Consider the following 60,948-nt stretch of genomic DNA (forward strand, 5'->3'; position numbering starts at 1 on the left):
TCATGTCCTAAACACCATATTTCAACAATAGAAACCAGCTTGATGAAATTCATTATTTATTTCCACTCCGAATCAAAAACACTTCAACTCTGTGAGATAAGCACTTTTTGAACGCATGGCTATACGTTTTGAACTATTGGCTGGATTACACTGAATTTGACATATGTTGTGCTGAATTATGTCCTTAACAACATATTTCAAAAACAGAAACCAGCTTGATGAAATTCATTAGTTATTTCCACTCCGAATCAAAAACCCTTCAACTTCGTGAGATAAGCAGTTTTTGAATACATGGCTATATCTTTTGATCTTGTGGCAGGATTACACTGAATTTCACATATATTGTGCAGAATCATGTCCTAAACAACATATTTCAACAGCAGATACCAGCTTGATGAAATTCATTAGTTTATCCACTCCGAATCAAAAACGCTTCAACTCGGTGAGATAAGCACTTTTTGAACGAATGGCTATAACTTCTAAACTTGCAGCTGGATTACACTGAATTTGAAATATATTGTGCAATATCATGTCCTAAACAACATATTTCAACAGCAGAAACCAGCTTTCTAAAATTCATTAGTTTATCCACTCCGAATGAAAAATGCTTCAACTTAGTCAGATAAGCTGTTTTTGAACGAATGGCTATATCTTTTGAACTTGTTGTTGGATTACATTGAATTTGACATAAATGTTGCAGAATTATGTCCTTAACAACATATTTCAACAGCAAAAACCTGCTTGATTAAATTCATTAGTTATTTCCACTCTGAATCAGAAACGCTTCAACTCGGTGAGATAAGCACTTTTTGAACAAATGGCTATATCTTTTGAACTTGTTGCTGGATTACACTGAATTTGACATATAATGTGCAGAATCATGTCCTAAACAACATATTTCAACAGCAGAAACCACCTTGATGAAAATCATTATTTATTTCCACTCCGAATCAAAAATGCTTCAACTTAGTCAGATAAGCAATTTTTAAATGCATGGCTATATCTTTTGAACATGTGGCTGGATTACACTGAATTTGACATATGTTGTGCAGAATCATGTCCTAAACAACATATTTCAATAGCAGAAACCACCTTGATGAAATTCATTAGTTATTTCCACTCCGAATCAAAAACGCTTCAACTTCGTGAGATAAGCAGTATTTGAATACATGGCTATGTCTTTTGAACTTGTGGCAGGATTTCACTGAATTTGACATAAATTTTGCAGAATCATGTCCTCTATCACATATTTCAACAGCAGACACCAGCTTGATGAAATTCATTAGTTATTTCCACTCCGAATCAAAAACGCTTCAACTCGGTGAGATAAGCACTTTTTGAACGAATGGCTATATCTTTTGAACTTCTGGCAGGATTACACTGAATTTGACACATATTGTGTAGAATTTTGTCCTAAACAACATATTTCAACAACAGAAACCTGCTTGATTAAATTCATTAGTTATTTCCACTCCGAATCAAAAATGCTTCAACTTAGTCAGATAAGCACTTTTTGAATGCATGGCTATATCTTTTGAACTTGTGGCTGGATTACACTGAATTTGACATATGTTGTGCAGAATCATGTCCTAAACAACATATTTCAACAGCAGAAACCACCTTGATGAAATTCATTAGTTATTTCCACTCCGAATCAAAAACGCTTCAACTTCGTGAGATAAGCAGGTTTTGAATGCATGGCTTTATGTTTTGAACTTGTGGCAGGGTTACACCGAATTTGACATATGTTGTGCAGAATCATGTCCTACACAACACATTTTAACAGCAGAAACCAGCATGATGAAATTCATTAGTTATTTCCACTCCAAATCAAAAATGCTTCAACTTATAGAAATAAGCACTTTTTGAACGCATGGCTATACGTTTTGAATTATTGGCTGGATTACACTGAATTTGACATATATTGTGCAGAATTATGTCCTTAACAACATATTTCAAAAGCAGAAACCAGCTTGATGAAATTCATCAGTTATTTCCACTCCAAATCAAAAACCCTTCAACTTCGTGAGATAAGCAGTTTTTGAATGCATGGCTATATCTTTTGAACTTTTGGCAGGATTACACTGAATTTCACATATATTGTGCAGAATCATGTCCTAAACAACATATTTCAACAGCAGAAACCAGCTTGATGAAATTCATTAGTTTATCCACTCCGAATCAAAAACGCTTCAACTCGGTGAGATAAGCACTTTTTGAACAAATGGCTATATCTTTTGAACTTGTTGCTGGATTACACTGAATTTGACATATATTGTGCAGAATCATGTCCTAAACAACATATTTCAACAGCAGAAACCACCTTGATGAAATTCATTATTTATTTCCACTCCGAATCAAAAATGCTTCAACTTAGTCAGAAAAGCAATTTTTAAATGCATGGCTATATCTTTTGAACATGTGGCTGGATTACACTGAATTTGACATATGTTGTGCAGAATCATGTCCTAAACAACATATTTCAACAGCAGAAACCACCTTGATGAAATTCATTAGTTATTTCCACTCCGAATCAAAAACGCTTCAACTTCGTGAGATAAGCAGTATTTGAATGCATGGCTATGTCTTTTGAACTTGTGGCAGGATTTCACTGAATTTCACATAAATTGTGCAGAATCATGTCCTCTATCACATATTTCAACAGCAGACACCAGCTTGATGAAATTCATTAGTTATTTCCACTCCGAATCAAAAACGCTTCAACTTCGTGAGATAAGCAGGTTTTGAATGCATGGCTATATGTTTTGAATTTCTGGCAGGGTTACACCGAATTTGACATATGTTGTGCAGAATCATGTCCTACACAACATATTTTAACAGCAGAAACCAGCATGATGAAATTCATTAGTTATTTCCACTCCAAATCAAAAATGCTTCAACTTAGTAAAATAAGCAGTTTTTGAATACATGGCAATATCTTTTGAACTTGTGGCTGTGTTACACTGATTTTGACATATATTGTGCAGAATCATGTCCTAAACACCATATTTCAACAATAGAAACCAGCTTGATGAAATTCATTATTTATTTCCACTCCGAATCAAAAACACTTCAACTCTGTGAGATAAGCACTTTTTGAACGCATGGCTATACGTTTTGAACTATTGGCTGGATTACACTGAATTTGACATATGTTGTGCTGAATTATGTCCTTAACAACATATTTCAAAAACAGAAACCAGCTTGATGAAATTCATTAGTTATTTCCACTCCGAATCAAAAACCCTTCAACTTCGTGAGATAAGCAGTTTTTGAATACATGGCTATATCTTTTGATCTTGTGGCAGGATTACACTGAATTTCACATATATTGTGCAGAATCATGTCCTAAACAACATATTTCAACAGCAGATACCAGCTTGATGAAATTCATTAGTTTATCCACTCCGAATCAAAAACGCTTCAACTCGGTGAGATAAGCACTTTTTGAACGAATGGCTATAACTTCTAAACTTGCAGCTGGATTACACTGAATTTGAAATATATTGTGCAATATCATGTCCTAAACAACATATTTCAACAGCAGAAACCAGCTTTCTAAAATTCATTAGTTTATCCACTCCGAATGAAAAATGCTTCAACTTAGTCAGATAAGCTGTTTTTGAACGAATGGCTATATCTTTTGAACTTGTTGTTGGATTACATTGAATTTGACATAAATGTTGCAGAATTATGTCCTTAACAACATATTTCAACAGCAAAAACCTGCTTGATTAAATTCATTAGTTATTTCCACTCTGAATCAGAAACGCTTCAACTCGGTGAGATAAGCACTTTTTGAACAAATGGCTATATCTTTTGAACTTGTTGCTGGATTACACTGAATTTGACATATAATGTGCAGAATCATGTCCTAAACAACATATTTCAACAGCAGAAACCACCTTGATGAAAATCATTATTTATTTCCACTCCGAATCAAAAATGCTTCAACTTAGTCAGATAAGCAATTTTTAAATGCATGGCTATATCTTTTGAACATGTGGCTGGATTACACTGAATTTGACATATGTTGTGCAGAATCATGTCCTAAACAACATATTTCAATAGCAGAAACCACCTTGATGAAATTCATTAGTTATTTCCACTCCGAATCAAAAACGCTTCAACTTCGTGAGATAAGCAGTATTTGAATACATGGCTATGTCTTTTGAACTTGTGGCAGGATTTCACTGAATTTGACATAAATTTTGCAGAATCATGTCCTCTATCACATATTTCAACAGCAGACACCAGCTTGATGAAATTCATTAGTTATTTCCACTCCGAATCAAAAACGCTTCAACTCGGTGAGATAAGCACTTTTTGAACGAATGGCTATATCTTTTGAACTTCTGGCAGGATTACACTGAATTTGACACATATTGTGTAGAATTTTGTCCTAAACAACATATTTCAACAACAGAAACCTGCTTGATTAAATTCATTAGTTATTTCCACTCCGAATCAAAAATGCTTCAACTTAGTCAGATAAGCACTTTTTGAATGCATGGCTATATCTTTTGAACTTGTGGCTGGATTACACTGAATTTGACATATGTTGTGCAGAATCATGTCCTAAACAACATATTTCAACAGCAGAAACCACCTTGATGAAATTCATTAGTTATTTCCACTCCGAATCAAAAACGCTTCAACTTCGTGAGATAAGCAGGTTTTGAATGCATGGCTTTATGTTTTGAACTTGTGGCAGGGTTACACCGAATTTGACATATGTTGTGCAGAATCATGTCCTACACAACACATTTTAACAGCAGAAACCAGCATGATGAAATTCATTAGTTATTTCCACTCCAAATCAAAAATGCTTCAACTTATAGAAATAAGCACTTTTTGAACGCATGGCTATACGTTTTGAATTATTGGCTGGATTACACTGAATTTGACATATATTGTGCAGAATTATGTCCTTAACAACATATTTCAAAAGCAGAAACCAGCTTGATGAAATTCATCAGTTATTTCCACTCCAAATCAAAAACCCTTCAACTTCGTGAGATAAGCAGTTTTTGAATGCATGGCTATATCTTTTGAACTTTTGGCAGGATTACACTGAATTTCACATATATTGTGCAGAATCATGTCCTAAACAACATATTTCAACAGCAGAAACCAGCTTGATGAAATTCATTAGTTTATCCACTCCGAATCAAAAACGCTTCAACTCGGTGAGATAAGCACTTTTTGAACGAATGGCTATAACTTCTAAACTTGCAGCTGGATTACACTGAATTTGAAATATATTGTGCAATATCATGTCCTAAACAACATATTTCAACAGCAGAAACCAGCTTTCTAAAATTCATTAGTTTATCCACTCCGAATGAAAAATGCTTCAACTTAGTCAGATAAGCTGTTTTTGAACGAATGGCTATATCTTTTGAACTTGTTGTTGGATTACATTGAATTTGACATATATGGTGCAGAATTATGTCCTTAACAACATATTTCAACAGCAGAAACCTGATTGATTAAATTCATTAGTTATTTCCACTCTGAATCAGAAACGCTTCAACTTAGTGAGATAAGCACTTTTTGAACGAATGGCTATATCTTTTGAACTTGTTCCTGGATTACACTGAATTTGACATATGTTGTGCAGAATTATGTCCTAAACAACATATTTCAACAGCAGAAACCACCTTGATGAAATTCATTAGTTATTTCCACTCCGAATCAAAAACGCTTCAACTTCGTGAAATAAGCAGTTTTTGAATGCATGGCTATATGTTTTGAATTTCTGGCAGGGTTACACTGAATTTGACATATGTTGTGCAGAGTCATGTCCTAAACAACATATTTTAACAGCAGAAACCAGCATGATGAAATTCATTAGTTATTTCCACTCCAAATCAAAAATGCTTCAACTTAGTGAAATAAGCAGTTTTTGAATACATGGCAATATCTTTTGAACTTGTGGCTGTGTTACACTGAATTTGACATATATTGTGCAGAATCATGTCCTAAACAACATATTTCAACAGCAGAAACCAGCTTGATGAAATTCATTAGTTATTTCCACTCCGAATCAAAAACGCTTCAACTCTGTGAGATAAGCACTTTTTGAACGCATGGCTATACGTTTTGAACTATTGGCTGGATTACACTGAATTTGACATATATTGTGCAGAACTTTGTCCTTAAAAAATATTTCAAAAGCAGAAACCACCTTGATGAAATTCATTAGTTATTTCCACTCCGAATCAAAAACGCTTCAACTTTGTGAGATAAGCACTTTTTGAATGCATGGCTATATGTTATGAAATTCTGGCAGGATTACACTGAATTTGACATATGTTGTGCAGAATCATGTCCTAAACAACATATTTCAACAGCAGAAACCAGCATGATGAAATTCATTAGTTATTTCCACTCCAAATAAAAAATACTTGAACTTGGTGAGATAAGCACTTTTTGAACAAATAGCTATAACTTCTAAACTTGCAGCTGGATTACACTGAATTTGACATATATTGTGCAGAATCATGTCCTAAACAACATATTTCAACAGCAGAAACCAGCTTGATGAAATTCATTAGTTTATCCACTCCGAATCAAATAAGCTTCAACTTAGTGAGATAAGAAGTTATTGAATGCATGGCCATATCTTTTGAACTTGTGGCAGGATTACACTGAATATGACATAAGTTGTGCAGAATCATGTCCTCATTAACATATTTCAACAGCAGAAACCAGCTTGATGAAATTTATTAGTTATTTCCACTCCGAATCACAAAACGCTTCAACTCGGTGAGATAAGAACTTTTTGAACGAATGGCTATATCTTTTGAACTTGTGGCTGGATTACATTGAATTTGACATATATTGTTCAGAATCATGTCCTAAACAACATATTTCAACAGCAGAAACCAGCTTGATGAAATTTATTAGTTATTTCCACTCCGAATCAAAAACGCTTCAACTTGGTGAGATAAGCACTTTTTGAACGAATGGCTATATCTTTTGAACTTGTGGTTGGATTACACTGAAATTGATATATTTGTGCAGAATTATGTCCTTAACAACATATTTCAATAGCAGAAACCTGCCTGATTGAATTCATTAGTTATTTCCACTGAATCAGAAACGCTTCAACTCGGTGAGATAAGCACTTTTTGAACGAATGGCTATATCTTTTGAACTTGTGGCTGGATTTCTTTGAATTTGACATATATTGTGCAGAATCATGTCCTAAACAACATATTTCAACAGCAGAAACCAGCTTGATGAAATTCATTAGTTATTTCCACTCCGAATCAAAAACGCTTGAACTCGGTGAGATTAGCACTTTTTGAACGAATGGCTATATCTTTTGAACTTGTTGTTGGATTACATTTAATTTGACATATATTGTGCAGAATTTTGTCCTTAACAACATATTTCAAAAGCAGAAACCAGCTTGATGAAATTCATTAGTTATTTCCACTCCGAATCAAAAACGCTTCCCTCTGTGAGATAAGCACTTTTTGACGCATGGCTATACGTTTTGAACTATTGGCTGGATTACACTGAATTTGACATATATTGTGCAGAATTTTGTCCTTAACAACATATTTCAAAAGCAGAAACCAGCTTGATGAAATTCATTAGTTATTTCCACTCCGAATTAAAAACGCTTCAACTCGGTGAGATAAGCACTTTTTGAACGAATGGCTATAACTTCTAAACTTGCAGCTGGATTACACTGAATTTGAAATATATTGTGCAATATCATGTCCTAAACAACATATTTCAACAGCAGAAACCAGCTTTCTAAAATTCATTAGTTTATCCACTCCGAATCAAAAATGCTTCAACTTAGTCAGATAAGCTGTTTTTGAATGCATGGCTATATCTTTTGAACTTGTGGCTGGATTACACTGAATTTGACATATGTTGTGCAGAATCATGTCCTAAACAACATATTTCAACAGCAGAAACCACCTTGATGAAATTCATTAGTTATTTCCACTCCGAATCAAAAACGCTTCATCTTCGTGAGATAAGCACTTTTTGAATGCATGGCTATATGTTATGAAAATCTGGCAGGATTACACTGAATTTGACATATGTTGTGCAGAATCATGTCCTTAACAACATATTTCAACAGCAGAAACCAGCTTGATGAAATTCATTAGTTATTTCCACTCCAAATAAAAAATACTTGAACTTGGTGAGATTAGCACTTTTTGAACGAATAGCTATAACTTCTAAACTTGCAGCTGGATTACACTAAATTTGACATATATTGTGCAGAATCATGTCCTAAACAACATATTTCATCAGCAGAAACCAGCTTGATGAAATTCATTAGTTATTTCCACTCCGAATCAAAAATGCTTCAACTTAGTGAGATGAGCAGTTTTTGAACGCATGATTATATCTTTTGAACTTTTGGCTGAATTACACTGAATTTGACATATATTGTGCAGAATAATGCCCTACACAACATATTTCAACATTGGAAACCTGCTTGATGAAAATATTTAGTTATTTCCACTCCAAATCAAAAACGCTTCAACTCGGTGAGATAAGTACTTTTTGAACGAATGGCTATATCTTATGAACTTGTGACTGGATTACACTGAATTTGACATATATTGTGCAGAATCATGTCCTAAACAACATATTTCAGCAACGGAAACCAGCTTAATGAAATTCATTAGTTTATCCACTCCGAATCAAAAACGCTTGAACTCGGTGAGATAAGCACTTTTTGAACGAATGGCTATAACTTCTAAACTTGCAGCTGGATTACATTGAATTTGACATATATTGTGCAGAATCATGTCCTAAACAACATATTTAGACAGCAGAAACCACCTTGATTAAATTCATTAGTTATTTCCACTCCGAATCAAAAATGCTTCAACTTAGTCAGATAAGCAGTTTTTAAATGCATGGCTATGTCTTTTGAACTTGTGGCTGGATTACACTGAATTTGACATATATTGTGCAGAATCATGTCCTAAACAACATATTTCAACAGCAGAAACCAGCTTGATGAAATTCATTAGTTATTTCCACTCCGAATCAAAAATGCTTCAACTTAGTCAGATAAGCAGTTTTTTAATGCATGGCTATATCTTTTGAACATGTGGCTGGATTACACTGAATTTGACATATGTTGTGCATAATCATGTCCTAAACAACATATTTCAACAGCAGAAACCAGCTTGATGAAATTCATTAGTTATTTCCACTCCGAAACAAAAACGCTTCAACTCCGTGAGATAAGCAGTATTTGAATGCATGGCTATATCTTTTGAACTTGTGGCAGGATTACACTGAATTTGACATAAATTGTACAGAATCATGTCCTCTATAACATATTTCAACAGCAGAAACCAGCTTGATGAAATTCATAAGTTATTTCCACTCCGAATCAAAAACGCTTCAACTCGGTGAGATAAGCACTTTTTGAACGAATCGCAATATCTTTTGAACTTCTGGCAGGATTACACTGAATTTGAAATATATTGTGCAGAATTTTGTCCTTAACAACATATTTCAACAGCAGAAACCAGCTTGATGAAATTCATTAGTTATTTCCACTCCGAATCAAAAACGCTTAGACTTCGTGAGATAAGCAGTTTTTGAATGCATGGCTATATCTTTTGAACTTCTGGCAGGATTACACTGAATTTGACATATGTTGTGCAGAATCATGTCCTAAACAACATATTTCAACAGCAGAAACCAGCATGATGAAATTCATTAGTTATTTCCACTCCGAATCAAAAACTCTTCAACTCGGTGAGATAAGCACTTTTTGAACGCATGGCTATACGTTTTTTAACTTGTGGCTGGATTACACTGAATTTGACATATATTGTGCAGAATTTTGTCCTTAACAACATATTTCAACAGCAGAAACCAGCTTGATGAAATTCATTAGATATTTCCACTCCGAATCAAAAACGATTCAACTCGGTGAGATTATCACTTTTTTAACGAATGGCTATATCTTTGAAACTTGTGAATGGGTTACACTGAATTTGACATATATTGTGCAGAATCATGTCCTAAACAACATATTTCAACAGCAGAAACCAGCTTGATGAAATTCATTAGTTATTTCCACTCCGAATCAAAAACTCTTCAACTCAGTGAGATAAGCACTTTTTGAACGCATGGCTATACGTTTTTTAACTTGTGGCTGGATTACACTGAATTTGACATGAATTGTGCAGAATTTTGTCCTTAACAACATATTTCAACAACAGAAACCAGCTTGATGAAATTCATTAGTTATTTCCACTCCGAATCAAAAACGATTCAACTCAGTGAGATTATGACTTTTTTAACGAATGGCTATATCTTTTGAACTTGTGGCTGGATTACATTGAATTTGACATATGTTGTGCAGAATCATGTCCTAAACAACATATTTCATCAGCAGAAACCAGCTTGATGAAATTCATTAGTTATTTCCACTCCGAATCAAAAATGCTTCAACTTAGTGAGATGAGCAGTTTTTGAACGCATGGCTATATCTTTTGAACTTGAGGCTGGATTACACTGAATTTGACATATATTGTGCAGAATAATGCCCTAAACAACATATATCAATAACAGAAACCTGCTTGATGAAATTATTTAGTTATTTCCACTCCAAATCAAAATCGCTTCAACTTGGTGAGATAAGTACTTTTTGAACGAATGGCTATATCTTTTGAACTTGTGGCTGGATTATACTGAATTTGACATATATTGTTTAGAATCATGTCCTAAACAACATATTTCAACATCGGAAACCAGCTTGATGAAATTCATTAGTTTATCCACTCCGAATCAAAAACGCTTTAACTCGGTGAGATTAGCACTTTTTGAACGAATGGCTATAACTTCTAAACTTGCAGCTGGATTACACTGAATTTGACATATATTGTGCAGATTCATGTCCTAAATATCATATTTCAACAGCAGAAACCAGCTTCATGAAATTCATTGGTTATTTCTACTCAGAATCAAAAACGCTTCAACTCGGTGAGATTAGCACTTTTTGAACGAATGGCTATATCTTTTGAACTTATTGTTGGATTATATTTAATTTGACATATATTGTGCAGAATTATGTCCTTAATAACACATTTCAACAGCAGAAACCTGCTTGATTAAATTCATTAGTTATTTCCACTCTGAATCAAAACCGCTTCAACTCGGTGAGATAACCACTTTTTTAATGAATGGCTATATCTTTTGAACTTGTTGCTGGATTACACTGAATTTGACATATATTGTGCAGAATCATGCCCTAAACAACATATATCAATAACAGAAACCTGCTTGATGAAATTATTTAGTTATTTCCACTCCAAATCAAAAACGCTTCAACTTGGTGAGATAAGTACTTTTTGAACGAATGGCTATATCTTTTGAACTTGTGGCTGGATTATACTGAATTTGACATATATTGTTTAGAATCATGTCCTAAACAACATATTTCAACATCGGAAACCAGCTTGATGAAATTCATTAGTTTATCCACTCCGAATCAAAAACGCTTGAACTCGGTGAGATTAGCACTTTTTGAACGAATGGCTATAACTTCTAAACTTGCAGCTAGATTACACTGAATTTGACATATATTGTGCAGAATCATGTCCTAAACATCATATTTCAACAGCAGAAACCAGCTTCATGAAATTCATTGGTTATTTCTACTCAGAATCAAAAACGCTTCAACTCGGTGAGATTAGCACTTTTTGAACGAATAGCTATATCTTTTGAACTTGTTGTTGGATTATATTTAATTTTGACATATATGGTGCAGAATTATGTCCTTAATAACACATTTCAACAGCAGAAACCTGCTTGATTAAATTCATTAGTTATTTCCACTCTGAATCAAAACCGCTTCAACTCGGTGAGATAACCACTTTTTTAATGAATGGCTATATCTTTTGAACTTGTTGCTGGATTACACTGAATTTGACATATATTGTGCAGAATCATGTCCTAAACAACATATTTCAACAGCAGAAACCACCTTGATGAAATTCATTAGTTTATCCACTCCGAATCAAAAATGCTGCAACTTAGTCAGATAAGCAGTTTTTAAATGCATGGCTATATCTTTTGAACTTCTGGCTGGATTACACTGAATTTGACATATGTTGTGCAGAATCATGTCCTACAACAACATATTTCAACAGCAGAAACCTGCTTGATGAAATTCATTAGTTATTTCCACTCCGAATCAAAAACGCTTCAACTCGGTGAGATAAGCACTTTTTGAACGAATGGCTATATCTTCTCAACTTGCAGCTGGATTACACTGAATTTGACATATGTTGTGCAGAATCATGTCCTAAACAACATATTTCAACAGCGAAACCAGCTTGATGAAATTCATTAGTTATTTCCACTCCGAATCAAAAACGCTTCAACTCGGTGAGATAAGCACTTTTTGAACGAATGGCTATATCTTTTGAACTTGTTGCTGGATTACACTGAATTTGACATATATTGTGCAGAATTATGTCCTAAACAACATATTTCAACAGCGGAAACCTGCTTGATTAAATTCATTAGTTATTTCCACTCTGAATCAGAAACGCTTCAACTCGGTCAAATAACCATTTTTTTAACGAATGGCTATATCTTTTGAACTTGTTGCTGGATTACACTGAATTTGACATATATTGTGCAGAATCATGTCCTAAAACAACATATTTCAACAGCAGAAACCACCTTGATGAAATTCATTAGTTATTTCCACTCCGAATCAAAAATGCTTCAACTTATTCAGATAAGCAGTTTTTTAATGCATGGCTATATCTTTTGAACTTGTGGCTGGATTACACTGAATTTGACATATGTTGTGCATAATCATGTCCTAAACAACATATTTCAACAGCAGAAACCAGCTTGATGAAATTCATTAGTTATTTCCACTCCGAAACAAAAACGCTTCAACTCCGTGAGATAAGCAGTATTTGAATGCATGGCTATATCTTTTGAACTTGTGGCAGGATTACACTGAATTTGACATAAATTGTACAGAATCATGTCCTCTATAACATATTTCAACAGCAGAAACCAGCTTGATGAAATTCATAAGTTATTTCCACTCCGAATCAAAAACGCTTCAACTCGGTGAGATAAGCACTTTTTGAACGAATGGCTATATCTTTTGAACTTCTGGCAGGATTACACTGAATTTGAAATATATTGTGCAGAATTTTGTCCTTAACAACATATTTCAACAGCAGAAACCAGCTTGATGAAATTCATTAGTTATTTCCTCTCCGAATCAAAAACGCTTCAACTTCGTGAGATAAGCAGTTTTTGAATGCATGGCTATATCTTTTGAACTTCTGGCAGGATTACACTGAATTTGACATATGTTGTGCAGAATCATGTCCTAAACAACATATTTCAACAGCAGAAACCAGCATGATGAAATTCATTAGTTATTTCCACTCCGAATCAAAAACGCTTCAACTCGGTGAGATAAGCACTTTTTGAACGCATGGCTATACGTTTTTTAACTTGTGGCTGGATTACACTGAATTTGACATATATTGTGCAGAATTTTGTCCTTAACAACATATTTCAACAGCAGAAACCAGCTTGATGAAATTCATTAGTTATTTCCACTCCGAATCAAAAACGATTCAACTCGGTGAGATTATCACTTTTTTAACGAATGGCTATATCTTTTGAACTTCTCGCTGGATTACATTGAATTTGACATATGTTGTGCAGAATCATGTCCTAAACAACATATTTCAACAGCAGAAACCAGCATGATGAAATTCATTAGTTATTTCCACTCCAAATCAAAAACGCTTCAACTTAGTAAGATAAGCAGTTTTTGAATGCATGGCTATATCTTTTGAACTTGTGAATGGGTTACACTGAATTTGACATATATTGTGCAGAATCATGTCCTAAACAACATATTTCAACAGCAGAAACCAGCTTGATGAAATTCATTAGTTATTTCCACTCCGAATCAAAAACTCTTCAACTCAGTGAGATAAGCACTTTTTGAACGCATGGCTATACGTTTTTTAACTTGTTGCTGGATTACACTGAATTTGACATGAATTGTGCAGAATTTTGTCCTTAACAACATATTTCAACAGCAGAAACCAGCTTGATGAAATTCATTAGTTATTTCCACTCCGAATCAAAAACGATTCAACTCAGTGAGATTATGACTTTTTTAACGAATGGCTATATCTTTTGAACTTCTCGCTGGATTACATTGAATTTGACATATGTTGTGCAGAATCATGTCCTAAACAACATATTTCATCAGCAGAAACCAGCTTGATGAAATTCATTAGTTATTTCCACTCCGAATCAAAAATGCTTCAACTTAGTGAGATGAGCAGTTTTTGAACGCATGGCTATATCTTTTGAACTTGAGGCTGGATTACACTGAATTTGACATATATTGTGCAGAATCATGCCCTAAACAACATATATCAATAACAGAAACCTGCTTGATGAAATTATTTAGTTATTTCCACTCCAAATCAAAAACGCTTCAACTTGGTGAGATAAGTACTTTTTGAACGAATGGCTATATCTTTTGAACTTGTGGCTGGATTATACTGAATTTGACATATATTGTTCAGAATCATGTCCTAAACAACATATTTCAACATCGGAAACCAGCTTGATGAAATTCATTAGTTTATCCACTCCGAATCAAAAACGCTTGAACTCGGTGAGATTAGCACTTTTTGAACGAATGGCTATAACTTCTAAACTTGCAGCTGGATTACACTGAATTTGACATATATTGTGCAGAATCATGTCCTAAACATCATATTTCAACAGCAGAAACCAGCTTCATGAAATTCATTGGTTATTTCTACTCAGAATCAAAAACGCTTCAACTTGGTGATATTAGCACTTTTTGAACGAATGGCTATATCTTTTGAACTTGCGGCTGGATTACACTGAATTTCACATATGTTGTGCAGAATCATGTCCTAAACAACATATTTCAACAGCGAAACCAGCTTGAGTAAATTCATTAGTTATTTCCACTCTGAATCAGAAACGCTTCAGATCGGTCAAATAACCACTTTTTTAACGAATGGCTATATCTTTTGAACTTGTTACTGGATTACACTGAATTTGACATATATTGTGCAGAATCATGTCCTAAACAACATATTTCAACAGCAGAAACCAGCTTGATGAAATTCATTAGTTATTTCCACTCCGAATCAAAAACGATTCAACTCGGTGAGATTATCAATTTTTTTAACGAATGGCTATATCTTTTGAACTTCTCGCTGGATCACATTGAATCTGACATATGTTGTGCAGAATCATGTCCTAAACAACATATTTCATCAGCAGAAACCAGCTTGATGAAATTCATTCGTTATTTCCACTCCGAATATAAAAAGGTTCAACTTACTGAGATGAGCAGTTTTTGAACGCATGGCTATATCTTTTGAACTTGTGGCTGGATTACATTGAATCTGGCATATATTGTGCAGAATCATGCCCTAAACAACATGTATCAACAGTAGAAACCTGCTTGATGAAATTATTTAGTTATTTCCACTCCAAATCAAAAACGCTTCAACTTGGTGAGATAAGTACTTTTTGAACGAATGGCTATATCTTTTGAACTTGTGGCTGGATTACACTGTATTTGACATATATTGTGCAGAATCATGTCCTAAACAACATATTTCAACAACGGAAACCAGCTTAATGAAATTCATTAGTTATTTCCACTCCGAATCAAAAATACTTCAACTTCGTGAGATAAGCAGTTTTTGATTTCATGGCTATATGTTTTGAACTTCTTGCAGGATTACACTGAATTTGACATATATTGTGCAGAATCATGTCCTCTATCACATATTTCAACAGCAGAAACCAGCTTGATGAAATTCATTAGTTATTTCCACTCCGAATCAAAAACGCTTCAACTTGGTGAGATAAGCACTTTTTCAACGAATGGCTATATCTTTTGAACTTCTCACTGGATTACATTGAATTCTACAAATATTGTGCAGAATCATGTTTTAAACAACATATTTCATCAGCCGAAACCAGCTTGATGAAATTCATTAGTTATTTCCACTCCGAATCAAAAATGCTTCAACTTAGTGAGATAAGCAGTGTTTGAACGAATGGCTATATGTTTTGAACTTGTGGCAGGATTACACTGAATTTGATCTGTTTTGTAGGACCAGGTGTTGGTATCCCTTGATGAAATCATGCCTAAGGCACCGAAGAAGAAACTCTGTGGGGTTTCAAGTGAGTGATGGCCTCCTTCAGGTTGTCAAGTGAGCGCCCCCCTTCATTGATGTTTCGCTGATTGGCCCACGACATCTCCAGAGGGTTCAGCAGTGAATCCCAGCGTCCCAGGTTCACTCCCTAGATGCCATCAGCTCACCTTAAAGCCCACGTTGGATCTCTTCTCTTCAGCCACAGCCACTGGCTCCCATTTTCAGCAGCTCCGGAGAGGTCCTTGACTGCCCGTCTGTGGGCACGTCCTTTAACTCCAATCTCCCTGAGTAGCCTCGATGTTGATGTGGCTATGAAGCCTCTGCAGCCTACTTCCACTGGACGAACCTTCGCTTTCCAGCCTTGTCGCATAGCATCTGTGACCAGTTCAGCATATCTCAGCTTCTTTCGTTCATAGGCCTCCTCCACTGCACCCTCCCAGGGCACCGTGAGCTCTATGATGTAGACGAGCCTGAGAGAGGATGACCACAGAACGAGGTCTGGTCGCAGGTTGGTGGATGCGATCTCAGCTGGGAAGCAAAGTCTCTTGTCCAGGTCCGCTAGCAGCTTCCAGTCCCGTGCACTGGCCAGTGGCCCAAGGTCAGTTCTCGTGGGGGGGAGGTTGGCTTGCCCCTCCCGCACGAATGGAGTTGTGTGCCAACGGGATGACGGAGGAGGAAGGGCGTTTACGCTCGTCCGGCGAGTTTCCAGCACCGCTGCAAGACATCTTAATACCTGGTTGTGTCGCCAGGTATAACGGCCTTGGGAGAGGCTGGTCTTGCATCCCACTAAGATGTGCTTCAGTGTCGCTGGGCTAGAGCATAGAGGGCATGTAGGGTCTTCGCCATACCACTGGTTTAGATTAGCAGGAGAAGGCAGGACATCATAGGCTGCCCTGATGGTAAAGCTCGCCCTGAAGGCCTCCATCTCCCACAGATCTTTCCAGGAGATCTTCCGCTTCTCGACTCCCTCCCATGTCATCCACTGCCCCTGCTTCGCCTGTGACACAGCTTGTGCACGCCTTCCTGCTTCCTCCTCCCGGCGAACTTCCTGGACCACCAGCTTGCGTCTCTGGGCTGGATTGGCCTTGCTCCAGGCTAGTGTACTGGCCCCAAGCCCAAGTCCACTCCTCCCCTCCTGAACCCGGCCCACAATGTCGCTGTGTCTGAGGACTGCCTTTGCCTGTTCAGTTGCAGCCAGCGGGGTCCACTTCCTCCCAGTTGCCAGGATGGGGGGTGCTTGGGCTATGAATGGGTCGCTTAAACCCAATAGCATCATCTCCAATCTGACTTTGGCACACTTGTACGCCTCTGCCAGACTGGAGATGGGCAGGTGTAGCATCCCTTTGCTGTAGAGCCCAATCCTGCTGAAGCACCTGGGAAGGCCAAGCCAAATCTATATGTTTTGAACTTCTGGCAGGATTACACTGAATTTGACATATATTGTGCAGAATCATGTCCTAAACAACATATTTCAACAGCAGAAACCTGCTTGATGAAATTATTTAGTAATTTCCACTCCAAATCAAAAACGCTTCAACTTGGTGAGATAAGCACTTTTTGAACGGATGGCTATATGTTTTGAACTTGTGGCTGGATTACACTGAATTTGACATATATTGTGCAGAATTATGTCCTTAACAACATATTTCAACAGCAGAAACTAGCTTGATGAAATTCATTAGTTATTTCCACTCCGAATCAAAAATGCTTCAACTTAGTCAGATAAGCAGTTTTAAATGCATGGCTATATCTTTTGAACTTGTGGAAGAATTACATTGAATTTGACATATATTGTGCAGAATCATGTCCTAAACAACATATTTCAACAGCAGAAACCTGCTTGATGATATTCATTAGTTATTTCCACTCCAAATCAAAAATGCTTCAACTTAGTGAGATAAGCAGTTTTTGAATGCATGGCTATATGTTTTGAACTTGTGGCTTGATTACACTGAATTTGACATATATTGTGCAGAATAATGTCCTAAACAACATATTTCAACAGCAGAAACCAGCTTGATGAAATTCATTAGTTATTTCCACTCCGAATCAAAAACGCTTCAACTTCGTGAGATAAGCAGTTTTTTAATGCATGGCTATATCTTTTGAACTTGTTGCTGGATTACACTGAATTTGACATATATTGTGCAGAATTATGTCCTTAACAACATATTTCAACAGCAGAAACCAGCTTGATGAAATTCATTAGTTATTTCCACTGCGAATCAAAAACGCTTGAACTCGGTGAGTTAAGCACTTTTTAAACGAATGGCTATATCTTTTGAACTTATGGAAGAATTACATTGAATTTGACATATATTGTGCAGAATCATGTCCTAAACAACATATTTCAACAGCGGAAACCAGCTTGATGAAATTCATTAGTTATTTCCACTCCGAATCAAAAACGCTTCAACTCGGTTAGATAAGCACTTTTTGAACGAATGGCTATATCTTTTGAACTTGTAGCTGTATTACAGTGATTTTGACATATATTGTGAGGAATCATGTCCCATTCAACATATTTCAGCCTCAACAATCAGCTTGATGCATTTTATCAGTGTTTTACAATTTGTAACTTGAATGCTTCAACTCATTGAGATAAGCACTTTTTGACCACGAGGCAATATCTTTCAAACATGTGGGTGCATTTCAGTGATTTTGACATATATTGTGCAGAATCATATCCCATTCAACACTTTTCATCAGCAACAAGCACCTTGAAGGATTTTATAAGTTTTACTATTTGGAACTTAAATGCTTCAACTCCGTTAGATAAGCACTTTTGAACCAAATGGCTATATCTTTCATAGCAGTCGGAGGATTTCAGTGATTTTGACACATATTGAGTAGAATCATGTCCCATTCAACATATTTCAGCAGCAACAAGCAGCTTGAAGGATATTATAAATGTTTTACAATTAGTAACTTAAATACATAAATGCTTCAACTCGGTAAAATAAGCAATTTTTGACTACATGGCTATATATTTTAAACCAGCAGCTGTATTTCAGTGATTTTGACATGGACATATATTGTGCAGAATCATATCCCATTCAACATATGTCAGCAGCAACAGGCAGCTTGAATGCAGGAATAAATTTTTTACACCTGTAACATAAATGCTTCAACTCATTGAGATAAGGATTTTTTGACGACTTGGCTTTATCTTTTAAACCAGTGGGTGGATTTCAGTGATTTTGACATACATTGTGAAAAATCATGTCCCATTCAACATATTTCAGCAGCAACAAGCAGCTTGAAGGCAGGTATAAGTTTTTTTTTAATTTATGACATAAATTTTTCAACTCGGTGAGATAAGCACTTTTCGACCACATGGCTATATCTTTTGGACCACTCGCTGTATTTCAGTAATATTGACATATACTGTGCAGAATCATGTCCCATTCAACATATTTCAGCAGCAACAAGCAGCTTGAAGAATTTTATAAGTGTTTTACTATTTGTAACTTAAATACATAAATGCTTCAACTCGGTGAGATAAGCACTTTTTGTCAACATGACTATATCTTTTAAACCAGCAGCTGTATTTCAGTGATATTGACATATATTGTGCAGAATCATGTCCCATTCAATATATTTCAGCCTCAACAAGCAGCTTGAAGAATTTTATAATTGTTTTACAATTTTTAACTTGAATGCTTCAACTCATTGAGATTATCACTTTTTGACCACATGGCAATATCTTTCAAACCTGTGGGTGGATTTCAGTGATTTTGACATATATTGTGCAGAATCTTGTCCAATTCAACATATTTCAACAGCAACAAGCAGATTAAAAGCAGGAATAAGTTTTTTACAACTGTAACATAAATGCTTCAACTCATTGAGATAAGGATTTTTTGACAACTTGGCTTTATCTTTTTAACTGGTGGCTGGATTTCTGTGATTTTGATATATGTTATGCAGAATCATGTCCCATTCAACATATTTCATCCTCAACAAGCACCTTGCACTGAATCACATCTTTTAGACTAGTAGCTGTATTACAGTGAAATTGACATATATTGTGCAGAATCATGTCCCTTTCAACATATTTCAGCAGCAACAAGCAGCTTGAAGAATTTTATAAGTGTTTTTCAATTTGTAACTTAAATACATAAATGCTTCAACTCGGTGAAATAAGCAATTTTTGACTACATGGCTATATCTTTTAAACCAGCAGGTGTATTTCAGTGATTTTGACACATATTTTGCAGAATCATGTCCCATTCAACATATTTCAGCCTCACCAAGTCGCTTGAAGAATTTTATCAGTGTTTTACAATTTGTAACTTGAATGCTTCAACTGATTGAGGTAAGCACTTTTTGACCACATGGCAATATCTTTCAAACTTGTGGGTGAATTTCAGTGACATGGACATATATTGTGCAGAATCATATCCCATTCAACATATGTCAGCAGCAACAGGCAGCTTGAATGCAGGAATAAGTGTTTTACACCTGTAACATAAATGCTTCAACTCATTGAGATCAGGATTTTTTGACGACTTGGCTTTATCTTTTAAACCTGTGGGTGGATTTCAGTGATTTTGACATATATTGTGCGATATCATGTCCCATTCAACATATTTCAGCAGCACCAAGCAGCTTGAAGGCAGGAATAAGTATTTTTTAATTTATAACATACATTTTTCAACTCGGTGAGATAAGCACTTTTCGACCACATGGCTATATCTTTTAGACCAGTAGCTGTATTACAGTGATATTGACATATACTTTGCAGAATCATGTCCCTTTCAACATATTTCAGCAGCAACAAGCAGCTTGAAGAATTTTATAAGTGTTTTACAATTTGTAACTTAAATACATAAATACTTCAACTCGGTGATATATGCACTTCTTGACCACATGGCAATATCTTTCAAACATGTGGGTGGATTTCAGTAATTTTGACATATATTGTGCAGAATCATATCCCATTCAACACTTTTCATCAGCAATAACACCTTGAAGGATTTTATAAGTCTTTTACGATTTGGAACTTAATTGCTTCAACTCCGTTAGATATGCACTTTTTAACCACATGGCTATATCTTTAGTAGCAGTCGGAGGATTTCAGTGATTTTGACATATACTGTGCAGAATCATGTCCCATTCAACATATTTAAGCCTCAACAAGCAGCTTGAAGGATATTATAAATGTTTTACAATTTATAACTTAAATGCTTCAACTCATTGAGATAAGCACTTTTTGACCACATGGCTATATCTTTAAAACCAGAGGGTGGAATTCAGTGATATTGACATATACTGTGCAGAATCATGTCCCTTTCAACATATTTCAGCAGCAACAAGTTGCTTGAAAGATTTTATAAGTGTCTTACAATTTGTAACTTAAATACATAAATGCTTCAAATCGGTAAGATAAGCACTTTTTGACTACGTGGCTATATCTTTTAAACCAGCTGCTGTATTTCAGTGATTTTGACATATATTGTGCAGAATCCCTTCTCATTCAACATATTTCAACAGCAACTAGCAGCTTGAAGAATTTTATAAGTGTTTTACAGTTTGTAACTTAAATACATAAATGCATCAACTCGATGATATATGCTCATTTTGACTACATGGCTATATCTTTTAAACAAGCAGCTGTATTTCAGTGATATTGACATATCTTCTTCTTCTTTCGGCTTTTCCGTCAGGGGTCGCCACAGCGAGTCAACTTTCTCCATCTAACCCTATTCTCAGTAACTTCCTCTCTCACACCAACTACCTTCATATCCTCTCTCACTACGTCCATAAATCTTCTCTTTGGTCTTCCTCGAGACCTCTTGCCTGGCAGCTCCAATTCCAGCATCCGTCTACCAATATATTCACTATCTCTTCTCTGTACATGACCGAACCATCTTAGTCTGGCTTCTCTGACCTTCTCTCCAAAACATCGAACATGTGCCGTCCCTCTGATAGACTCATTCCTGATCCTATCCATCCTGGTCACTCCCAAAGAGAACCTCAACATCTTCATCGCTGCAACCTCTAGTTCTGCCTGCTGTCTTTTGGTCATTGTAACAGTTTCTAGTCCATACATCATCGCTGTTCTCACCACTGTCTTGTACACCTTTCCTTTTATTCTGGCTGAAAGTCTTCTATCACATAGTACCCCTGACACTTTTCTCCACCCATTCCAACCTGCTTGAACCCGTCCCTTCACCTCTTTTCCCCACTCTCCGTTGCTCTGGACCGTTGACCCCAAGTACCTGAAATCCTCCAGCTTCTTGATCTCCACTCCCTGTAGCCTCACCGCTCTACCCGAGTTCCTCTCATTCACACACATATATTCTGTCTTGCTGCGACTAACTTTCATTCCTCTCCTTTCCAGAGCATACCTCCACTTCTCTAAATTTTCCTCTACCTGTTTTCTGCTCTCACTACAGATCACAATGTCATCTGCAAACATCATGGTCCATGGGGATTCCTATCTAACCTCATCTGTCAGCCTGTCCATCACCATTGGGAACAAGAAGGGGCTCAGAGCTGATCCCTGATGGAGTCCCACCTCCACCCTGAACTTCTCGGTTACCCCTACAGCACACCGTACCAGTGTCGCACAGCTAGCATACATGTCCTGCACCAGTCTAACATACTTCTCTGCCACTCCAGACTTCCTCATACAATACCAGAGCTCCTCTCTTGGCACCCTGTCATATGCTTTTTCTAGGTCTACAAAAACGCAATGCAACTCCCTCTGGCCTTCTCTGTACTTTTCTATTTGCATTCTCAATGCAAATACTGCATCTGTAGTACTCTTTCTAGGCATGAAGCCATACTGCTGTTCACAAATGCTGACTTCTGCTCTCAGTCTAGTTTCCACTACTCCTTCCCATAACTTCATTGTATGGCTCATCAACTTAATCCCTCTATAGTTTCCACAATTCTGCACATCCCCTTTATTCTTAAAAATAGGCACCATTACACTTTGTCTCCATTCTTCAGGCATCTTCTCACTCTCTAAGATCCTGTTGAATAATCTAGTCAGGAAATCTACCGCTGCCTCTCCTAGACACTTCCACACCTCCACAGGTATATCATCAGGACCAACTGCTTTTCCACTCTTCATCCTCTTCAATGCCTTCCTCACTTCACTTTTACTAATTTTTGCTACTTTGTGGTCTACAATAGTCACCTCTTATACCCTTGCCTCTCTTTCATTTTCCACATTCATCAGCTCTTCAAAGTACTTTCTCCATCTTCCCATCACTCTTCTAGCATCTGTCAATACATTCCCCTCTCTGTCCTCAATCACCCGGACCTGTTGTACATCCTTTCCATCTTTATCTCTCTGTTTTGCCAACCTGTATAAATCATTCTCGCCCTCCTTACTATCCAACCGAGCATACAAGTAATCATAAGCCCTTTGTTTTGCCTTTGATACCTCTATCTTTACCTTTCGCCGCATCTCCCTGAACTCCTGTCTGTTCTCTTCAGTCCTCTCAGTATCCCACTTCTTCTTCGCTAACCGCTTTCTCTGTATATACTCCTGCACTTCCTCATTCCACCACCAAGTCTCCTTATCTACTTTCCTTCCAGATGACACACCAAGTACTCTTCTACCTGTCTCCCTAATAACACTAGCTGTTGTTGTCCAATCATCTGGAAGCTCACCCTGACCACCCAGACCATTTCTCAACTCCTCCCTGAAAGCCATGCAACACTCCTCCCTTTTCAGCTTCCACCACTTTGTCCTCTGCTCTGCCTTTGTCCTCTTCATCTTCCTTGTCACCAGAGTCATCCTACAAATCACCATCCTATGCTGTCTGGCTACACTCTCACCTACAACTACTTTGCAGTCACTGATCTCTTTCAGGTTACCTCGTCAATACAAGATGTAGTCTACCTGCGTGCTCCTACCTCCGCTCTTATAAGTTATTCTTCAGATTCACATCCCACCTGCGGGGCATAGCCACTAAGAACATTGAACATCACACTTTCAATTTCCAATTTCAGACTCATAAGTCTATCTGACATTCTTTTCACCTCTAGGACATTCCTTACGAACTCCTCCTTCAAGATAACTCCAGACACTGCTCCGTGCCCCCCCAAGGCAGGCATGGAGAAACACGGACCAGTGCCGCCCTGAGGCTGCATGCTGACATAAAATGTGCAAATCATGTCCCATTCAACATATTTCAGCAGCAACCACCAGCTTGAAGGGAATTCATGAGTTTTTTTACATACCTATACATAAATGCTTCAACTCAGTGAGATAAGCACTTTTTGACCACATGGCTATATCTTTTAAACCAGTGGCTGAATATCAGTGATTTTGACATATATTGTGAAGAATCATGTCCCATTCAACATATTTCAGCAGCAACAAGCAGTTTGAAGGAATGCATAAGATTTTTCATTTTGCAACATAAATACTTCAACTCGGTGAGATCAGCACTGTCAGGATCTCCTCTCGACAGCCGAGAGGAGACACGGCTGGGATTAATTCGCAATCGGCGCCAGCTGCAGCAGCTGCCGCTAATCAAGAGCCCTATAAAGGGTAGCGGCACGCTCTGCCTGGTGCCGGGGGACTGTGGATGTCACAGACCACTGCGGGCCCCTGTCATGACCAGACCCCAACCCTGTCCAAGGCCCCGCCCCGCCCCGCCCCGCCCCGCCCCGCCCTGCCCTGCCCTGCCCTGCCCTGCCCTGCCCTGCCCTGCCCTGCCCTGCCCTGCCCTCAACCCGCCTGGGGCCCGTCCTGGTGAGACCCAGCCCTGTGCAACTCTGTCTTGGGGCCAGGGGCTTACCAGTGACACCCTACCTGCCATTCTACTCAATAAAGCGCTTCAATCCAGATTCCTGCTCCGGCGTGTGGTTCCCTTCCCGAGTCTGTCCCCGCGCCTCGTGACAGGCACTTTTTGACAGCATGGCGATATCTTTCAAATCAGTGGCTGGATTTCAGTGATATTGACATATATTGTGCAGAATCATGTCCCATTTAACATATTTAAGCAGCAACAAGCAGCTTGAAGGATTTTGTAATTGTTTTACAATTTGTAACATAAGTGCTTCAACTTGGTGAGAAAAGCATTTTTTGTCCCTGTTGCTACATCTTTTAAACCTGTGGCTGCATTTGAGTGATCTTGACATATATTGTGCAGAATCGTGTCCTATTCAACATATTTCAGCAGCAGACACAGGCTTAAAATAATTCATAAGTTTTTTACAATTTGTAACATAAATGCTTCAACTTGTTGAGATAAGCATTTTTTCACAACATGGCTATATCTTTTAAACCAGTGGCTGGATTTAAGTGATTTTGACATATGTTGTGCAGAATCATGTCCTATTCAACATATTTCAGCAGCAGACACAGGCTTAAAATAATTCATAAGTTATTTACAATTTGTACCATAAATGCCTCAACTTTCTGATATCGGCACTTTTTGACCACATGGAAAATTTCTTCAAAGATGCGGCTGGATTTAAGTGATTTTGACATATATTGTGCAGAATCATGTCCCATTCAACATATTTCAGCAACAGACACAGGCTTGAAATAAATCATAAGTTATTTACAATTTGTTCCATAAATGCTTCAATTCAGTGAGATAGCACTTTTTGACCAAATGGCTATATCTTTTAAACCCGTGGCTGGATTTGAGTGATTTTGACATATATTGTGCAGAATCATGTCCCATTCAACATTGTTTATTTCACTTAGTTGAAGCTTTATGGCACAAGTTGTCATTAACTTTTGAATTCTTTAAAGCTTCTGTCTGGAGCTGAAATATTTTGAATAGGATGTGATTATACACACCATATGTCAAAATCACTCAAATACAGCCACAGCTTTAAAAGTTATAGCTATGTGGGGAAAACCTGTTTTTCTTTCTAAGTTGAAGCTTTATGGCAGGGGTGGTTAATAACTTTGGATTTATTCTAATTTGATTTTCAGTAATGGGATATGTTGAATTGAACATGATTCTACACAAGATATGTCAAAATCACTCAAATCCAGCAGTAGATTGAAGAAATATAGGCATGTGGTCAAAAAGTTTTTTTTTCTCACCAAGTTGAAGCTTAATGGCAGAACTTTGAAAAACCTTTAGAATTCTTGAAAGCTCATGTCTGGTGCTGAAATTTGTTGAATAGGACATTATTCTGCACAACATATATCAACTTCACTCAAATCCAGTCTCACGTTTAAAAGTTATGGTCATGTGGTCAAAAAGTGTTTATCTCACCAAACTGAAGCATTATGGCAGAAGTTGTAAATACCTTTAGAATTCTTTAAAGCTTGTATCTGGTTCTAAAATATGTTGAAAGGGACTTGAATATACATAATATATTTCAAATACACTCAAATCTAGCTGCAGGTTTAAAAGTGTTTACCTCACCAAGGTAAAGCTTTATGGCACAAGTTGTAAATAACTTTGGAATTCTTTAACGCTGGTGTCTGGTGTTCAGATATATTGAATAGGACGGGATTATACACAATGTATGTAAAATTGACTTAAATCCGTTTGCAGGTTTAAAAGGAAAGATTTACTGCATCTCTTCATCTACATCATTCCAGAACTTCTCCTTCTCCTCAAACTCACATCCCACCTGGGGTGCATGGCCACTATCAACATTGAGCATCACACCTTCAATTTCCAATTTCAGACTCATAAGTCTATCTGACATTCTTTTCACCTCAGGAACGTTTTTAACAAACTCCTTCTTCAAGATAACTTCTACTCAATTTCTTGTCTTGTCAGTACCATGATAGTACAATTTAAAGCCTGCTTCTAAGCTTCTAGCCTTACTTCCTTTCCACTTGGTCTACTGGACACACATTGTATCCACCCTCCTTCTCTGCATCATATCAACCATCCCTCTACCTTTTCTTGTAATAGTCCCAATATTCAAAGTCCCAGCACTCAGTCCCAGACTGTTGCCTTTTCTGTTCTCCCTGCTTCCGAACACACCCTCCTCCTCTCTTTCTTTGATATAAAGGACCGATCCGGTGTGATCTGGTTATCATGACTGATTTGCATGTTTGGTTTTGGCAAAGGTTTTACACCAGATGCCTCTCCTGACCCAAACCTCTTCATTTATCCAGGCTTGGGATCGGCTCAGAGACACTGGCCCATGCCCCCCCGAGGCTACCTCAGGGAGGCTGCATCATCAAACTGACCTCAAGCAGAATGCAAATTATTAGGTAACATTTTTAAGTATTGCATTCCAAAATCCATCAATGTAAAGCTTTTTAAGACAAACGATAGCATTAAATGGCAGTAAAATGTATGACTGAAGTTTGCTGATCTTTCAAGACAGCATTGCAGCAATTCACAGTGAAAATTGAAACTAAGTGCTTAAATCATGAAATATTTTGACTAAACAAATAACAAAAAATAAAAGATCCTAAGATATTTCGCTTGTGCTTTTCAGATCACAATATTATGAATTTAACAGTTTTTGCTTAATCCGTTTTTGACATGCAAGATTCAAGTTCTGCATTTTCAGTGTAGAAAGGTTAAGAATAATACAACAATTGATTTGGAAATGCCTTTGGGTAGGTCAACTTCATTTTTATATTATTACTTCTGAAAGTGATTGAGAAGGATTATTCATCAACTTGCTAATAATTTTCATTAAACCTTTTTTTTCTGAAGCAAGCACAAGGATCCATATTTGGAGAGGATCCAGGCCTGAGTTATATTTGACCTTCGGCACTTGCTGTACATGTTACAAATCAAAATACCTACCTTTTTTATTGCTGTCAAACTTCGAATACTGACAAGCAAAATATCACATCTGGTTTAATAATACATGCACGGCTTGAAGATCCACCAAGCAAAGAAGAAGTGCTTGGGGGGAGCAGGAGCAACGCAACGCACAGGTGTTTCACCTGGTGAGACGCAGGAGGGGCCTGGCCCGGAGTCACCCCACAGTGCTTGGAACCTCCAAGCATTGCCCTTGCGCTCCTCGAGCATCAATTCAGAGCGGAGGCGGATCAAGTGGCCAGCAGCTACCATGACTTCACTGTGGAAGCAGTTCGACGATGACGTGGACCAAATCCTGGAGACTGCGTCAAAAGGAGAGGCAGAGCGAAAGCTGCATGCCATGACAGCAATCATTGTCGGCATAGCGGTGGAACGGTTTGGCGAAGAGCAGAAGAAAAGCTCGGGAGCATCCTACGCAAGGAACCACAGAGCAGAACAGATCCACCTCATCAGAAGTGAGATGAGAGCGCTGAAGTGCCAGTATAAGGAGGCAGGAGAGGAGGAGCGATCGGGCCTAACCCAATTGATGGCCATCCACCGGAAGAGGATAAGGGTCCTGCGCCGAGCAGAGTGTCATCGGAGGCGGCGACGTGAGAGGGCTCGTAAACGAACGGCCTTTATCGAGAACCCTTTCAAGTTCACAAAAGACCTGCTAGGCCAGAAACACAGTGGAAAACTTACCTCTTCAAGGGAAGACATCGATCGAGACCTCTCACAGATGTTCGGCGACCCCAGAAGAGAAATGGAGCTGGGAGACCGCGACATCCTCATTGATCCCCCTGAGCCAGAGGTGCAGTTTGACATGTCGGAGCTGAGGCTAATGGAAATCAAGGAGGTTGTCCATAAAGCCAGAGCATGCTCTGCTCCAGGACCAAGCGGCACTTCGTACAAAGTGTACAAGAACTGTCCCAAACTGCTTATGCGTCTGTGGAAAATCCTGAGAGTCTTCCGGAGAAAGGGAAGGATACCAGAGCAATGGCGATGGGCCGAAGGAGTATGGATTCCGAAGGAAGAAGGCTCCACCCGCCTTGATCAGTTCCGCATCATTTCCCTCCTTTGCGTGGAATCGAAGATCTTTTTCAGCACTATCGCCAAGAGATTGGGCTCATACCTGGCTAGAAACACCTACATCGACACATCAGTACAGAAAGGTGGCGTGTCAGGAATGCCAGGCTATGTGGAGCACACAGGGGTGGTGACACAGCTAATCCGGGAGGCTAGAGAGCTGAGGGGCAATTTGTCAGTGTTATGGCTCGACCTGGCCAATGCATTCGGCTCCATACCCCATAGGCTGGTCCAGCTCACTCTGGCAAAGCATCATGTGCCGAGCAGATGTAGAGACCTCATCGCTGACTACTACAACAACTTCAGCATGAGGGTTTCTTCAGGAGCAATTTCATCCAGCTGGCACAAGGTGGAGATTGGCATCATCACAGGGTGTACTATCTCTGTGACGCTATTCTCCCTGGCCATGAATATGCTCACCAAGTCTGCTGAGCCAGAGTGCAGAGGACCCCTGATGAGCTCTGGACAACGACAGCCACCCATTAGGGCATTTATGGATGACCTAACAGTTACCACAGAATCAGTTCCGGGATGTCGGTGGATTCTGAAGGGGCTGGAGAAGATGATGGTGTGGGCCCGGATGAGCTTCAAACCTGCCAAATCCAGGTCGATGGTGCTCAGGAAAGGGAAGGTAGAAGACAAGTTCCGCTTCAACATAGCAGGTGCAGCTATCCCCACGATCTCAGAGGCCAGTCAAGAGCCTGGGCAAGATGTTTGACAGCTCTCTCAAAGATGCAGCATCCATAAAGACAGCTTGCGCTGAGCTGGATGTCTGGTTGAAGTCTGTGGACAAGTCCGGTCTACCTGGAAAATTCAAGGCTTGGGTCTACCAGCACGGCATCCTCCCCAGGATCCTGTGGCCGCTCCTCATCTATGCCGTCCCACTCTCCACAGTAGAAACCCTGGAGAGGAAAGTCAGTAGCCACCTCCGGAGATGGCTGGGGTTACCAAAGAGCCTGAGCAGCATTGCTCTCTATGGGCACAACAACAAGCTGCAGCTGCCCTTCAAGTCCTTGGAGGAGGAGTTCAAGGTAGCCAAAGCCAGAGAGGTGGTGCTGTACAGGGATTCCAGCGATCCGAAGGTGGCTAATGCTGGAGTCCAGGTAAGGACAGGCAGGAAGTGGAAGGCAGAAGAGGCTGTAGAAACAGCTGAAGCGAGGCTGCGCCATAGGACTCTGGTGGGAGTCATCACACGGGGCCGAGCTGGCCTAGGATCCTTCCCAACCCCCCAAATGAACACCAGGGGGAAGGAGAGGAGGCGCCTGGTCCAAGAGGAGGTGAGAGCAGCTGTGGAGGAATCAAGATCGTGCAAGGCGATGGGCATGAGACAGCAGGGTGCCTGGACAAGATGGGAAGATGCGCTTGAGAGGAAAGTTACCTGGACGGAGATCTGGAAAGCTGAGCCCCATCGCATCAAATTTCTTGTCCAGGCAGTGTATGATGTGCTGCCCAGTCCATCGAACCTGCATACTTGGGGCTTAGCGGAGTCGCCAGCCTGCCCATTGTGTTCTAAGAGAGGCACCTTAGAACACTTCCTAAGCTGCTGCACCGCAGCGTTAGGAGAAGGGCGCTACCGATGGAGGCATGACCAAGTCCTGAAGACCATCGCTGAGGCACTCAGCACAGGGTTGGTTTGGGCAAAGCAGTTCCGCCCTGCCAAGAACTCCATTGGCTTTGTCAGGGCTGGGGAGCAGGCAGCCACAGCTAGAAGAACACCAGCAGGCTTCCTGACATCTGCAAGAGACTGGCAGCTGATGGTGGACCTTGGAAAACAGCTTAAGTTCCCTAGCCATATTGCAAGCACCACCCTCCGTCCTGACATTGTCCTTGTATCAGAGGCCACCAAGCAAGTGATAATGTTGGAGTTGACCGTCCCGTGGGAAGACCGCCTGGAAGAGGCTTTTGAGAGGAAGCTCTCCAAGTACACAGGACTGGTCAGGGGGTGCCAGCAAGCAGGATGGAGGGCAAAATGCCTTCCAGTGGAAGTGGGCTGCAGGGGATTTGCAGCCCGGTCCTATGCCAGCGCTCTGGGTTGTCTGGGCATCGTCGGGCAGCATAGGAGAAGAGCCATCCGCAATACCACCGAAGCGGCAGAGAGGGCCTCAAGATGGCTGTGGCTCAAGAGAGGAGAGCCATGGAATCATGGTAGCTAGCGTGCCAACTGGACACAAGTCGGGGCCTGATCAGCCCTGGCTGGGTCACCTGGATGAGGGTGTATGATGTTGAAAGACCCGAAACACCCGATGATCCCAGGAACATCACTGAGGATGTGTCCAGGTGCATCAGTAGATGTATTTACACAGTTGCTAGTTCGAAAACTTTGAATTGTCTTGGGATCCAAAGTGACATGGACTCTCAATTTTGCTGTTTGCAGTGAAAACATTGTTCCTGCAATTCCAGAAAAAATGTCTGGATCCCTGTCCCAGTAAAAACAAAATGGCAAAAGTTGATATCTTAAGACAGTCACTTCAGTACAACTGATTATTGTTCATTTTGTTGTGAACTGTTTACATACACAACAGGGGGGAGTGGGGGGTTGATGCTAATGTAGTTTGCAAAAACAGCTAATATAGGAAAGGAATTTTTCTGCACAGTACAACAATTACACAGAGAATTGAACGTTCCTCTTTAAAATCAAGATACATTTTATTTTGTTTCTTAAAAAACAAACATTACAAAAAAATCAGAAGAGAATTAGTACATTGAACCAACAGGGGAAAAAACATTTTAACTCATACAGGGGAAAATAACATTGCTTCCTGTATTTCTTTGAAGAAAAAAAAGTCAGGGTTGTGCCCGGCACAAGGGATTGAATGCATGTTAAAAAGGGGGGCAAAGCAGGGATGCAGGGGTTCATGTTTAAAAAAGCAACTTAAAACCATTTCACTCAGGCAGCTGATGGAAGGCTGAAACAAAAACAAAACAAAAAGTCCAAGCCCTCTCACAGAAAGTAGCCCTCACAAGCATACAAATACAAGAAACATAAAATATGCTGGCTTATCACATGTTATTAGTGGCAGTCCGGCATGTAGCAAACATTCAATAGCGGCTCAATAATACACCTTCAACAGTGATTTAACATGTGTTATCTTTCATTAACTCCTTACTAAGTTTCACTGCCCACAGCCGCAAAAGAAGTTTAGAGGGCATGGAAATAAGCTGGCTGATTATTAAAAGTAAAATTCTATAAAACACAGCTTTAAACCAATTCACTGCTTTCAGAGATTTTTTTTAACAACTAGCTAGTGTTGCCCTGTTAAAACATGCTGCCTCTTTAAAAGCGCAACACAAGAGAATCCAAGGAGCTCAGAACAAAGGGTCTGGTAGACTTCTCACTTAGTAAATACAGCGCTTTAGTTCCTGATATTGAGAGCAGAGTAAAGTACTCCAAGTAAAAACATGAGTAAACGGATAATTCCGAGAGAGTAAAATACAAATACAAGTGAGCTAGTTTGTTTACTTCGGACGGATGCGCTTTTGAATGCCAGACTTAAACATCATTTGAAGATTTACTGTGGTATTTTACCACAGCGTGTGAAACTAAAACACAGACCGGAGTGATGAAGTCAGGGCGCCGATGCGCAGCTTAACAATGACAAACATGGGTCCAGGCTAAATAAGAACTGCTGGATTACGGAGGAAGCAATAAAAAATATAATGTCCAAACGGCTGAGCCAGGCCACCAAGAGGGGGAGAAAAAAATGAATTAAAAAAAAAAAACAAACAAACAAAAAAAAAAATAAACAGGTAGAGATTGAGGATGGGCTTGATCAAGTACCATCTTCTAGTCTTCTCCAGAGGGTGCTTCTTCCTCCGAACCTTCTTCCTCCTCTTCCTCATCATCCTCTTCCTCTCCTCCTGCGGCCTCCTTCCTAGTCTTGGGGTCAGGGGAGGTCTCTTTCTTCTCTGGCTCCTCTTCCTCCTCTTCTTCAACAGGGCTCTCAGGCTCCTCCTCCTCCTCTTCTGCAGGAGAGCTCTTTTCCAGAGCCTTGGCACTCCGGCGGCCTTTTCCCCTGCCTTTTATTGGGCTGGGCATTACTAAAGGAAAGGAAGGGAAGGGATTGAAGAAAATTAGTAAATAAAGCATCATCAGATATTGGTTCAAACTTCTGCAAACTGGCAGCTGAATGGATTGTATCCATTAAACATGATTATTTTGGTATCTTGTTTTTTTTTTTTTGTTTTTTTTTTTCAAATGCTTGGTTTAAATAATAAGGGTGAGTCATCTGAGGCAAAATGCTCTGGAATCTGTCAATTTATAATTAATTGTCAAATTTTAACAGGGGTAGTTATGAAATACAGTATTGTACGAAGGTCTTTTGATGACCAAAGTCAGTTTTACTATGAGCTAGAAATCAAAGATCTCACCTCACCCAAACATAACTTTTTGCACATAAATTTGGATTCTTGTGTTTCTTCAAACAGACTACAAAGGGAAAAAACATTCCAAGTCAGTGCTCCGTGGAAGGGCAATCTCAGAAAACAAAGCTTTAAGTTCCAAGACAGAACACTTTTCACTTAGCTGTATATCCATCTGTTCCTGACGACTTCTCGTAGTATGAGATGTCACAGGTGAATACCAAATCCTTACAGACCTCATTAAAACTCTGACTCAAACCAACCAATTTATTTTGCATCACAACAAATCACATATTATCCACAAAAGCCCCAACCAAAGTGACCCAGCAAGTATCCTTTGTTCCATAACATACTTTGTTCCATAACATCCATAACTTTGTTGTCAATAACATACGCAGCCAAGATCAGAGCCTTACCCCATTCCTCATACCTGTACTCAGACTACTGAAATCTAACGGTCAGAAACTTTGCTAACATTTTTCTACAGCAAGGATCTCTGAGATTTAACACTGTTTCAGCCCTGAAAACTAACTGTCTTGAGCCAAAGAAAAAAAAACTTGTCATGAATAAGACTCAAACAGTGGTGGAGAAGCATGGGAAAGTCAAATACCAAATAAATCATATCAGGAAAAAGGTGTTAGAATCCGAAAAGAAAAAAATTGAAATGATAGAAAATTACCACATGATACCCCCAAGCCTGGATCGCTCACCTGTAGCCTTTAGTCTGGGTTTAGGTGATTTCTTCTCCTTCTTGTCTGGTCTTCCACGTCTAATTACCTTCTTGCTTCTCTTCTTGGAATGACCATAATCACTGTCATCATCATCCTCCATCATGAAGTCCTCATCACTGCCAGACTCATCAGCTGCATATTAAAGGCAGAGTATGGATTATAATCTTTGATTAGTTTCTGTCAGTCTTTTAATCAGCAAGTGGTTGGCAAAAAAAAGCCAGCTAAATTTTATTAGCTGTAAAAAACTGAAGCACACAGTGGATTTAGATACAGAAGATGTCTTATCCCTTAAACACACATACTGAATTTAGTGGCCTTTCTGCCTTTAATTATTCACTTGCTGCACTACATTACAAATATTGCTAGAATCTAGCAAATATTTGAAGTTGTAAAATGGAAAACCATGTACAACTAAGTAGGTGATCTGTTCCTGAACCTTTCCTACTTTCTGGAGGATTTCTAAATGAAATGTACTTTATTCCTATGTATTTCGGATATTAAATTACATTTTAATGAAGTGCTTATCTGCAATCATATAAATACAATTATGTATATGGATTAATGAGAGCTATATTTAAAACATTTCCCTTTTATTTCATACAATTTTGATCCGTCATATCGGAAAATACTGTCAGCAGCTTCATTTGTTAATTGAATTTGAGTCAACTAAGGTAAATTGCTGTTGCCCTCATTTGGAGAGAGAATTCCTAACATAACATATTATTGTTCAGGCCATACCTCAGCACAACTTGTCTATTTAATTAGCTTATAGTAAAAATGTATTTGAGGAGATGCAGTCCCTTTTCCTTTTACATATCTATTAACAGATTTAGTGAATCCTATCAAAAGTTTGACACTGCGAAATAGATCTGAAACTATTTCCTATCCATGGAATGCGAGATGAGACTGCAACAACGGTTCCTCATGAAATGGCTTCTTTTGGAGTCATGTCTGCTGATAAAAAAAATGATTTAAGATTCCTAAAACTGTGGAGGTAATTTCTCAATGGAAATGTCTTTGTCACCTTGACCACCTCAAAGAAGAGAAAGTCTATAGCTCTTACCATGTTTGTTTCAGTTTGAAGTCCCAGGCATTTGGTCCATGTGTTTGTCCTGTCAGGTCCAACTGAGACTAACTACACTTTAGTTTCTGTGTGTGTGTCACCCCCCACGCATGCACGCACACCTGAAATCTTGCTTTAAAATTAGGTCTATAAATGTATGGTATACATTTATGGCACTAACTATATGATTTACTATTTAAAATCTGTTAAAAGAGGACATTCAAAGTTTGAGGGTTGGAATATGCCCTCAGAGAACAAACAGTATGTTCATGCAGACTATTAAAACTGTATATGATGAGAAGCTACAACATTCTGAAAGTGTTCCTTTTTTAATTATCCCAACATTCACAAGTACATTATGGCATAATTAAGCCTCCAGCGTTCAGTTACTAAGTTTAAAAGAAATTCTCTGAGTAATTTTGGTTTGACAAACTTGCATTACTTAGTTGGAACTTAGAATGGCATAAACATAGATGAACCTTTTAATCATGCAACATCTCCATGACGTGCTCTGAAAAGATTTTTGAAAATTCTGTATCATAATTTCTGCAAATAATAGTTACAAATGATAGGGTGTCTGGATATTTTGTGTTCAGGAAGTAGGTTCCTGAAATGAACAAGAAATGTGCATACGATCCATGTAGGCTTCCTCTTGGTCTTCATGCTCTTCATCCTCGCTACCTCCATCACCCAGCAGGATCTCCCTCTGCTTGGACACTGCCTTGGAGGCTGCCTGACGCACTGTGCGCTTTCGACTCACATCCCTGTCGTCATCACTGTCATCTGCATGCAGGCACACACGCGCGCGCGCGCACACACACACAGACAGACACACACACACACACAATTAAGGGTTTGACAAAACAGACACAGTATAGTATTTACCTTTTTTTCCATTTCTATTCAAATTGTCACAGTTGAACCAAGCCAGTTGATACTGCATACTGAATTGGCATCACCAAGGGGTAAACTGAAGGGTAAATTGCACTTAATGAAAACTAAATGAAACTATACATTAATACATTACAATGCCCTTGAATTACTGTGCCTTGATATTGCAATACCAAGCAGTGAATACAAGTCAATATGTACCAAGAAAATATTTACCTGTTGCCCTTTTTCTCTTGAGTATTCTCTTGCTGGGCTTCTCCAACTTGCTTTTCTTTCCCTTTTTAACTTTCTTTTCTTCATAATCACTCCCTGCATCTTCATCTTCCTCCTCTCCAAAGTCATTATCATCATCATCGCTGCCAAAATCATCTGCAGTGGCATTAAGGGAATGTCAAGAGTGCCAGTAGCCTTTCAAGAGAGTGTTTTGATTTCGTTTCTACAAAACAAAAGTTCTAGGAAGCTTACCTGCGGAGTCGTTTTTGGATTTCGAGAGCTTGTCATCAGACTCCTCACTACATACAAGGGGAAAAGAAATCTGAGCAACTGGAGTAACAGGGTGGCCAAGGGGACTCTGTTAAATATATATTTAAGCAGGGACCAATATTAAAAAAAAAAAAAAAAAAATCGGTACAAGTTTAAGGCTGGACTGGTTCAATGTTAAATTAAAACTTACTGAAATTTCTTCATTATATTTATTAAGCCTGCAACTAATAAAGTGTGCAACATACCAGCAAGCATAGCATATAGTTATCTGGGTCATCATCAAGTTGATGCATTGGTCATCTGTAAAACATCCTATTGTCTGTGTGATTTGACGTGAAAAGGAGGATAGGTTATGCAATTAAAAAGAACCCAAATAAAGCACATGCAGTTGGCAATTTTTTTAAATATACCATATAAATACATATACCAGCTAGTTACTTGTCCATTTGCAGTGTTGAGAAAATTTATGGATAAAATGTATACCCCTAGAATAAAATTCTGTTGTACTATACATGAGGAGGTTCTCTGTCATTCAGGTCATGGTTAATCCCTGTCAAAATTCTTTTTGTGGCAACTGGACTTGAATTTCTTCACCTCTCATTCTTTAATGAGAGGTGTCACGTCTTCAAGGCAAGAAATTGAAGCCCTATAAATGTGGTTCATTATCTAAATGTTACCAATAAGATAAGGCAGTTGTGTATGCTTTGATGCAATGAGGCTTGTGTTTTAACTGTGTGTTGCAGTTTGTCACCTGACAAAGTTGCTAATTTGCTCCCACTTTTTCTGAAATTTATCCTGAGTATAAATATTACAGTGAAACACTGACGTACGAGTTTAATTTGTTCAGAGAACAACCTCATAATTCAATGTCCTCTTCTTAAAATCATCCAACCATCCCCAACTGGCTCTGAATGACTCTCCTGATGCTTCATTCATTGATGTCCCTCCTGACTTCTACAGCAAACCCCTAAATGTGTCATGCCTTTCACAGATGATGCATGCGATCACTATATCTCACCAACAATAAGTTCGCCATCTCTTCATGGACCACATGCACACCTCACTCAAGATTTTTGCCAGGCTGCCTAGTGGCTAGGGGTGCATACAGCTCATATTTGGAAAATTCGTAAGTTAAGTTTCCAGTATATAAAAATGTACTTTGATATCAAGTTTCAAAGGTTGGTGCTAGATGCAACTGTTTAATTTAGTTGTATCTACTTTGAATTGCGTCAATACATTTTTCTTGTATGAGCATGATCAGAGGGACAAAGACCCTTAAAATATGTAGTTATTAATTTATATGCACTTTACTATTTCTGAATTTTCTGCACTATAAGGCGCACCTAAAAGCCTTTAATCTTCTCAAAAACCAACAGTGCGCCTTATAATCCGGTGTGCCTAATATATGGATCAATATGTAGCGGCAAAAAGTCTTGCAACTATGGGAAGCAGCCGCCGCTGACTCCATTTTCTCCCGTAGAAGAAATATCGCACGGTGCATGCTTGGATATAAGACTGTGCAAAGCATTCATTTTATTTCCATTTCTGTTTGTGTGTGTATGTGTGTGTGTAAAGACCCCAAAATGGCTCCTTTCAAGAGACACGCTTACAATGCAGAATTTAAACTCAAGGATGCAGAGTTTAAACTCTGTTCCCATGTTCCATGAGCAGCAGCGAGAGAATTCAACATTAACGAATCAATGGTGCAATAGTTAAGGAAGCAACAAGATGACCTACGCCAAGTAAAGACCACACAGAGTTTCCAAGGAAACAAAGAGAGATGGCTACAGTTAAAGGACAAACTTGAACAGTGGGTTGTTAAACAGAAAGCAGCAAGTAGAAGCATCTCCACAGTCACTATTCGAATGAAGGCAATAGCGATAGCGAGCGAAATGAACATCAATGAATTTACAGGCGGTCCTTGGTACTTTCAATTTATGAAAAGCTTTGAACTGTGACAAATGGAGTTGGAAATACATTGTTTTCAACAAAAGCGGTGCAAATAGCGGTAAGAGAAACCGGTAAGCACTGTACCGTGTTGTGAATGCAATAACTTGTTTTGGGAGTGAACGGAGTTGTCAGAACATTGGCTTGTATTCTATAAATAAAGTTTGACTGACTTATCTGAATGTTTTGTTGACATTCCTTTTAGCGCGGTTCCATTTAGTGGAAGAATACTGCAACCCCAGCCACTACCATCGCTTCTATTCTATGCTTCTTATAAATGAAAAAATAATTTAAATAGGCCAGTCATTGAAGGTGCGCTTTATAATCCGGTGCGCCTTATAGTACGGAAAATGTCATAAAAAATATGATCACGTCTAAACAGAGTTCAAGTGAAAAAAGCTCTCTTGATGTGCAATTCTGATCACATATTTTAAATTGTATTTTGGTGTACCTATGTATTGGTAAAAAACAAACATGTTATACACTCTGCTATCTAGTAAACTGTGAAAAAAGTATTTTGTTCAGAGCTATTTTGTGATTATTGGGATGAAAGCTATAGCTCAAATTGACCCAAGTGCATGTATAATCAAAATATTAAGGTCCTACAACTTAAAGGAATTTGAATCAACTTGGCAACTGAAGAAATTAAGCCAGAGTTATAAAAAATAGATTACATAATACAAAATAAATATAGAAAACATCACGGTTGGTAATCACTGCCTTAAATATACTAAGATAACAATAAAACTATGGATAAAAAAAGGTTACAAAATTTAATGGTTCTGAAACAAACCATTTTGATATTACTTTTAATTTCTAGCCGCCACTCAAATTTTGTCAAAGAATGGTTTAAATTATATTGCAATTGAACCATGCTATAAGAATCATTACATAATTATGAAGAGGAAAACACAACCAAAACATCATAAAATATTGGAGGTTACCTGTCATCTTGAGAGTTTTTTGAGCGTTTGTGCTTCGACTCGCGAGGGGCTGTGCGCACCTTCTTGGGCTTATCATCACCATACTCCTCATCTATATAGAGAAATTATTTTTACATTCACATGCAACCAGACTTAAACTCTCATACCAGCTCCCTCTTTCAGTTAGTTATTTAAAAGTCACAGTTTGATGCATATCCAAAATAATTTCTTGTTGGTATGGAATAATTAACTGACAGATTAAAACAAAAATCCTTCAATACACAGGGCTAGTCCTCCCTCCATTATTTAATTTTGACATGCTTTGTCAATCACTATAGTGTAATCATGAAGTTAGAAAATTTCAACATGAACCAGTGTGTGTGTGAAGTGGAAGAACTAATTTGCGTCTGTAGGGAATGGGTTGGTATGGTGCTTGCAGTGACCTTTTTTAATCATGCCATTGAGCATGATTAATAACAACTTGTGAACTTGTCATTAACACACTGAATATTTAAAGATATGGAAATTAAGACATTTCCATGCAATGACGGTTGGTACAGTCAGTCTTTTCTGTTTGTCTACCACTACAATGGTCATCATCCATGTCAACTTTGGATTCTGATTTGTAATGGTCCAATGTAGTTTAAATGGATTTTGCCTCATTCTCCGTTATGTATCACCACACTGGGATACTTTGCTCTCAAGTGATACATAAATAACCTATTACTTTGATGATAATTATATAAAACTTAGTGGAGAAGATGTTTTTTTTTATTTTCTAAAAGCTGTCTGGTAACTTCATAGAATTGTCCACTAAATTAGTATCCTCCTTTTTCATCATTAGCTTGGGACAAGCTTGGGATAAGACAAGGTAATATAGAAGGCAGGGTGAATATTTTATTTATGGACTAACACACTTCCGATGATTCTTTGATAGTATCATGTATTTCAAGGAAGGTAAAGAATCATAGCTGTTGACTAGTTGAAGAGAAAATTCCATTTTAAGTTAATTTACTAACTTCAGTGTGTAAGGACAATAGGCATTACTACTCCATAAATTAGCAAAAAAATATATTGTCCATTGTTTTATATCTTCCTTAAATGTACATGTTTTAAGAAATCATTAGTGCATATAAAAATAATCATACTATAATACCTCTGCAAAAATGTCTATTTATGTTCTATTAAAGAGCATCAGTACACCCCAATACAAAACTTAGGTCTAAAGCACTAACCAAGTGGTGAAGGATTTTATCTCCATTGCTCATTTCACTTGTTTACTCAACTCTTACCTGCATCATCAGAGTCATTGAATTGCGAATAATTCACCACTTTTCTGTTCCTGTGAAGGAAATACAGAGCATTAGAATACATTTCAATTTGTATACTTGAAAATAGACAAGCATTAGCTAAGAAATGGGTGTAGACAGAGTACGGTCTTTGTCATGCATACCTGTTTTGTAGTTACATATTACTTTGCCAAAGATTTTCGTAATTCTGATTAGATACCACTTTCCATACTGTCAAGAACTTGTTTGAAAAAATGACACAAGAGGCCTAAGGTGCCAATAGTAAAAAAAAAAAAAAAAAAAAAAAAAAAAACCTTATAAAGCTGTTTAGCAAGATGTTCACAGAAAACAGCTTGGGTGCAAAATTTTAACAGAAAAATAATTCCTCACATGGTACAGTTCAAATGGAAATGCAATGAGATCTGCCCCGTGCTCCTCAAGACTATGGATGTTATGGAACTCTAAAAGGGAGAGTGGGATTTAGGTTGCAACTACAGGGGGATCACACTCTTCAACCACCTTGGTAAGATCTATTTGTTAGTCAGGATTCAGAAGGAGCAATTTGGTTTTCATCCTGATCCTTGAATACTGGACTAGCCCTCTCTACATTTATCTTTTGATCTTTTTCCTTTGGGAGTCCTGTGGGGGTTGTTGCAGGTATATGAGGTACTGGAGCCCCTGATAAGGCCATTCATTACTTGTATGACTGGTCACAGAGCTTGGCACAGCCAGGGTGTTAAGGGGATCTGGGTTGGTGGCCTCAGGATTGGGTCTCTGCTCTGATGACTGAGAACCTTCATAGACATCTTCTGCTTGATACACTACATGGCCAAAAGTATTCGCTCGACTGCCTTGTCTCGCATATGAACTTAAGAGACATCCCATTCTTAATCCACAGGATTCAATATGACATCGGCCCACCCTTTGCAGCTATAACAGCTTCAATTCTTCTGGGATGGCTGTACACAAGGTTCATGAGTGTGTTTGTGGGAAGTTTTCACCATTCTTCCAAAAGCGCCTTCCTGAGGTCACACACTGACGTCGGACAAGAACAGTCTCTACTTTATTTCATCCCAAAGGTGTTTTATTGGGTTGAGGTCAGGACTCGGTGCAGGCCAGTCAAGTTCATCCATACCAGACAATCACCAGACCAGTCACTCTCTTCCATGAACCTCCAATGAACCTTGCTTTGTGCACTGGTGCACAGTCATGTTGGAAAAGAAAGGGGCCAGCTCAAGACTGTTCCTACAAAGTTGGGAGCATGGAATTGTCAAAAATGTCTTGGTATGCTGAAGCTTTCAGCAGTTCCTTTCACTAGAACTAAGGGGCGCAGCTCCAGAAAAACAACCACGCACCATAAACCCCCTGCACCCGCTGGCTTGATGTTGTGGCCCAGGACCTCAGGGGCCTGCGGTGTGAGCCTGGCACAGGCACGGCAACTTGCCAATGACAGACCCCGATGGAGAAACCTGGTAGCCACGGTTGGCTCTACACATCTTGTGAAAGAGGACTAACTAACTAACTAACTAACCATAAACCCCCATCCACAAAACTTCACATTTGGCACAATGTAGTCAGACAAGTACCATTCTCCTGGCAACCACCAAACCCAGACTCATCCATCAGATTGCCAGATGGAAAAGTGGAATTTGTCACTCCAGAGAACATGTCTCCAATGCTCTAGAGTCCAGTGGCAGCTAGCTGTACACCACCACATCTGACACTTTGCATTGCACTTGGTGACATGGGGCTTGGATGCAGATGCTAAGCCATGAAAACCTATTCCATGCAGCTCTCCGCACGCTGTTCTTGAGCTAATCTGAAGGCCACATGAAGTGTGGAGGTCTGTAGCGTTTTTGACGCTGTAAAAAGTTGGTGACCTCTTTGCACTGTGCACCTCAGCATCCGCTGACCCCACTCTGTCAGTTTACATGGTCGACCGCTTCATGGTTGAGTTGTCATTCCCAAAGAGGTCCGTGTTGTGGAATATTTAGAAGCGAGAATATTTCACAACTGGATTTGTTGCACAGGTGGCATCCTATCACAGTTCCATGCTGGAATTCACTGAGCTCCGGAGAGCGACCCGTTCTTTCAAAAATGTTGCATGCTTGATTTTATACATTTATGGCCATGGAAGTGATTGGAACACCTCATTTTGATTATTTGGATGAGTGAGTGAATACTTGTGGCCATATAATGTATTTATATTTTATATTATTCATCTCCCCTCTGTGTTGGGTGGGTGTTCCACTTTCTTTCTTTGCAAATTTCTGTGTCCAGAGGTGCCAAGGAAGCATGATTTCAATTGTTTATTCCCCAGGAGTTGAAGAGGAGTAGACGGGGGGGGGTACCTGTGAGTTCACATGAACAATTAACTGGATTAGTCACATAAACACTGATGCTCTCTACAGGAAAGATCAGAGCCGACTGTGCCTGGATTCCCATTTTTGCACAAAAGTGTTTTTATTCATTTACATAACTGCAAATACATTTATTTAGAATGTAATTTACATCCAGAATGGATTTTGCACAGTAGCAGATATGTGTCTATAACTTTCTGAGTGACAACGGAACTAAAGAAGTACAGATTTCAATTGTGTAAAATTATTTGTGCATATTTCTTTGTTTGTCTTCTTTTTGCTCCAACTCTGTCTCAACATTTTCCAGTGCAAGGCATTTGTCCTTGTGTCTCCTCAGACTATTTGACTTTGCCTGCTTGCCTGCCTGCTTTGTTTTCAGCTTTCTCAGAAAGTTCATCAGCGTTCCTCTGAAGGCTAGCACACACCTCTGTAAACACAGTGTTTTTATTTCTGTGTCCATTGCACATTGCACCATCTCACTTCCTCCACTCTTCATGGACGTGTATCCTGTAATATGTCCTGGTTGAGGCTACAGAATCAGTCTCTGGGCCTCAAGAGCTTGTTCAGTCATGTTGCAGGTCTCCACTTCCTTGTGGAAATCAGTTCTTTTCTAAAGTGTGAGGCAAGTCCAAATTTTATACTATAGCTTCTTTTGTCCTTTCCACATGTTAAATATTTTGTAATAGAGCTGGGAACAATGGCTGAAACAGCTCAGAGACACCATCATTTGACAGATACAAGTGGTGCTGCACTGCAGTATTCAGACATCAGATCACCTCACTGCAGGTCACTAGTCCTCCCGCCTGTCGCAGCACTGCTGGAAGCAGTCACTGTAGTAGCAGCTATGGTTGGAGCAGCAGCAGCTGTGTTGTTGGCAACGAGAGCAGTTACTTTGCTGGTCCCAGCAGAAAAATCTGCCATACTCAACTGCTGCCTGCCTCTCACCTACTTATGACTATTTGATCACATGTGGCATTTAACCGCGTTGATGCCCACTGTGCAAAGTTTAAATGTTTTTTGCTTACGCTCCAAAACGCCTCACCTGGTTTTCCACCAACGGGATTTAACCAGCCTTAGAACAATCCTTCATCCACCCACAAAAATTATTTCCCATTTTCCTGACACATCACTATTCCCTGCTTTTTTCGCCATGCTCAACATCTTGCGTTGTAACTTTGCGCACTTTTAGAACGGTGACCATATACAGTAGCCGATTAAAGAGTTCTGCCTGTTAATCATCACACTATTTTGATTGAAAATATCAAATGTTCTAATCAAAATCTATTTAATGAGTTGTACTGCTTTTTAATGATCGGCAGAAACCCTGGATAATGTGTATCTACTACCTTAACTGTACTGTCCACTTTCTGCGGCGCAAAATTAAATTTCTGCAGGTGGTTAAGAGCAACTATTTTTGTTGCTGTCAAAAATACAAAATTTTGCAGATTTAAAAATGTTTAACAAATATCAATAAGCATGCTCTGCTTAATTACAGTGTCATTGATCTGTATATGCACTCTATAACATACAACGTGGACAAAGACAAAATACCATTTATGTCACCAACAAAACGCACATCCAGCCCAAAATTCACAAGGTAAATTAAATAACATGACCTCCACTATGCCATGCGAAACAATTCCTGTTAATGGGTCCATGTATGCTGATGGAATTACAGATACAATGTGAAGGACAATATGTGTCACCTTTTGTGAAATTTTAGTGCATGTAGGAATCTATTATCATGCATATCTGGTTGTACAATGAATCCACGATTTCAGGTAGTATGGCATCAATGATCCACATTTGCTACACTACAAGGCGCACCGGATTATAAGCGCACCTTCTATGCCTTCTGTATGCTAGCTGTGAGAATGGCCTACTTAAAAAAAAAAATCATATATAAGGCGTAGCGCATTATTAGGCGCATAGAATAGAAGCTACTGTGGTAGCTGGGGTTGCGTTATGCATCCACTAAACAGATCTGCGCTAAAGAGAATGTCAACAAAAAAGTCGAATAAGTCAGTCAAACTTTATCAATAGAATACAAACCAACGTTCTGACAACTCCGTTCACTCCAAAAACAAGTTAGTGCATTCACAATACGGTACCGTAGGTACCAGTAGCTCTTATTGGTATTTGCGCCTCCTTCCTCCAAAAAATGTATTTCCAACTCCATTTGTCACAATTCAAAGCTTTTCATACATTGAAAGCCCAGAGAACCGCCTCCAAATTCATTGATGTCCATGTTGCTAGCACTGTTGCCTTCATTCGAATAGTGAGTGTAGAGATGCTTCTACTTGCAGCCCCCTGTTCAACAACCCACTGTCTGAGTTTGTCCTCCAGACTGTGGCATCTCGCTTTGTTCCCTCGTAAACTCTGTTTTGTCTTCTTTACTTCGCGCAGGTCATCTGATTGCTCCACTTCCGCACCACTGATTCGTTAATGTTGAATTATATCACTGCTGCTCTATTCCCAGGTCCTACTGTGCGACTGATCGCCTTGAGTTAGAACTCCGCTTCATTAATGTGTCTCTTGAAAGGTGCCATTTTGGGGCACGCACGCACGCACGCACGCACGCACACACAAAATGGTGTGGGACTGGAATTCCCCTTTATCGTTTTTACCACTGCTACTTCGGCAATGCGCACACACACAAATGGAAATGAAAATGCACACTTCGCGCAGTCATATATCAAAGCATGCACCGCGCGCTTTTTCTATGGGAGAAAATGGAGTCAGCAGCTGCTTCCTGTAGCTGCGAGACCTCTTGCAGCTTAATATTGATCCATATATAAGGTGCATTGGATTATAAGACGCACTGTTGGTTTTTGAGAAGATTAAACGCCTTTAGGTGCGCCTTATAGTGCGGAAAATACGGTGGTTCGTTAAAATGGAAAGAAGCCTGTTTGGCTGTGAATGTGACTGGTGACTGTTGTAGACCACAAAGTAGCACAAATTAGTAGAAGTGAAGTGAGGAAGGCATTGAAGAGGATGAAGAGTGGAAAAGCAGTTGGTCCTGATGACCTGTTGAGGTGTCTAGGAGAAGCAGTGGTAGAGTTGCTAACTCGAATACTCAACAGGATCTTAGAGAGAGTGAAAAGATGCCTGAAGAATGGAGACAAAGTGTGATTGTGCCTATTTTTAAGAATAAAGGGGATGTGCGGAATTGCGGCAACTCTCGAGGGATAAAGTTGATGAGCCATACAATGAAGTTATGGGAAAGAGTAGTGGAAACTAGACTGAGCAGATGTCAGCATTTGTGAACAGCAGTATGGCTTCATGCCTAGGAAGAGTACTACAGATACAGTATTTGCTTTGAGAAAGCTAGCAGAGAAGTACAGAGAAGGCAAGAGGGAGCGGCATTGTGTTTTTGTAGACCTAGAAAAAGCATATGTCAGGGTGCCTAGAGAGGAACTCTGGTATTGTATGAGGAAATCTGGAGTGTCAGAGAACTGTTAAGACTCGTACAGGACACGTATGCTAGCAGTGAGACAGGGGTGGGGTGTGATGTAGGTGTAACAGATAAGTTCAAGTTCGAAGTCCCACTTTATATTTGACAGTTTCATTGATGCAATTTTATTATTGCATCGTAGACATACGATTCAAATGCAAATTTCTTTGTCCACGCAGCCTGGAATGCACGTTAATCATCGTCCTTTTTTTCTTTTCGCCATCTTTTCTGTTAAAACGGTTGAAGTGGATAAAGTAGTTGGCTCTCTGATAAAATGAATATCTTCACCTTTACAATGACCCGGACATCCTCCATTGCTTCCCGACCCGACCAACGGTTGACCCGAGAAATTTGTCTTCAAAACTAATTTCTGTTTACTTTAAAATGACACAGTGTTATAAAGAAATATCACAAGAATTGTAAAATCAAGTACCAAACTGATTTTTTTTTTTAGCTCAAACTTGTCTGGGAGCCATATGCAGTTACCAGAAGAGCCATAGGTTCCCAACTGCTGGTCCAGAGCAACGGAAAGTGTGGAAAAGAGGTGAAGAGACAGGTTCAAGCAGGTTAGGATGGGTGGAGAAAAGTGTCAGGGCCATAGAAGACTATCAGCTAGAACGAAAGAAAAGGTGTACAAGACAGTGGTGAGACCAGCAATGTTGTATGGCCTAGAAACAGTACAGCGGTACACGTAGATAGTTTAATAAATGTTTATTTCCCCTTCGAAAAAAAACTTACTGCCTAACGTCTGTTTTTACAGTTTGCTAGCTTGTGGGTTACATTTCTGGCGCTCAAGTGACCAAGATTTAACCGAGAGATTCCGGCCGTTTTTCAAAATAAAGGATTATTTTTTATTTTTTATTATTTATTTCTTGTGCTGCCCGGTACCAAATGATCCGCGGCCCGGGGGTTGGGGACCACTTTTCTAGAGGATGACCAAAGAGAACATTTCTGGACATAGTGAGAGAGGATATGAAGGTAGTTGGTGTGAGAGAGGAGGATACAGAGAATAGGGTTAGATGGAGAGGGTTGATACACTGTGGGGACCCCTGAAGGGAAAAGCCGAAGGAAGAATGCACATTCAAATGTAATGCACAATGATCAGTGTAAAACTATATGTGCAAACGTATCAAACCAATTATCATTGTTACATTCAGTTGGTGATGGAAATCATTTTGTTGTAATGTCATGGCAACAATGCTTTACATCCACAGGGAAACCCCTTAAGAGACACACCATTTATTATGGAATTTCTGTATTATCAATCCCTTGCAAACATGTTTCTCAACATTAAAAGATCAACCTTTTGTATCATCTCATCTCAACATCAGAATTCATCAGGTAAAGCTTGCAAAAATGTAGATGGCTTTATAGTAAACTTGAAAAAATTATAAAGATTTCAACAGTATGTATCCTTTACACAATACTGCTTCAATCTGTCAAATCAAAAAGGGAGACAGTTATGAAGACAAAATTCATCATGAGTTCTGAAGTAAATTTTACCTTTAATTGAAATTTAGCTTTCCATTCATTTGGGAGCCATTCTAAATTGAATGTTTGTATCCAGTCCAGAGGGCCTCTTCTTGTTTCCTAACACTGCTAATTCAACTGAAAGGCAAAGAAGACTCCCTATACCAATAAATACATGATTGACTTTTTGAATATTACTGCCCCATTGTGGCCAAACTAGAGCCTCATTTTATACAACAAACTTTAAGCAGTAAGCATTTAAAAGGAGGACACAGAGCAACACAGGGAATATACAGAGGTAACCAAAGTCATTGCAAAAGCGTCTATACCGAAGCAGTGGACATCTGGAGGGTTCTCTAGGACAGAAAGAAATTTCCTTGCAACTCCAGAGCTGCACTTAGAAGAGTTTATACGCTGCAGACAAGAGACTTGTTTGACTACTGTTGGAGTATTTATGCAGCACTTAAGCATATGCTAGTCAGCAGAGTAGGATTAGCAAATTTTGATAAATAAAAGCCATTGAGAACGAGCTTGGGTTCTGGTGCTTTGGTTTTATCTCTAGCCGAGCTGTTTAACTGTCAAGCACCTACATTGAATTAATAACTTTATTGAAAGGCTTCCTGATCATACAGCATCTGATTATTGGATTGTTATCGTCAGAAAAAAAATATTGGACTTGGATCGATTAATAAAAAAAAAAAAAAAGTTAATTAATTACTCCTATTTTGCCCCCCCTGTGACTTGCTGTTCCTAAATGTCGTATTCATCACCACTTCTCTCAAAACAGTCAAAATACTATTATCTGGCAGACAGTGACAGCTGGGATAGGCTCCAGCCCAACCACGACACTGACTGCAGGATTAGCAGTATAGTCAAAGTCAGCAAGGGACCGCTGCGTCTACATGCCCTGCCATCTTGATTCAGTATAGATAATGAATCATGATGAAAAATAAGGGTTATAAATGCCTCTAATAAATTGCTATGTGCATCATGTTTTGCCTTCTTGGCACAGTCATGAAAGTCAATTTTTAATCAAACATTTGGGCATTTAATTCCATTCCCTGTGTATGTACAAGTATGCGATGTACTGTCCTGTTTCTTGTTTTTCCTAATGGAAAAACAAGGTAGGAATGCTTGTACCCAGGGATCATAGAAAATGTTTTATGAACCCGCCGGTACATGCTGCAGTAGTTCACAAGAAATCAGGACCCGTACCTCAGTTGAACCTAGGTATCACCTTATCTTTAATGCCTATGAAAAGTATTATCCCTTATGGATTTAGTTCCCCTTTGTTGAGTTTATTAATGAAATATAGGTCCATATAATTTGGCTTTCTTGACAAGAATTTGGAAAGACACAGCTTCATTCCATTTTAACAAACTGTTGTATTTTCCGCACTATAAGGCACACTTAAAAGCCTTTAATTTTCTCAAAAACCAACAGTGCGTCTTATAATCCGATGCACCTTATATATGGGTAGATATTAAGCTGCAAGAGGTCTCGCAGCTACGGGAAGCAGCCGCCGACTCCATTTACTCCCGTAGAAAAAGCGCGCAGTGCATGCTGGGATATATGACTATGCGAAGCGTTCATTTTCATTTCCATTTGTGTGTGCGCGTGTCGCCAAAGTAGCAGCCAAAAACGGTAAAGGGGAATTCCAGTCCAACACCACTTGTGTGTGGAGAGAGACCCCAAAATGACACCTTTCAAGAGACACGCTTACAACGCAGAGTTAAAACTCAAGGGCGATCGGTTGCACAGTAGAACATGGGAATAGAGCAGCAGCGAGAGAATTGAACATTAATGAATCAATGGCTTGGAAGTAGAGGAAGCAACAAGATCACCTGCTACAAGTAAAGAAGACTAAACTGAGGAAAAAAACCATGATGGCCACAGTTTGTAGGACAAACTCAAACATTGGGTTGTTGAATAGAGAGCAGCAAGTAGAAACGTCTCTGCAGTCACTATTCGAATGAAGGCAATAGCGCTAGCAAGCGAAATGAACATCAATGGAATTAGAGGCAGTCCTTCTCGGTGCTTTCAATTTATGAAAAGCTTTGAACTGTGAGAAATGGAGTTTGAAAAATGTTGTTTTCAGCAAAGGTGGCGCAAATACCGATAAGAACTACCGGTACGTATGATACCTTATTGTGAATGCATTTACTTGTTTTGGGAGTGAACGGAGATGTCAGAATGTTGGTTTGTATTCTATCAATGAAGTTTGTCTGACTAAATTATCTGACTGTTTTGTTGACATTCCCTTTAATGCAGCTTCATCTAGTAGATGCATAACGCAACCCCAGCCACTGCAGTAGTTTCTATTCTATGCGCCTTGTAATGTGGTGCGCCTATATATGAAAACAGTTTAAAAACAGGCCATTCATTGAAGGTGCAATAATCCAATGCGCCTTATAGTGCAGAGAATACGGTACTGTAATTTAATTTAAAATACATTGTTTGAAATATTTTTTCAAATTAATTTTCACCCCATTTAGAGTGACAGACCTAATTCAAATGGGAGCCAGCTAGTTGTTGCCAGAAATGTCAACATTAGTGAGATGGAGATCAGTATTTGCGTGGAGAATGCTATAGAAAATAGAAAGGTACAGAGAAGGCCAGAGGGAGTTGCATTGCGTTTTTGTAGACCTAGAAAAAGCATATGACAGGGTGCCAAGAGAGGAGCTCTGGTATTGTATGAGGAAGTCTGGAGTGGCAGAGGAGTATGTTAGACTGGTGTAGGACATGTATGCTAGCTGTGAGACACTGGTACGGTGTGCTGTAGGGGTAACAGAGAAGTTCAAGGTGGAAGCGGGACTCCATCAGGGATCAGCTCTGAGCCCCTTCTTGTTTGCAGTGGTGATGGATAGGCTGACAGATGAGGTTAGACAGGAATCCCCATGGACCATGATGTTTGCGGATGACATTGTGATCTGTAGTGAGAGCAGACAACAGGTAGAGGAAAATCTAGGGAGGTGGAGGTATGCTCTGGAAAGGAGAGGAATGAAAGTTAGTCGCAGCAAGACAGAATATATGTGTGTGAATGAGAGGAACTCAGGTGGAACGGTGAGGCTACAGGGAGTGGAGATCAAGAAGCTGGAGGATTTCAGGTACTTAGGGTCAACAGTCCAGAGCAACGGAGAGTGTGGAAAAGAGGTGAAGAGACGGGTCCAAGCAGGTTGGAATGGGTGGAGAAAAGTGTCAGGGGTACTATATGATACAAGACTTTCAGCCAGAATAAAAGGAAAGGTGTACAAGACAGTGGTGAGACCAGTGATGATGTATGGACCAGAAACTGTTACAATGACCAAAAGACAGCAGGCAGAACTAGAGGTTGCAGAGTTGAAGATGTTGAGGTTCTTTTTGGGAGTGACCAGGATGGAGAGGATCAGGAATGAGGCTATCAGAGGGACAGCACATGTCAGATGTTTTGGAGAGAAGGTTAGAGAAGCCAGACTGAGATGGTTCGGTCATGTACAGAGGAGGGAATTTGAGCTGCCAGGCAAGAGGTCTTGAGGAAGACCAAAGAGAAGATTTATGGATGTAGTGAAAGAGGATATGAAGGTAGTGGGTGTGAGAGAGGAGGATACAGAGAATAGGGTTAGATGGAGAAAGTTGACTCGCTGTGGCGACCCCTGACGGGAAAAGCCGAAAGAAGAAGAGGAAGAAGAAGAAGTGAGATGGAGATCACTTGAGAGCAGTTGATGTGTGTCAAATGATTTATAGCATAAAAACACCTGTCTGGGAGGCGGAGTCTCTTGATCATCAGTATTCCTGATACAACAAGACAAGAGAAGACCCCAAGCAACTTAGAGATAGAGGATGGCAACAAGAGCATTTCCGATTTCCTGGGAATCCGACAGAGTTCATTTAATATACCATTAAAAAATGGCAGGAGTATGTTATTTGTTAAAATCTGCCTATAGCTGGCTGTCTTCACAAACTGAGTGATAGGGCAAGAATAAGACTGGGGAGGGAGGCCACCAAGACACCTACAACCTCTCTGAAAGGGTCAAGCCATTCAAGCGGCCAAAATGGGAGGCTGTACATGCAAGAACTTTTGCCTGGGTTCTTCACCAGTCAAAGTTGTATGGGAGGGCGGCAAAGCGAAAGTCACTGATGAAAAGAGCACACATGAAATCTCATCTAGAATTTGTCTAAAGCAGTGCTTCTCAATTATTTTCTGTTACACACCCCGAGCAAAAGGAAAACAATTCGGGACCCCCCCCACTCTCCGCCGTGACTATAAATATTATAATTTATATAATTTATTTAAAGTACACCTCTGCATAAAATGATATCCTTATTAACATTCAAGAAAACAAAAAAAGAAATATAGTTCAACTTACGACAAAGAATAACTTTATTAACATTGTTTTTAGTCTGTATCAGACACAGTAAACACACCGGTCTTTCCTCGTCTCCCATTGTTGTCACAGTGAAGCCAAGCTCTACATACACTTCGTCAGATTTCCTCATCTTAGCTTTTTGGTGACTTTCTTTTGTCTCATTATCTTCGTCTCTCTCCACCTTTCTTTTCATCCCTGTTAAAAAAAAGTTCATGTTGTCTCTTGAGGGTTTGTTTACTACATTTCATATTGCCTGCTCGGTGCAAAAAAAAAAACTTCACCATGGGGCTAATACTCCCGGCGCACATAACAATGACAGCGCCACTGCCAACTACTGTAGTGGATGTGCAATTACACTTTATTCTAGTATGGCCAAAAAAAAAGCATGTTCCCCAGGGTCACATGTGCCCCCCCCGGCTTCGCAGTGCAGGGGGTGCACCCAAGGGGGCCGCAGCCCACTATTTGAGAAGGACTGGTCTAAAGGCGTGTGGAAGACTCCAAGGTCAATTGGTAGCAGGTTCATTTGTCTGGTGAGACAAAAAAATGACCTTTTTGACCAACAGACAAGACACTGTTTGGCAAACACCAAACACTGCACATGACCACAAACTCCCCCAAAACATGGTGGGAGCAACATCCAGCAGGAGGCCCATGAAGACTTTTGAAGTTGGAGGGGAAAATGAATGAAGAATGATATTGCCAAAACCTGGGGAATAATCTGAATAAATCTGCAAGCGAACTACAACTTGGGAAAAGATTTATTTTCCAGCACCACCATGACATCAAGGGTACACAGAAATAGTTCAAGGACAGCTGGGGAAACTGTTATGGAGTGCATAAAAAACAAAGCCCAGATCCCAATCATGTTGAGAACTTATGGCTGGTCTTGAAAAGAGCTATTCACGCCCATTCCCTGAGCAACATGACTGAGCTTGAGCTTTTTTGCAAGAAGAAAACTTGCACCACTCAGATGCTCTAGTCTGATTGAGATATTGCCACAAAAACTCAGTGCTGTGATTGCAGCAAGGGGTACATCTAATAAATACTAACCTGAAGGGGGATACTTGTGTAGTCAATTACTTTACCTTATATAATTTTAATGAACTGACATTTATTCATCATCTATACTATTTATGCTGCAGGCAGGATTGTTGGGGTTCAAGCCTATCCCAGGGCCACAGAGACAAAAACACATTCACTCACTCATTTACATGTCTGGGCAATTTAGGGTCTCCAATTGACCTTCTGCATGTTTTGCATGACTGTGGGAGGAAAACGGAGAACCTGGAGAACACCCGCACAAACTATGGGTAGAACATACAAACCTTCTACACAAAGGCCTTCTGTCAGAATTGAGCTTTCTTCCTGTGAGGCAGAAGCACTAACTACTGTGACATTATTTTGTAAAAGCCTGTTTTCTTTTTGATATTTAAGATTTTTAGTAAATTTTAGTCAAATTATAATTATCATGGTTTTATTCATAAAAGCAACTTAGGGTTGAAACATTCGTGGGGGGGGGGGGGATACTTTTTAAAGATATCATAACACTGTGCTTAAACCACATGTAATTACAGTAAAGACGTGACAACTGTTTTTCCCCTAAGTGTACTGCCAGCCTGTCCACCCATTGGGGTGGGTCTTACCTCCTGCTCGGATAAACATCTAGGATAGTCTATGCGAATGAACACTTTAAACTACAGATAGTGAGATGATGGGACATATACTTGAGATGCATTGAAAATTACAAACATGGTTGAGTAACATGACAACAAACAGCTGGTCTGGGATCATTATTTCTTGATTTCTTGATTTCTTCATTATTATTTAAGGCTTGATGTCTGAAACTCTTTATCCCAAGAAGGATAATGCAGGAACTAATAGTATGATGTGTCTACAAAGAACAATAAAGGCTTCTGAAAAAGTAATCTCCAATAAGCCAGACAGATAAATGGCCTGTTAGGGACTGACAGTCCATGGTAATGATGAGAGAAGGACACTAGCCATGCCGTGGTGAGTGAAGGACAGGAATACGGAATATGTGTCACAAGTGGAGTGGCTTTGGCATTAGTCTTAAAAAAACTTTTGCTTCCAACAGAGGTTATATTAAGCCATTGGATTTGGTGCTAACCAAATGGCTAGGGGTGTAAATCAGAGCCATCGTGACGATTCGATCCGATTCGATTTCTCAAGGCAACGATTCAATCGATTCGATTTTTTTTTCGATACTTAAAAAGCCCCACGATTCAATTCGATACGATATTTTTTAACTACGATATGATTTTTTAATACAATTTTTTTTAACTATTTCAAATTTTGAATAAATCAACAGAAGCTGTTATATCATATAACTTCATATATATTCAATTAACTTCAATTCGACATTCTTTATATATCGCCACATCCTTTACCAATTCTTTCCCATTTTTGCGGAAGCCGAAATACTTCCACACGAACAATTTTAAACCTACAGGAGTGTGTAAGTCTGCGTCCTTCTCAGCCATATCAATGTCCGCCCCCAAATGTTTAAATGCGAGTGTTATGCCAAAGAGGGTGTGTCTGCTGAAAGACTGTGTGGAAAGAGGGTAAGGGAAGCGAAGTAGGTGGAGACAAAGTAGGTTACCGCCACCCGCAGCACGGAGTGAGAATTACGCCTCAGAGCAGACTAAAAATAGACAGGTAAAATGCATACATGGATCGATACTCTTTTGGACGTGTCGATGCATCGGATCGTCAGCTGTCGGATCGATATATCGATACATATCGATTTTTTTTACACCGCTACAAATGGCCATTGCAAGTTAAAAACTTTTGCATGTCTATTTTAAGCAAATTACAATTTGGCTCTGTTTTTTTTTTTTTTTAAGAAAACACATTGCTGAGATAACAGTGAAACATTGTATGTCTCTCACATCAAGATCAAATCCATTATTTCACATTGTGGAATACCACAGCAGACACAATGCAAGGGATTCTTTGAGTAATAATAATAATATACTCATATTGAACATATTGGCACCAGAGATCAAGAACTGATTCAAAAGAAATCAAAAATAAATGTACAATGTTTTTGCATTTTTTCATATTCCTAATAATATGGCAAACGCTAACTAACAACACTAACTGTAGCAAATAAAACTAGCTGTAACATCATGTAACTATTAAGAATCAACATGTAATTACAACATATCCTAAAACAATTCGATCTAATTTTATGTATTCCTTTCTTAAAATGTGCTATGTCCTGTAAAACATACACAATCTATGACTATGTCTAACATCATTCCTATTAATTCTGTCAGCCTGATGCTGAAAAGCATTTTTTGTCCAAAGATACCTTCAAACTGGCAAAATATCCCACCTGCGTACGGTGTAGCTCCTATAATTCTTGTACAATGCTAATGAACAGTAAATTCATTATAAGGCGCACAATGCTCAAATCTTAGCTTTAATTTGTGAACTCATTTAAACATGATCTGGATTTGTGCTATCTCTAGCTACAAGCTTTCCCTTAAGACATAGAAAGACAGATAAATACAAAACATTGCACATCACTGATTATTTAATGTCGCAAGCCTATAGAACATTACCCAATCTATGAAATTAGCGAAGGAGTCTTATGATCCTGAAAGAAGAAAAAAGAATACCAAATAGACCAGTTAGGCAATTATGTTACTCAAACCACTGTTATCAAGGGTCTCTGAGTCTCTAAATATGAACAGTAAACAGCCACAGTTGCAATTATACGAGATGGTAAGATGGACTTTAACAATGCACATAGAACAGATTAAGAATTAAGAATCAGTGTGGGGAGGGTGTGGTAAAAATTTCGATATGTACACAATTGTTTAAAGGAATGTAAAAGAACATGACTCAAACATCTAGGTATTAGTAGCGATTAAAAAGAGGACAGACAGTTATACCAAACCATTGGTATTTCATCACAATCAAAAGTTGTTATACACGTTGTTACTGTCTAGGAACAAGCTGCTAAGAAATAAAAAAAAACATACTTCATATATTCTACTTCACACATACAAACACATGAACATTTCTGTGAATGTAGCACTGTGCTGATTACACGGAGCTTACAAGGAATTGCTGAAATACTTTTTTGCACTACTCCACTACCTCCATCTCTACTTACCACTCTTGTCTATGCAATACATATTTTCACCTATTATCGAGGATACCTTACTTATTTTTATTTTAACAAACAACATTTGTGACTATACACATGTTATTATTATAACCATTCCCTTCACAAGGCATTCCCCTTTTTGTGCATTCTATTGCATATACTGTGGATAGTTTGTATCCATATCCTGTATTAGCATATTCTATTATTACTATTTGCATACTTTTCTGTCAACACTGTAACCTGTGATGTTGCTGTGACAATTCAATTTCCCTGTCATGGAATCAATAGTCAATCTCATACTATACTTCATGTAACATCTATGTCAAAAATGTTGAAATTGACAGTGTTACACTTCAATACAGGACTATTGTGACAAGTGAGTTTCTGATCCTAACTTGTGCATGGTTACAATGATAAGCGATGAACAGACTGTTACATAACTAGTATAATCTACACACTGCCTTCAGCTCAGAAATACATCCAACGATGTTTAAGGACGCTTTAAGAATCGGCGTGGGGAGGGTGTGGCGAATGGGTATAAGTCTCCGCCTGCCTCTGACATCAGCCAACAGTATTCATTTAACGCCACAAGTAAATCGTAATCATTTGAGTTCGCCCTCTCCCTTGCTGTTGGTTACTGAAAGGAAAATTAGCTGTCCAAAATTAAAACAGGCAAAATAATTTAAGGAAAATCACAAATTCTGCAGCCGGGCCGCAGCGTGACCTGGCTTGAAAAGCGACATCACAGTGGAAAAACAGACGCCGACTACTTTTTGATTTACTTTATATTCCAGAGCCTTCCTTCATGAATGGGTAGCCATGTTAGCATTTTCAATCTGGGGGGGAGGGGGGGGGGGCAGATATGACCAGGCCTTGAACACGAGAGCCTTAAAACTGAGTGCATTATCAACGTGTCATCAAAAAGCCGTCGGGCTCGTAAATTTGCCAACGATATGCAACAACGATCGTTTAAAACTGAAAGATGCAATACAATCTATAATGTGGATAGCTCGTACCGCTGGGATCCATGTTAGGAAATGGGATGCATAGGCCAGACGGGAGAACACACATTCAATATTTTTTTACCATGGTATACACAAATGCCCTGCTCATTTGACTTCACGACGCTGGAACGTTTGAGCAAATTGGTGCCACTACGGTGTGGTTAATAACGCGCGTGGGGAAAGAGTACATATTTAGCAACCCACCTCACTGGTCTTGACATTCTGCAGGAATACTGTAGAGGTTAATGGACGTAAGAAAGGGGGAAGAAGAACGGGGAGACAGATTCCCGCTCTGCAAAACACCGAGGGGAACAAGGTTGGCGCACGACTCCACCGCCTGAGGTAGTGCGCGAAAAAAAAAACGAATGGCGGAAACTTGTCCTCGGTACGTATAATGTATTCTTCTTCTTCTTCTTCTTTTTACCTTCGTCTACAGAAAATGGTGAATAAAACAAACTGAAATAGCAGCTTGTGTGCAACCAAACACGCGGCCTTTGGGGGTGGGTTTTTGCCAACGAGCAGCGCCTGCATGGATTCCCGAAAGGAGGGGAGGGTACCTTTCTCCCATTGGCTAATTTGAACTTATAACTTCTTTTTGAATGGACAACCAAGGTGCCCTTCAGAATACATGCGGGCTACTGGTGCCCCTTCTTTTTAGGTGGCTGGGTTGAATTAGCACTGTGAGGAAACAATAAGAGGCCCTCTGGACTGGATACAAACATTCAATTTAGAATGGCTCCCAAATGAACGGAAAGCTAAATTTCAATTAAAGGTAACATTTACTTCAGAACTCATGATGAATTTTGTCTTCATAACTGTCTCCCTTTTTGATTTGACAGGTGGAAATGGCATTGTGTAAAGGATACATACTGTTGAAATTTTTATATTTTTTTTAAGTTTATTATAAAGTCATCTACATTTTTGCAAGCTCTTACCCGATCAACTCTGATGTTGAGATGAGATGATACAAAAGGTTGATCTTTTAATGTTGAGAAACATGTTTGCAAGGGATTGATAATACAGAAATTCCATAATAAATGGTGTGTCTCTTAAGGGGTTTCCCTGTGGATGTAAAGCATTGTTGACATGACATTACAACAAAATGATTTCCATCACCAACTGAATGTAACAATGATAATTGGTTTGATACATTTGCACATATAGTTTTACACTGATCATTGTGCATTACATTTGAATGTGCATTCTTCCTTCAGCTTTTCCCTTCAGGTGTCCCCACAGCGTATCAACCCCCTCCATCTAACCCTATTCTCTGTATCCTCCTCTCTCACACCAACTACCATCATATCCTCTCTCACTATGTCCATAAATGTTCTCTTTGGTCTTCCTCTAGATAAGTGGTCCCCAACCCCCGGGCCGCGGATCAATTGGTACCGGGCAGCACAAGAAATAAATAATAAAAAATAAAAAATAATCCTTTATTTTGAAAAACGACCGGAATCTCTTGGTTAAATCTTGGTCACTTGAGCGTCAGAAATGTAACCCACAAGCTAGCAAACTGTGTAAAAACAGACGTTAGACAGTACGTTTTTTTTCGAAGGGGAAATAAACATTTATTAAACTATCTACGTGTACCGCTGTACTGTTTCTAGGCCATACAACATTGCTGGTCTCACCACTGTCTTGTACACCTTTTCTTTCGTTCTAGCTGATAGTCTTCTATGGCCCTGACACTTTTCTCCACCCATCCTAACCTGCTTGAACCTGTCTCTTCACCTCTTTTCCACACTTTCCGTTGCTCTGGACCAGCAGTTGGGAACCTATGGCTCTTCTGGAAACGGCATATGGCTCCCAGACAAGTTTGAGTTAAAAAAAAAAATCAGTTTGGTACTTGATTTTACAATTCTTGTGATATTTCTTTATAATACTGTGTCATTTTAAAGTAAACAGAAATTAGTTTTGAAGACAAATTTCTCGGGTCAACCGTTGGTCGGGTCGGGAAGCAATGGAGGATGTCCGGGTCATTGTAAAGGTGAAGATATTCATTTTATCAGAGAGCCAACTACTTTATCCACTTCAACCGTTTTAACAGAAAAGATGGCGAAAAGAAAAAAGGACGATGATTAACGTGCATTCCAGGCTGCGTGGACAAAGAAATTTGCATTTGAATCGTATGTCTACGATGCAATAATAAAATTGCATCAATGAAACTGTCAAATATAAAGTGGGGCTTCGAACTTGAACTTATCTGTTACACCTACATCACACCCCACCCCTGTCTCACTGCTAGCATACATGTCCTGTACGAGTCTTAACAGTTCTCTGACACTCCAGATTTCCATTTGATTACATTACATTTGAATGCATTACATTTGAATGTGCCTTCTTCCTTCGGCTTTTCCCTTCAGGGGTCCCCACAGCGTATCAAACCTCTCCATCTAACCCTATTCTCTGTATCCTCCTCTCTCACACCAACTACCTTCATATCCTCCCTCACTATGTCCATAAATGTTCTCTTTGGTATTTCTCAAGACCTCTTGCCTGGCAGCTCCAATTCCAGCATCCGTCTACTAATATACTCACTATACGCCCTTTGTACATGACTGAACCTCTCAGTCTGGCTTCTCTGACCTTCTCTCCAAAACATCTAGCATGTGCTGTTCCTCTGATAGATTCATTCCTGATCCTATCCATCCTGGTCACTCCCAAAGAGAACCTCAACATCTTCATCTCTGCAACCTCTAGCTCTGCCTCTGTCTTTTCGTCATTGTAATTGTTCCTAGGCCATACAGCATCGCTGGTCTCACCACTGTCTGATCTCTGGACTTTTAACCCCAAGTACATGATATCTTCCAACTTCTCGATCTCCACTCCTTGTTGCCTCACTGTTCCACTCAAGTTCCTCTAATTCACACACATATATTCTGTCTTGCTTCGACAAACTTTCATTCTTGTCTTTTCCAGAGCATACCTCCACCTCTCAAGATTTTCCCCTACCTTTTTTCTGCTCTCACTGCAGATCACAATGTCATCTGCAAACATCATGGTCCATGGAGATTTTCTGTCTAACATCATCTGTAAGCCTGTCCATCACCACTGCGAACATCTAAGGGCTCCGAGCTGATCCCTGATGGAGTCTCACCTCCACCTTGAACTTCTCTGTTACCTCTACAGCACACAGTACCACTGGCTCACAGCTAGCATACATGTCTTGCACAAGTTTAACATACTTCTCTGCAACTCTAGACTTTCTCATACAATACCAGAGTTCCACTCTTGGCACCCTGTCATATGCATTTACTAGGTCTACAAAAACACAACGCAGCTCCCTCTGGCCTTCTATGTACTTCTCTGTTAGCATTCGCAAAGCAAATACTGTATCTGTAGTATTGTTTCTAGGCATGAAGCCATACCGCTGTTCACAAATCCTGACTTCTGCTTTCAATCTTGTTTCCACTACTCTTTACCATAACTTCTTTGTATGACTCATCAACTTTATCCCTCTATAGCTGCCACAATTC

At 39.2% G+C, this 60,948-nt stretch overlaps 2 protein-coding genes across 2 annotated transcripts; one reads left to right on the plus strand and one right to left on the minus strand.

The window, feature by feature from the left end:
* The first annotated feature begins 27,992 nt into the window (after positions 1 to 27,992).
* LOC147222099 (uncharacterized) lies at positions 27,993 to 31,207 on the plus strand. Its single transcript, XM_086168931.1, is given in 2 exon segments — positions 27,993 to 29,698; positions 29,700 to 31,207. Coding segments are annotated over 2 exon segments (3,171 nt in total). The 3' UTR covers positions 31,165 to 31,207.
* A 430-nt stretch (positions 31,208 to 31,637) lies between these two features.
* On the minus strand, positions 31,638 to 57,977 carry nucks1a (nuclear casein kinase and cyclin-dependent kinase substrate 1a). The gene is made up of 8 exons (XM_086167701.1): positions 57,674 to 57,977; positions 40,701 to 40,750; positions 39,430 to 39,520; positions 36,521 to 36,567; positions 36,272 to 36,424; positions 35,798 to 35,947; positions 34,081 to 34,233; positions 31,638 to 33,049 (listed from the first exon to the last, which is right to left on the minus strand). Exons 1-8 carry the CDS (start codon positions 57,688 to 57,690, stop codon positions 32,796 to 32,798), a joined length of 915 nt encoding a protein of 304 aa, XP_086023827.1. The 5' UTR covers positions 57,691 to 57,977; the 3' UTR covers positions 31,638 to 32,795.
* Positions 57,978 to 60,948: the final 2,971 nt, after the last annotated feature.

The sequence above is a fragment of the Fistularia commersonii genome, chromosome 21 (genome assembly GCF_037954325.1).
Source record: "Fistularia commersonii isolate RoL2024-O1a breed Wild chromosome 21, RoL_Fcom_v1.0, whole genome shotgun sequence".
NCBI lineage: Eukaryota > Metazoa > Chordata > Actinopteri > Syngnathiformes > Fistulariidae > Fistularia > Fistularia commersonii.

What these genes read in the sequence shown, in the direction of transcription:
- nucks1a (XM_086167701.1), bottom strand. An exon ending in AAAAACTCTCAAGATGACAG is followed by an intron (nt 36,568 to 39,429) that starts GTAACCTCCAAT and finishes CCTTGTATGTAG; the next exon opens with TGAGGAGTCTGATGACAAGC. An exon ending in ACCCAGACTAAAGGCTACAG is followed by an intron (nt 33,050 to 34,080) that starts GTGAGCGATCCA and finishes CCTTTCCTTTAG; the next exon opens with TAATGCCCAGCCCAATAAAA.